At 35.6% G+C, this 72,089-nt stretch overlaps 5 protein-coding genes, 2 long non-coding RNA genes and 1 pseudogene across 13 annotated transcripts; 6 read left to right on the top strand and 2 right to left on the bottom strand.

Annotated features, from left to right (window-relative positions):
- Positions 1-4,521: 4,521 nt before the first annotated feature.
- Positions 4,522-10,055, top strand: LOC139816679 (uncharacterized). Its single transcript, XM_071784344.1, has 5 exons — positions 4,522-4,900; positions 5,476-6,108; positions 7,708-7,881; positions 8,202-8,312; positions 8,684-10,055. The coding sequence occupies exons 2-5, from the start codon at positions 5,484-5,486 to the stop codon at positions 9,229-9,231; spliced, it is 1,458 nt and encodes a 485-aa protein (XP_071640445.1). The 5' UTR covers positions 4,522-4,900; positions 5,476-5,483; the 3' UTR covers positions 9,232-10,055.
- A 9,693-nt stretch (positions 10,056-19,748) lies between these two features.
- On the top strand, positions 19,749-26,535 carry LOC139816676 (probable chitinase 10). 2 transcript variants are annotated; one of them, XM_071784335.1, is made up of 8 exons: positions 19,749-20,509; positions 20,968-21,398; positions 21,493-21,618; positions 21,702-22,120; positions 23,359-24,891; positions 24,978-25,163; positions 25,376-25,664; positions 25,804-26,535. In XM_071784335.1, exons 2-8 carry the CDS (start codon positions 21,056-21,058, stop codon positions 25,959-25,961), a joined length of 3,054 nt encoding a protein of 1,017 aa, XP_071640436.1. In that variant the 5' UTR covers positions 19,749-20,509; positions 20,968-21,055; the 3' UTR covers positions 25,962-26,535. The 2 variants fall into 2 exon arrangements, with proteins under 2 accessions (XP_071640436.1, XP_071640435.1); XM_071784334.1 differs by having other exon boundaries at positions 20,963-21,398.
- A 3,371-nt stretch (positions 26,536-29,906) lies between these two features.
- On the top strand, positions 29,907-34,713 carry LOC139816684 (uncharacterized). Its single transcript, XR_011733061.1, has 2 exons — positions 29,907-31,286; positions 31,445-34,713. It is a non-coding gene; the product is annotated as an uncharacterized lncRNA (long non-coding RNA).
- LOC139816680 (atlastin-like) lies at positions 32,672-38,997 on the bottom strand (annotated as a pseudogene).
- A 177-nt stretch (positions 38,998-39,174) lies between these two features.
- On the top strand, positions 39,175-51,949 carry LOC139816678 (probable chitinase 10). 6 transcript variants are annotated; one of them, XM_071784340.1, is made up of 11 exons: positions 39,175-39,905; positions 41,594-42,211; positions 43,870-44,016; positions 44,101-44,864; positions 44,951-45,136; positions 45,362-45,650; positions 45,835-46,011; positions 46,817-47,120; positions 47,213-47,649; positions 50,318-50,499; positions 50,603-51,949. In XM_071784340.1, the coding sequence occupies exons 2-7, from the start codon at positions 41,602-41,604 to the stop codon at positions 45,984-45,986; spliced, it is 2,148 nt and encodes a 715-aa protein (XP_071640441.1). In that variant the 5' UTR covers positions 39,175-39,905; positions 41,594-41,601; the 3' UTR covers positions 45,987-46,011; positions 46,817-47,120; positions 47,213-47,649; positions 50,318-50,499; positions 50,603-51,949. The 6 variants fall into 6 exon arrangements, with proteins under 6 accessions (XP_071640441.1, XP_071640442.1, XP_071640444.1 ...); XM_071784341.1 differs by having other exon boundaries at positions 45,835-47,120; positions 50,603-50,768; positions 50,867-51,949; XM_071784343.1 differs by having other exon boundaries at positions 45,835-47,120; positions 47,495-47,649.
- A 2,846-nt stretch (positions 51,950-54,795) lies between these two features.
- Positions 54,796-57,066, top strand: LOC139816683 (uncharacterized). Its single transcript, XM_071784346.1, has 3 exons — positions 54,796-56,430; positions 56,509-56,591; positions 56,904-57,066. Exon 1 carries the CDS (start codon positions 54,887-54,889, stop codon positions 55,460-55,462), a length of 576 nt encoding a protein of 191 aa, XP_071640447.1. The 5' UTR covers positions 54,796-54,886; the 3' UTR covers positions 55,463-56,430; positions 56,509-56,591; positions 56,904-57,066.
- Positions 57,067-57,145: 79 nt separating this feature from the next.
- Positions 57,146-60,211, bottom strand: LOC139816681 (uncharacterized). The gene is made up of 2 exons (XM_071784345.1): positions 60,067-60,211; positions 57,146-59,992 (listed from the first exon to the last, which is right to left on the bottom strand). The coding sequence occupies exon 2, from the start codon at positions 59,905-59,907 to the stop codon at positions 58,840-58,842; it is 1,068 nt and encodes a 355-aa protein (XP_071640446.1). The 5' UTR covers positions 59,908-59,992; positions 60,067-60,211; the 3' UTR covers positions 57,146-58,839.
- A 761-nt stretch (positions 60,212-60,972) lies between these two features.
- LOC139815952 (uncharacterized) lies at positions 60,973-67,366 on the top strand. The gene is made up of 3 exons (XR_011732868.1): positions 60,973-61,023; positions 65,108-65,168; positions 67,267-67,366. It is a non-coding gene; the product is annotated as an uncharacterized lncRNA (long non-coding RNA).
- The last annotated feature ends 4,723 nt before the right edge of the window (positions 67,367-72,089 follow it).

Genomic DNA, 72,089 nt, shown 5'->3' with positions numbered 1-72,089 from the left:
TACGGATGTTCAACAGTCGCTCACACCCTTGAGCGTGAAGGCGCCGACATCATATCTAGTAATTTAGTTTATGCTAATGTTTATATATTTTTTGTCATATATTTATATATTATTTTATGTACTACTTCGCATTTTCTCTCATTTCACTCATATATCAATAAAAAAAAAAAAAAATTTTCGTTTTATATACATATTATAGTCTAACATTTATAGTGACATAAAAAATTATAGATGTGAGCTCATATCTATATTATTTTATGTATTATTATAAATAAATATATATATATATATATTATAATTCAGATTATTTTATTTATAGTTAAAATACCATTCAAATTAAATTTTAACATAATATTTATATTACAGTATATAAATCAGTATATAATATAACTTTAAATCATAAAATTATAGTACTATTCTAAAACTTTGGATTAATTTTATATATATATGTTAAAGCTATTATGCCGATATGTATTTTATTATATATATATATTATATATGTATTATATATATATATATATATATATATATATATATGAGAATAATATTCTAGATTTCAATGCTAAAATTGGCGTATGCATCTGATTAAGATTGTCACATTCAGTGTTAAATTAAGAAGCTTTTAATTTGTCTGATATATTTTGAATCTTTTGCATAATATGTATTTTATTTTCATGACTTTCAGGTACAAACGTAACAGACACTTCGTTACGCTTTGTCGAGAGGGACGAATGGGGTGCGCTGCCGCCCTTGGTGCCCCTAATAAAAAGGAAGCTGCCAGTACCGTATGTAATTATTAGTCACTCCGCGACATCGGTCTGTATCACCCCATCAGATTGTGCATTCCAAGTGAGATTCCTTCAGTATTCGCATTTCAACGATTTCAATTTTGTGGATATCGGCTATAATTTTCTCGTTGGAGGTGACGGCTTTGCATATGTCGGCAGGAGCTGGAACTACGTCGGTGCCCATGCCCGCGGTTATAATAGCAAAAGTATCGGCATTTCTTTCATCGGTGGATTCAATTTGACTGTACCGCCGAAACCGCAATTACGTGCCGCGCGAAAGATCATAGAGCTCGGCGTCAAAGCCGGAAAGATCGCGCCCGACTATAAACTGTTAGGTCACCGACAAGTTTCGAAAACTCTGAGTCCTGGAGATGCCTTATATAACGAAATTAAAAAGTGGCCCCATTGGTCACCCAAGCCCTGACCCGATAACTTAAAAGTTTATTGCCGCACTGCAAATCCAAGTGTGTTAGTTTTATACGCATAAACGTCTAAAAATGAAACATTTGACTGCAGTTTTTTTTACACATTTTTGAGCGTTTTAAGTTACGTCATTTAACACCTTTAATCGTATTAAATTAAAAGTTAATACGTTCAATCGTGTCAAATGATTTACGTGATTTAAAACGGCAAGAAATGTGTCAGAAGAGTTTTAGCTAAATAACACATTTGCATTTGCAGTGCATCTATATATCTATGTTAGTGTGTGAGATATAATTCCAACAAGTTCAGATAATAGTTAACTGAATATATCGCAGGTCTATTATTTTCGTTTTAAATATAAAATCTCCTTACACTCGAATACAGTGAAATATATGACAAAAGAATTAGTCTCTGGTTTTGTAGCATCAATAAATTTAATTAGATCAAGCTAATTAGTAAATAAAGCAAGGGAATGTCACATATAAATATATATTGAATGCAGAAGATATAAAAGGCATTGGTCGAACTTTATAATAAAATTGATTTGCTGTTAAATAAATATTAAAATTAAAAATAAGAGAAATTCCTTTTGCATTTTTAATTTAAATAAGAGAGAGAAATAAAAAAACTAATAATATTGTGATAAAAAATGGGAGGTTTAAAAAAGAGATGCTGTAGATAAAGCGGTGGAAAAAATGTTACAAAAAGAAGTGCACCTAGAAATTAAAGCAAATTCTGAACAAAAAAAGAAACAAATGTGATTACAGAAAAACTGAAAAGAAAGGAACAGACAAGAACAGTTATGGTTAAAAAGAAGACCTTAAAAAAGAAAAACATTAACACTAACCTAACTTAAAAGGTATGACAGATACAAAGGGATCTATGCTTGGTAGCAGAAGCGGAAAAAAGAAGGGAACGCGAGAGTGAAAATTAAATATATGTAAATATTATATAAAATACTATATAAAATATTGTATAAAATATTATATAAAATTTATATATATAAAATAGAATGTCTGTATGTATGTATGTATGTATGTATGTATGTATGTTCTTTATACACTTTTAAACTATTCGACCGAATTTTTACCAAAAGTATATAAAATAGGGGTAGAATTTTCCGGGGAGTGTAATAGAGTGCATAGTTTTTCGTTACCGATCTTTTTGGGAACCGGTATCCGAAATTTTTCGGGAAATAATTGACCGAATTTTAAAGAATTGTATATGAATCAGGGGTAGAATTTCTCGGGGAGTACCATAAAGTGTATAATTTTTTGTTATCGATCTTTTGGGAAATCGGTATCAGAAATTTTTCCATTTTTTTGGAAAATAATTGACTGATGAAAGTATAAAATAGGGGTAGAATTTTTTGGGGAGTGTTATAGAGTGTATAGTTTTTCGTTACCGATTTTTTTGGGAACCGGTATCCGAAATTTTTTCAATTTTTCGGTAAATAATTGACCGAATGTTTTGTAGGAAATGTTTTGATTCTGACGTAATTCCTGACATAAACATAAAAAGTGTGTCGGGTGGCTGATTTAAAAGCGGTAACTTAACTTTTCCGTTTGAACAACACATTCCAGATGCTTGAGTTTTAAACTTTTATTATGGGATTGATAGTTATGGGGTTGGGGGCCGGAGGAGGTTTTTAGTCGGTGAATAAGTCCGGCATAACCCTGGGGACCGGCCTTAGGGTATGCGTAAACATTTTTCTTTTCCAACAAAAAAAAAAGCAGGATCTTAAAATTTGCAAAAGTTCCGTAGAAGAATTAACTAATCGATAGAACAAAATGGAAATAATAAATATCTACAATTAGTAGAAATCATTTGAGTAAAAACATTAATTATTTAATTGATTTTTGCTTGATAAGCTATTGTCTGATAAAGGAATTTTTTTCGATTAAGGATATTGAAATACAAATGAAGTCGTTTGAAGAAAAACGACTCCCGGGCGAAGCTCGGGTAACCAGCAGTACTATATAAAATACTATATAAAATATTATATCAAAGTAAAACATGTATTGACATCTCGGAATGTTAAATTTAATTAAATTTATATAATACTCATTGTATCCAAAAAGAATATGGTATATTATTACGGTACATTCTCGAAGATTTTTTCAAAATATAGAAACTTGTTTTAAAACATTGTCTTTCTAAATTTAATTTTAAGATATATATTTATACATATAATTAAATATATAAGTCTGTGCGTCTATATATAGAAAGACCTCTACAAAACTCTTAGCTCCAATTTTTTTTATAATACACTGCCTCTTAATTCGAAGCAAATAATTATGACATAATTAGTGCAAAACACTAATCTTTCATCTTTAATTGCAAAAAATTATATAATAAGAGTAATATAGTAATAATATATATGTTTTGTGTATGCATATTGGTGTTAGAAATTTCCGACTATAGAAATGAAGATACAAGTCTATTCGATTCCACTAAAAAATTAAAGGCCTCCGCACAATAAAAAATATAAGGAACAGATATTAGCGATTAGGACTAATGAATCAAAAATAAAGTTGAATACACGATGAAAAATACAGGCAACAGAAACAGGGAATAACACAGGCAATAGATTTTTAACCTATTGGAAGCCGTGCGTTAATGCTACACCAGCTTTATTCCTTTTATTTTCGCTAATATCTGTTCCTTGTTCCTTATACCTTTCATTGAGCGGGGGCCTTAAAAATCGTCTAAAGCGACGTTATCGCAAATATCGCACATACATGCGTGCCACAGCTATGTCATTGATAATTGATTGAAGGAAAGAGGTAAAGAGTGGGGTCACAGATTTCCGTTTACGTTCAACAAGATAACGCTACAGCAGTTTGTTCTGTGCCGGTTTGAACGGAGATAATGCTGTCATTTTGTGTGCATTGATTGCATCGGTAATTCGATTGTCAGTGACTGTTTGACAAGCGGCTTGCGACCGCAAAATCTGTTCTTTTCGATAAAAACGAGCGTCACGCACTTAAAAAAAAAATATATATATATTTATGCAACATATTTTCGGATCGCACTATATTTACATTGCTTTAATATGCAGCTTGATTCGCTGATAGATTTGGCGACATGGTAACTGCGGTGCCATCCACGTACCAGCACATATAAGGAAGCCGAGGCGTTATTATTCAAATTAAATGGGATAATATCTATTATGCTCCGTCTTTCGGAAAGAGACGTTAAGCCGTTGGTCCAAAGAGTTAAAGTGAGAGGAGAAAGATAGTATTGGTAGTAGATTGCGAACCCTGCGGGGATAGGCAATAAATTACGAATTTTACAGGAATTTTTTTTTACCTTTTTCTCGTTTTGTTTCTGCGAGCAGGAACGACCGCCTTCTACGATTCCACATTCAAGGTGCGTCTTTCAGCAGCCGTATGGCGTTATCGCTGAAGCCAATATCTGTCTGACAGTGTCGTAGGATCAATGAAAATAGCCAATAGTGACTTGAACCGAGTCCGTTCTTGTTCGAATTGTATTTTGTTCCCGCGGGACGGTGCATCCTCCAACTGCAGGTGTTGTCAACGCGACGTGTCGAAAACCGTTAGGGCTAGATCAAATAAAGTTTTCTTTCCCGCGGAGCGCTTTCCACAATGACAGCACCGTGTCGTCATAGATCAATGGTGATTTTAGTGTTGACAAAGTGACCGCCGCCAAATGATAATTTGTGCAAGGTAATCCTAAATCAAGCCTACTCGGAACTTGATCCGTTCACTCGTTATTGAGATCTCAAAATCTCGGGTACTCGCAACTCGTGCGTTCGCGTAAAAGAGTCACGGTGCGGTCTCGCTTCGCGTGTACGTCAGTTAATCTTTTAATTTAGCGGATTGTTGCCGACCGGTTGCGTCAATTTAAAATATTAGGGTGTATTCAGGAATTACGCCCAGGCACACCTAAGTAATTGTAATGCTATAATATACGTGACGTAAATTATAGCTTAGAGTTACTCAGGTTGAATTTCTGAACGCAGGCCTGATTTTATATTTTATCTTCGAAGTTTTCACAAATTGTAAAAAAAAATCAAATAAGAATTATGTTTACAAACTGATCTTCTTTTTGTTATTTGAAAAGAAAAGATTAAAAGACAAAAAATTAAACCGGATATTTATATTTTAATTGGAAGTGAGAGAATCTCATAGCGACCTGACGAATTTATCTAAAGACTCTACAACTGTTTCTCGAGCGTATTCTGCTGCATGCGGCGTATCGCATTTTAAGACGTATCTGATGTAAAGGAGGTGAATTTTAGCATAGCGCATGGATAGCGACATTGGTGCAACAGCGACATTGGTGCAACAGCAGCATCAAACGCTCGACGGTAATCACCATCAGGGTCAGAAGGAGCAGGACCAAGTGAATGGTACTGTTGAGTCTGCTGAGGGTCATGCAGTCGACAGGTTTCGCGGTGAGGCTGGATGTTCGGTGAAGAAAATCGAAGTCGTAGCTCCTGACAATGATAGCGTTGGAGATTCCTCTACGCAGTGCAGCGACGTTATAGACGACGACAATGAAGAAGAGGAGACGGATGTCGAGGAAAGCGGCGCCGGCGGCTGGATCATGAATCCGCCGGTATCGACCATCGTCCAGCAGCATCAAGCGTTCGATACCACGAATGGTTACATCGCCCTTCCGAACCCCGAATCGTCGAATTTCAGTGACGTTCGCGTGAAGGATTCGAGCAATGTACATCTGGGTACTGAGGTCAACTACAATGGTCCGGTTACCATAAACCAATTCGTTTACACGAATTCTACTCCGAATCAAGATGCGATTGAACTTGACGTTATCCGCCCCTCCGACAATATCTCGGATTTGTCGACGAATAAGGACAACGGAGCTTCAAACGGATGTATTTTTCCGCAATATACTAACTTAAATAAAGGTAATAGTTAATCGTGCAACGCAACAGACCCGTTGTTTTTAGTTTTTCTATAATACATATACTTCTTTCTTTACGTAAGTATACATATATAGATATGTTTAAGCATAAAATCGCCGGATAACTAAAAAGAACAGATCCTTTATAAGTTTCTGGATTTTAGGGTAACAACAATTTTATATAAGATACAGTTTTATATAAGAAATAATAAATCGTGACCCGCTAAATTGCATTATAGTGTAAATATGCTAAATATGCTATAAATTGAATATAGAAAATGTAAATATTTTTTATCGACATTATTGTAACAAGACATTACTTTTCTTTCCTGATAAAAGAAAATGTACTTTCAACTCTTTCAAACTTATAGTTTGAAAACATGTGTAATAAATATGTTGTGTATCTAAATATTAAAAACAAATCAATATTTATCTTGACAATTTTAAATATATTAGTAGAACGCAATGATTACTTGCGGACACTGATTTTAATCTGATAAATTCAAAAACATCATAAAATCAAATTCTCTTTGTTTTACACATAAACATTTCGTGGTACATGTAAACATATGTGGGTATACGTAATAAGCAACACAAAGTGTTGAAATGTTTACATGTAAAATGAAGAGAATTTGATCTGGCTGAGTAGCCTGAAATAATTAGTCGAATCGACGTCGATATCAATGCATTGATAAATAGTCGATGTCGAATACTGATTCATATCTTTGTCATCTCCGATCTCATCATAGTTGTTTTTTACGTCAATTAAACAATTGCGAATATTTTTGTAAGATTTATTCTATTGTCTTTCATCTGGCTCCACATCCAGATGACAAAAATATCAATCAGTATTCGACATCAATCATTCATCGATGCATTGACGTTGATTTGACTAATCATCTCTAGTTAGATAGTACTGATAGTTTTACGATAGTAATGCGATAAGAATCAATGATGTACAATCTTTATCTATTTTGAAGTAGTTTCGATAATTTCTTCCTTTTAGTACATGTCTTTTTTTATCTGAAAGAAACCTATTTACAAACCGTCAAAGCCATATGTTGACCTGTCAGAGCATGGGGGTTTTCGAAAGAACAGCCATTTCTTCTCCTACGTAAAGTATGATAATGTTATCAGAGAACCGTTCAGACTGCAACAATTTTTAAAAGTAATTTTAATGTCACGAATATCATTAAATACTTTGACCAATGGTCTTTGTCATACTATTCTAGAATATAGTTTAATATCGACAATATTTTAGATTTAAAATTGTTACACTTTAGTCGCGCCACAAGAGCTAAATATAAAAGAGCTATTTTGACTTTACAGTATATATGTGTTATGCTATCTGGCATATATTAGAGATATTGCATGCCGCAAATTGTTTACTTGATTAATTGTGAATTAATAGAATAACAGAAAATTGACACCAAATAAGAATTGTAATGCTTTACGTGAGGGACTTAATTAATGTAATTATAATACTCCTTTCGTACGCACACGTGCTACTCGTCATATTAATTGTGTATGAATTTCATCAAATGGTATTAATAAGTAGGTCGTGAAACAAACGTTCTAATACAGCTTTTTGTAATTATTCTAGTGATGCAATGGCTCTGGACGTGGAAACGTGCGGTTTTATCGTGCGTTCTAACTTTAATACTTCCAGCTATTGTAGTGCCTATAACTGTACATTTCACTCATCCGGACGTATCTCCCGCACCGCCGGAACCGACCACATCGGTCCCATTGGAAATTCCAGACTCATCGACCGATGGTAATTGTCAGTCTAAAAAATTTTTCGTTTGCAAGTGCGACATGAGGCAAACGTTATCTTATCACGATTGTAAACTTAAAATCTGTATCTTGCACTCTAATATTTGTATTTATTTCATTTCGGCTACTTAAAAGCGCATTTTTTTGCTTTTCTCGTGTCATATTTCAAAACACTTTGCATTGTCATATATAAAGAGTAATATTCTAGATTTTAAAGCTAAAATTTCGCGTATGCATCCGATTAAGATTGACACATTCGGTGTATTAAATTAAAAAGTTTTTAATTAATTTGTCTGCATGGTATATCTTTAATGCTTCTAGCTATTGTAGTGCCCATAACTGTACATTTCACTCATCATCCAGACGTATCTCCCGCACTGCCGGAACCGACCACATTGGTCCCATTGGAAATTCCAGACTCATCGACCGAGGGTAATTGTCAGTCTAAAAAATTTTTCGTTTGCAAGCGCGACATGAGGCAAACGTTATCTTATCACGATTGTAAACTTAAAATTTAAAATCTGCATCTTGCACTCTAATATTTGTATTTATTTCATTTTGGTTACGTAAAAGCGCATCTTTTTTGCTTTCCTTGTGTCATATATATATTTCAAAACACTTTGCATTATCATATAATATATAAGAGATAATATTCTAGACTTTAAAGCTAAAATTGGCGTATGCATCCGATTAAGATTGACACATTCGGTGTATTAAATTAGAGCTTTTAATTAATTTGTCTGCATGGTATATCTTGAACCTTTCGTATAATATGTACTATGTTTTCATGATTCGACTTTCAGATAATAATGGTACAGACACTTCGTTTCGCATTGTCGAGAGGGACGAATGGGGTGCACATCAGCCTTCGAGACCTCTAATAAAAATAAAGCTGCCAGTACCATATGTAATTATTGGTCGGTCACCGTCACATTTCTGTACCACGCAATCAGAGTGTACAACCAAAGTGAGGTTTATTCAGGTTTCTTATTTGAAAAGTAAATTTGAGGATATCGGCTACAATTTCCTCGTCGGAGGCGACGGCCTTGCATATGTTGGCAGAAATTGGGACTACGTCGGTGAACATACCTGTGATTTAAACGACAGAAGTATTGGCATTTCCTTCATCGGTAATTTCAGTTCAGTTGTACCGTCGAAACTACAATTACGTGCCGCGCGAAAGATCATAGAGCTTGGCGTCAAAGCCGGAAAGATCACGCCTGACTATAAACTGTTAGACAGTTATAATCTATATTGTCTAACTGTATATAAAGTTACTGGAGATGCCTTATATAATGAAATTATAAAGTGGCCTCATTGGTCATCCGAGATACCTGACCAGATAGCTTGAAAATTTAACTTGTAAATGGAATACAATGTCTGAAAATATTTACATCTTTTTTTTTCTTTAAATCTGTAATTGCTACTTATTTATGTCAGTGTTAGATATAATTCCAACAAGTTCAGTTAACAGTTAACTGAATATATCGCGGATCTACTATTTTCGCTCCGAATATAAAATCTTCTTGAATACAATGAAATATATGACAAAAGAAATAGTCCCTATAAATTTTGTAGCATCGATAAATTTTATTAGATCAAGCTAATTAGTGAATAAAGGAAGAAAATGTCATATATACAAATATATTGTGTGTTGGAGGTATGATAATAGGCGTTGTACTGGTTGAACTTTAGAATAAAATTAATTGGCTGTTAAATAAATATTAGAATTGAAAATCGCTATAGAAATATATATCATGCATAATACAGGATATATGTACCAGTAAGAAATGTTAAGCGGTCCATTTTAAGTCAACCACACGCATTCACTAATGTGTCCAAACACCAGATTACTCAGTTCAGTGTAAAGAATTAAATAAATATGCCAACATTTATTATATACTTTATTCTATTTTATAATATCCCACACAGCACACTTTATCTGAGGGACGTTCTACAGATAAAGTGGGATATCTCAATAACCGGTGGATATCCAGTGGATATTTAATATCCGGTGGATATCCAGCGGATGCACAAATGTCCCTCAAAATATCCTGTGCTGTGTGGGATACTGGATTTATCAGTCATGTTTTAATACCTAATTTTGGGGAACATCTTGTATATATTATTTAAAAAAAATTTAATTTGTTGTACATTTAACGAGCCTATAATTTGTTAAATAAAGAAACATATAAGTATTCAATTCCTGTACATCTTTTTTCCACTCGTCAAACATTATTTTGTACTCATCTCACAGTGGCGCGGATAGCGACCTACATACAATAGAAAATTTAAAAAATTAAAAATGCAAGAGGAAATGAGAGAGAGAAAGAAGAAAACAATATTGTGATAAAAGAATGTGAGGTCCAAAAAAGCGATGCTGCAGAAAAAGCGATAGAAAAAATATTTCCAGAAAGAACTTCACATTAGAAGTTACGGTAAATTATGGACAAGGAGAGGAACAAATATGATTACAGAGAAACTGAAAGGTAAGGAAAAGAAAAGGATAGTTATGGTTAAAAAGAAGATCTTAAAGGAGACAAACATAATCGTTGACAATGACCTAACTTGGAAGGTAAGACAGATACAGAAAAAAATGCGCTTGGTAGGGAAGCAGATGCGAAAAAGGCAAGGGAAACAAGAGTGAAAATCAAATATAGGAAATTACAAGTAATTGAAAGAAAGTTTACATAGAAAGGAGAGGGAGGTTTAAAAAAGCTAAATTTTTGGAGCAGGCAGAGTTCTGTTGACCCATAAATATGTCGGGCAGAGAGAAAAGGTGTTTAATGCTGTCATTCTTACGGGCTACGTGTCGGCGCCGTCGGCGGAGCCTCTATATAGTATTATTAAGTATATTTTTTTTTTTATTCAATAATATCTTTATATATAAAACAAAGTCGGGTTAGTTACACCATTTATAACTCAAGAACGGCTGGGCCGAATTTTTACCACAAGTATATGAAATAGGGGTAGAATTTTCCGGAATAGCAGAATAACTAATAAAATATCGAAAAAATTCACGTAAAAAAAAAATTAATCTAGAAAGATATCCAAATACATAGAAAAAATACATAGAGGGAGGGAGAGAGAGAGAGAGGGAGAGAGGGAGGGGGAAAGAGAGAGAGAAAGAAAGGGGATAAAGAGAGAAAGGGAGAGAGAGGGAGCGGAAGAGAGGGAGGAGGAGAGAGGGAGGGGGAGAGAGAGAAAGAGAGGGAAGAGAGAGAAAGAGGGAGAGAGGGAGAGAGGGGAAAGAGAGAAAGAGTGAGGAGGGAAAGGGAGAGAGAAGGAAAGGGGGGAGAGGGAAGAGGGGGAAGAGAGAGGAAGAGAGAAAAAGAGAGGGAGAGAGAGGGGACTATTTGCGTGTCTTATCACTACATTCATTACTGTTAGGCGGTACGAAGTTCGCCGGGGCAGCTAGTTATTATTAAATAAAACAAGTAGAAACTTGCACATTGCTTTCTTATAGTTTTTAAGTGTGCAAGAAGAAGCCTGCACATTGCTTCCTCTATGAGAAAGCCCGTTTTTTTATGCATAATTATTAGTAAATATTTATTAATTTAGCTTCCTCATAGAGGAAGCAATGTGCAGGTTTCTACTTGCACACTTAAAAACTATAAGGAAGCAATCTACAAGTTTCTACTTGCATACTTAAAAACTATGAGAAAGCAATGTACAAGTTTCCACTTGCACACTTAAAAACTATGAGCACACTTAAAAAAACTATGAGGAAGCAATGTGCAAGTTTCTACTTGCACACTTAAAAACTATGAGGAAGCAATGTGCAAGTTTCTACTTGCACACTTTTTTTTATGGATAGAGTATCATTAAAGATAGATTGGTGTTGAATTTGGTAATGATCGGTGAAGAGGTTACCAATTTTTGCCTAAAAAGTGTACAAGTTATACATGTAATCTTATATATATAAGGTATCATTAAAGAGAGATTGTTTTGATTTTGGCGAAGATTAGTGAAAGGGTTACCGATTTCTGCCTAAAAAATGTATAAGGTAGACCGAGGCAAATCGGATTACTAATTAGAACGATAAAATAGCTCGTTTAAAATAAAACACTAACGAAAATTGTCTTGAAACTTATATTAATCCAATTCGCCTCAATCTACCCTAAGTTATTGGATGGATAAATTTTGAAATATTGGACTATTTCTAATTTTATTATATTCTTCAGTCTTTTTTATCCTTATTTCATATATAAGTCTTTAAGATTTGGTTGATCACTTCTTGAGAGGCATTTAAAATTTTAAAAAAATTAATATAAAAAAAGAACAGTTTTACCGATTATCGCCAAATTCAATACCAACCTTTTTTTAATGATACTCTATATAAAATTACATGTATAACTAATACATGTAACTTTTTAAATCGGTAACTCCTTCACCGATCCTCGCCAAATTCAATACCTTTCTTAAATGATACTTTATCCATCAAATAACTTACACATTTTTTAAGCAAAAATTGTTACACATTTTTTGAACAGAAATCGGTAACTCTTTCACCTCAAAAAAATTTAAAACAACCTTTTTTTAATAATTCTCTATATAAAATTATATGTACATTTTATACACTTTTTAAGCAGAAATTGGTAATCCCTTTACCGATTATCGCCAAATTCAATACCAACCTTTCTTAAATGATACTCTATCGATTAAAAAAAAAATTCAACCCGATATCTCAATATTTGCAGAAATTAGAGCAACCACGGACATTTCTAAAAAAATTCAAAAAATTTTTTAAATACGATGGGATCTGTAAAAAGAAACTAATAAAAAGCATTTCAATTTATTCTGCTATTTGAAACTTTTTGAGCTCATATGAAAACATTTTTTTAAGTCTACATATGTATAGATTTTATAAATCAAATTAAAATAATATTGTTAACTACTTATACTCTCTTTTATAATTAATATAACATAGCAAAATAGCGTGTAAATAATATGCCATGAAACTTATTGTCAGGAAACTCTTGAGCGAAGTAGTTTTCTTTTCTCTATAAATATTATATGTACACGTGTGATAAATAAAAAAATGGTGCAAATTAGAAATTTGCACTTGGCTTCCTCATAGAGGAAGTGATGTCTGAAAATGCTAATACGGCCCTCTGATTGGCTACTATTAGCATTTTTTTAAATTCTATTACATTCTTTAGTTCTTTCTAATCCTATTTCATATATAATTCTAAGATTCGATCAATTATTTCCCGAAAAATTTGAAAAATTTCGGAACCGGTTTCCAAAAATCGGTAATAAAAAATTACATACTTTATGGCAATTCCTGGAAAGTTCTACCCCTATTTACTATTAGCAATTTTTTTAATTCTATGACATTCTTTAGTTCTTTCTAATCGTATTTCATATGTGGCGGTCTTCCGACCGCACAATCGAAATGGTACGCGCGCCGCGCGCGCGACCACTATCACGCGCCGAGCGCGAGGGCCAGACTACGGCCCGCGAAGCTATACGAAAGTGCCGCCGATAGGTGGCAGACTTTCTCGCGTTTCATTTCCCGACAGGGAAGAATAAAAGGCCACACAGCGACGGCCTAAGCAGCTATCGACTGCTCGCAGGCTCACCGCCAAGACCAGGAGAAGTCTTACATCTCGCCGCCACCTTGCCGCCGCCGAAGCTACGGCCACCACCGAGACAAGCTGCGCCACTTCGCCTGCCGACAACGAGACACCCTCAACGGCCCCTGGACTACCGTCCTGGCCACACGGGTAAACTCGTCCCGCTCCAGCTCTCACCGGTACGACTGACCCGTCCTCCACGCACACTCAACGTGGGACGTAAGAGTCCGGCGCTACACTTCTCCTCAACTATCATGGACGGCTCCTCCACTCTCGGCGCCTCTGCCGCCATCACCTACCAAGCAGCTCACCACGGCAAACACGACGCCTCGAATATACGGCTCAGTTCACCACGGACATACGACATGTGTCAGGATAAGACAATGTCGTAGCCGACGCCTTATCGAGGGTAGATGCTGTACACCAGGCCATCGACTACGAAGCACTGGCCAGACCACAGCACCTGAAGAGCCCAAACGGCCCTTTTCAGGGCCGCCTCCACGGCCCTTCTCAGGGCCTTCTTCGACACACTGACACACCTACATCTGTATCATAGGACATAGAATAAACGACCTATTTATTACATATATCTGTCTCTCAGATCACTCGTCGATCCTTCTCACGCTCCGGCATATCCTCTGCGAAGGGCACGCGACGCCCCAGCGTAAGTGGCAAGCGGCCACACATATATAATTCTTTAAGATTCAGTCAATTATTTTCCGAAAAATTGGAAAAATTTTGGAACCAGTTTCCAAAATTCGGTAATGAAAAATTTTATACTTTATGGCAATTCCCGAAAAGTTCTACCCCTACTTCATATATAATTCTTTAAAATTCGGTCTATTATAACGAATAACTTGTACACTTTTTAGGCAAAAATCGGTAACCCCTTCACCGATCATTGCCAAATTCAACACCAACTTACCTTTAATAATACTCTATTCATAAAAAAAAATCAAGCTCAATGTCTCAAAAATTGCGGAAATTAGGGCAATCTATAATTCTTTAAAATTTGGTTAATCAGTTTTTGAGTTATAGAATTTTGTTAAATTTTGCTGTTTTTTTAGATAAAAATCGGTAACCCCTTCATTATTAGCAATTTTTATTAATTCTATTATATTTTTCAGTTTTTTCTACCCCTATTTCATATATAATTCTTTAATATTTCATATATAATTCGTTAAGATTTGGTTGATTTCAAGTTTGAGGTTCAACACCAACCTACCTTTAATGATACTCTACGATTTTTCGACGTTTTCGAACATAAGCAACAATGTGGCATCGAAAACTCAAAAAACAATTTTTACTTCGGTCTTTTCTATCCCTATTTCATATATAATTCTTTTAAATTCGGTTGATCAGACTTACAATTAGCTTTATATGCGAGCAAAATTATGGACCTTTGATCGCGTATAAAGCTGGGTTTAATCAACCAAATCTTAAAAAATTATATATGAAATAGGGGTAGAAAAGACTAAAAAATATAATAAAATTAGAAATAGATCGATATCTCCAAATTTGTGGAAGTTAGAGCAACCACGGACATTTCTAAAAAAATTCAAACTTTTTAAAAAAAGAACCCGTTTACCGATTATCGCCAAATTCAATACCAACCTTCCTTGAATGATACTCTATCGATTAAAAAAAAACATCCCGATATCTAAAAAATTACGGAAGTTATACCATAAACAAAAAAAAAGATAATTCAACACCAACCTACCTTTAATGATACTCTACAATTTTTTGACGTTTTCGAACATAAGCAACACATTGGCATCGAAAACTCAAAAAACAATTTTTACTTCAGTCTTTTCTATCCCTATTTCATATATGTGGCGGTCTACGCCACCAACGATACATCCCTGCGCGATGCCTGCAATACCGGCAGTTCGCAGCAACGCCGCCAGGCGTCGCATTGCCGGGGCAGCTTCGCGAGTTCAAAGTTTTGCATCAACGAGTATAAAGGGAGACCCCCTACGGGCTCGAGCAGATTTTCCCGGCGCAAGTCGCCGAAGGCACAGAGCGCCCTGACGCTAAAGCCTATTGAGCGCTAGCCGCTTTCACGGCGCAAGACGCCTGCTCACGGCGCCGGATGCCTTTACAGCGCAAGTCGCTTCCTCGGCGCCGGTCGCCTTTACAGCGCGAGTCGCTTCCTCGGCGCCGGTCACCTTTACAGCGCGAGTCGCTTCCTCGACGCCGGTCGTCTTCAGCGCTAGCCGCTTCCTCGGCGCAAGTCGCCCGACCAACCACGGCGCTCGGTCGCCCATCACGGCGCGAGTCGCCGACAGCGCCAGACGTTTCCTCAGTGCGCGGTCAACTACAACGGCGCTAGTCGCCTACAAGGCGCTAGCCGCCCAGCCCATCGCGACGCGCGAGGCGCGAGACGCCAGCCAACCTATGGCACTTGGTCGCCCAGCTCTTTGTTTCAGGTCTCACACGGACTGCTATACACGACCAACCACGTGTGACTACCCGATCCTGGCGTCCCTCGTCGCGGTACAGATTATGGCAGAGACAGAATACAAGTCAAATTAGCCAAAAACACTTACACGCAAACACTTGTAAATAGTCTGTAAATATAACGTTCTAAACATATATTGGAAAGTGTCGCCTACATTTCTAGCCTCCTTTGCGATTCACAAACCTTGGGCCAACTCCTACTCACGCACCAGTAGCAGACTAAGTTAGATATAAGGTAGAATACCTCTCTGAATAAAAGTAGTAGCGCCCATAATATAATATAATTCTTTTAAATTCGGTTGATTAGACTTAGCTTTATATGCGAGCAAAATTATGGACCTTTGATCGCGTATAAAGCTGGATCTAATCAACCAAATCTTAAAAAATTATATATGAAATAAGGGTAGAAAAGACTGAAAAATATAATAAAATTAGAAATAAATCGATATCTCCAAATTTGCGGAAGTTAGAGCAACCACGGACATTTCTAAAAAAATTCAAAATTTTTTAAAAAAAGAACCCTTTTACCGATCATCGCCAAATTCAATACCAATTTTCCTTGAATGATACTCTATCGATTAAAAAAAAAAACATCCCGATATCTAAAAAATTACGTGAAGTTAGAGCATATACGGACAACAAAAGCATACGTACATATACACATACATACATACATACACACGGACATTTTGTACAAAAGTAATTTTTCGACGTTTTAGAACATTTTAAACACTTTGCCAAAAATACTTAAAAAAAATTTTTTTTACGAAAACAAAGCTTTCTCTATGAGGAAGCAAAAAGAACCCCTTTACCGATCATCGCCAATACCAACTTTCCTTAAATGATACTCTATTAATTAAAAAAAATTCAGCCCGATATCTCAATATTTGCGGAAGTTAGAACAACCACAAACATCAAATCCGCACATACACACACATACATACGGACATTTTTTTTAATGCAATATTTTGACGTTTTAAAACACTGAACATATTAGCATCAAAAACTCAAAAAACCATCTTTTCTTTGGTTTCTTTTACCCCTATTTCATATATAATTCTTTTAAATTTGGTTGACTAGACCCAACATTATACGCAATCAAAGGTTCGTATACGAAATTTACGAAAACAAAGCTTCCTCTATGAGGAAGCAATACTATATCGAAGTAAAAAACATGTATTGACATCTCGGTATGTTAAATTCAATTCAATTTATATAATCTTATTGTATTTATATATATAATCTCATTTTGTATCTAAAATCAGAATATCATGGTTTATGCTACTAGATTTTTTCAATGACATAATCTTTTATCTTTAATTGCAAAAAATCATATAATAGGAATAATATAGATGTTTCGTGTACACTACTGATGTTAGAAATCCCCGGCCATAGAAATAAAGATACAAGTCCATTCGGTTCCACGGAAAAGATTAAAAATCGTATAAAGTGACGTTATTGCACATATATGCATGCCGCAGCTACGTTTTAAGGGAAAGAGGCAAAGAGTGGGGCCACTGATTTTCCGAGCACATTCGACAAGATAACGCAACAGCAGTTTGTTCTATGTCGGATTGAACGGAGATAATGTCGCCATTATTCGTGCTTTGATTCCATCGGTAGTTCGTTCGTCAATGAGTGCTGGACAAGCGGGTTGCCAACCCAAAATCCATTCTTTTCAGTAAAAACGAGTGTCGTGCACTTCCAAGACATATATGTAGGTACATATTCTCAAATCGCATTGCTTTAAATTTAGGAAGCATTATTTTAATACGCAGTAATGATATAGATTGAGATGCGACCGCGGTGGCGCGGTGCTATCCACGTATAGTATCAGCACAGGAATGTTAGGAATCCAAGGAGTTATTATTCAAATTAAATACGGGACCTATTATGCGAAAGGTATTATTGTGCGATTCATGCACGCCTGTTCCCGTTCTCCGTTTTTTTCTTCTTCATCTCGCTTTGCTTCTCGGGAGCGAGAACGAACGCTTTCCACGATTTCACCTCCAAGGCGCGTCGTCCTTTAGCACTCGCGTAGCATCATCGTTGAAACCAGTATTTATTTGATAGTGTCAATAAAGATAACTGATAATGGCTTAATTCGACTCCACTCTTGTTCGGATTGTACTTTGTTCTCGCGGGACGGTGTATCCTCCAACTGCAGATGGTATCAACAACGTGACAAAAACCGTTAGGGCTAGATTGAATGAAGTTTTTTTCATGGTGACTACGCGAAGCGCTTTTCACGGTGACTACATCATGTAATAAATTAATGGTGGATTTAGTGTTGACAAAGTGACCACCACCAGCACGAACGATGATTTGTGCGAGGTAATCTCGAGTATGAGTCAGTCGATACTTAATTTAGCGGATAATGCGGATTGTTGATTCCGATCGGCTGGGCCGATTTGGGATATTGATCATCCCATACAGCATGAAATATTCCATGAATGTTCTATAAATATTCTTTAGAATATTCATGAATTTTCTATGAATGATCTATAGATGTGCAAAGAACGTGTAATGTCCCGCTTTGAATGTCCTTAGAAATTTCTGTAAATATTCTCGAATAATCTACAAATGTTTTATAAATTTTTCCGCATAATCCATAATTTTTTTATATATGCAAAATATATTTATAGAACATTTATAGATTATTTTAGGAACATTAAAAATAGGATATCGCATATTCTCTATACATTTAATATTCACCCGACATAAAAAAAATTATTTATTTCGAAATTTTATTATTATTTTTTAACTAAATTTGTTTCTTAAGATGCAGTCTATGATTATAAATATTTTCTCGTATTTGAAAAACACACTTACCTTGGTGGGATTCGAACTCGGGACCTCTGGATCGTGAGCCAACTGCCTTACGTGGTAGACTACTTCTTAATTTGATGTAAGCGTTATATATAGTCTACATATGTCATAACCAGCGCAAATATATAATTTTTCAAAAATCATCTTAAGAAACAAATTCAGATTAAAAACTGATTATTATTATAACACATAACTTTTGTATTTTTACGATATAATAAAATTCTTTAATTTTAAAATGTCTTACTATCATTTTCATTAATTATTCATTAAAACGTTCCATTTAGCTATATTAATTGCGATTGACAACATCAATGTCTTCTGAGATTGATAAATTATCTGTCAGTAGAACAGTGAAAATATCTACGCAAAATCTACATTGATACTACGCGGATGAGATACTTTGATTTTATCGATGGAAAAGAAACGTTGAATCCACGCGGATAAGGTACTTCGATGGATAAGAAACGTTGAATCTACGTGGATAAGGTACATCGATTTTAGCGATAGAAAAGAAACGTTGAATCCACGCGAATAAAGTTCTTCGATTTTGACGATGAAAAAGAAACGTTGCATCTACGTGGATAACTCGTGGATGAATCTCCATCCACGTATTACGTAGATTCGACGCAGATGCGACGTACCTGTTTTACTGGGGTAGGGCTAAAGAATCAAGAATAAAGTTGAATGCACGATAAAAAATACAGGCAACAAAAACAGGGAATAACACAGGCAATAGATTTAACCTATCGGAAGCCGTGCATTAATGATTAATGCTACATCAGCTTTATTCCTTAATTTCTTATTTCTCATCGCTAATATCTGTTCCTTGTTCCTTATATTTTTCATTATGGGGCCTTAAAAATTGTTTAAAGCGACGTTATCGCACATACATACATGCCACAGCTACGTCATTGATAATAATTGTGATTGAAGGAAAGAGGCAAAGAGCGGGGTCACATATTTCCGTTCATGTTCAACAAGATAACGCTTACAGCAGTCTGTTTTGTGCCTGTTTGAATGGAGATAATGCCGTCATTTCGCGTGCTTTGATTGCATCGGTAATTCGATTGTCAGTGACTGTTTGACAAGAGGCTGGCGACAAAATCTGTTTTTTTCAATAAAAACGAGCGTTGCGCACTTCGGAAATATACATATGTACAACATATTTTTGGATCGCACTGTATTTACATTCGCTTTAATATGCAGCTTTGATTCGCTGATAGATTTGACGACATGGTGACCGCGGTGCCATCCACTTATCAGCACAGAAATCCCAGGCGTTATCATTCAAATTAAATAGGGGAATACCTATTATGCAAAAAGCAATTTCCTGCTGCTGTACCAGTTTTTAGCATCCGCCTTTGTTCTTTTCCTCGTTTTGCTTCTCGCAAGTGAGAAGTGTGAGAACGAACGCCTTCCACGATTCCACTTCCAAGGCGCGTCTTTTAGTAGCCGTGTGACGTTATCGCTGAAACCAGTATCTGTCTGACAGTGTCGTAGGATCAATGAAAATAGCCGATAGTGACTTGAACCGAGTCCGTTCTTGTTCGGATTGTACTTTGTTCCCGCCGGACGGTGCATCCTCCAACTGCAGGTGGTGTCAATGCGACGTGTCGAAAACCGTTAGGGACAGATAAAATAAAGTTTTCCTGCCCGCGGAGCGCTTTCCACAATGACAGCATCACAGCACCATGTCGTCACAGATCGATGGTGAATTTAGTGTTGACAAAGTGACCGCTACCAGATGGTAATTTGTGCAAGGTAATCCTAAATATAAGTCAGTTAATCTTTTAATTTAGCGGATTGTTGCCGACCGATTGCGTCAATTTAAAATATTAGAGTGTATTCAGGAATTACGCCCAGGCCCACCTAAGTAATTCTAATGCTATAATATACATGACGTAAACTACAGCTTAGAGTTACCCAGGTTGAATTTCTGAACGCAGCCCTGATGTTTCTCGAGCTTGTCTTTTATTTTACTTTCGAAGTTTTCGCAAATTGTAAAAAAAAATCAAATAAGAATTATGTTTACTAACTCATCTTTTTTTTGTTATTTGCAAAAAAGTAGATTAAAAGACAAAAAATTAAACTGGACATTTATATTCTAATTGGAAGTGAGAGAATTTTGTAGCGACTTAATGAATTTATTTAAAGACCCTGTAGCTTTCTCGGCGAGCGTAAGATGTATCTGATATAAAGAAGGTGAATTTTCAGCGTAGCGCATGGATATTGTAACATTGATGCAACAGCAGCATCAAACGCTCGACGGTAATAACCAGTGTCAGAAGGAGCAGGACCACATGAATAATGGTGCGTACTGTTGCGGCGTCTGCCGAGGGTCATGCGGTCGACAGGTTTCGCGGCGAGGCTGGATGTTCGGCGAAGGAAATGGCGGTCGTAGCTTCGGACAATGATAGCGTTGGAGATTCCTCTACGCAGTGCAGGAATGTGCATCTGGGTAGTGAGGTCAACTACAATAATGGTTCGGTTACCATTCATGTAAAACATGTCGTTTACACGTCTAGTCCGACTCAAGATGCGAGTAAATCTGACACCAGCGTCTCCGACAATACCTCGAATTTGTCGACGAATAAGGATAACGGAGATATAAACAGATGCATTTTTCAGCAAAATATTAAATTAAATAAAGGTAATAATCGTGCAACGCACCCGTTGCTTTTAGTTTATACTTCATTTTTTACGTAAGTATACATAGATATTACAGCTTTTTATAATTATTCTAGTGACGCAATCGCTCTGGACGTGGAAACGTGCGGTTTTATCGTGCGTTATAACATTAGTACTTCTAGCTGTTGTAGTGCCCATAACTGTACATTTCACCCCGGAAATTCCAACCTCATCGCTTAAGGGTAATTGTCTATCTGGAAAATTTTTTATTTTGCAAGCGCGACATAAAGCAAGCGTTATGTTATCACGACCCCGCCGATTATAGATCCCGACAAGGTATCCCCGTTATCCGACTACTACAAGGTTGTGTGCTACTTCACAAATTGGGCCTGGTACCGTCGTGGAATCGGCCGTTATTTGCCGGAACACATCGATCACACTCTATGCACGCATATCGTGTACGGCTTCGCAGTGCTAGATTATTCCGAGCTGGTGATTAAGGCGAACGACTCCTGGGCGGACTACGACAATCGTTTCTACGAGCGGGTGGTAGCGCATAAAAAGCGGGGTCTTAAGGTGCTCCTCGCGCTGAGCGGATGGAATGACTCCGCCGGCGAAAAGTACAGCCGATTGGTGAATAGTCCATCCGCTAGGAAGAAATTCATCAATCATGCCATTCAGTTTATCGAAAAATACGGTTTTGACGGATTGGACTTGGATTGGGAGTATCCTGTTTGTAGGCAGGTGAGCGCAATTTTTTATTTACATTCTGTCAAGTAAGAACGTGGTCGCTATAACTCGCAGTTGGTAAAAGCTATACTCCTGATTCTTACATGAGTTGATAGAAGATACTTTTCTTCTTGATGCTTTGCGAAGAAAAGCTCAGTTGTCGTTAAAGTTTTGCCACAGCAAAGCATAAGCGTCGCATGAGTGCCGCGTACGCGTCGGGCTTCGAAGCTGTATTACGTGTTTACACACAATCTGAATGCGGACAAAATTTTGGAAATGTGTAAATTGTTATTTGTGTAACAAGTGCTGTAAGATGAAAATTTACGGGTGCGGAGTTGACGCACGAGCCTTCGGCTCGTGCGGCCACCGCACCCGGGAATTTTCATCTTTACGCACGGTTTGCACACCCTATTTTATGTTGCAAGTGCGTGGAAAGTGGTCTATCACGCGCGCGTAGCGTGCGTAATGAGCCACTTTCCATGCACGTGTTACATAAAAGCTTTTGTTACTATCTGCCAACTTGTGGTTTATAAAAAAAAATGAAGACTGGATCCTGCAGGAGGATAATGATCCGAAACACCGGAGCAGACTCTGTACTGAGTGGAAGGAGCAATCTGGCATCAATCAATTGGATTGGCCGTCACAGTCGCCCGATGCAAATCCAATCGAAAATGTTTGGGCATATATTAAGCATAAGCTTCGTGAAAGACAAATATTCAGTTTAAAACAATCTATCTTGTTGCAATATCTTGAGAGATTCGTTGGAGATATGGAGATCCTTGCCGCACGAATAGTGCAAAATATGCCTCGGAAATGTCAGTCAATTATCGATGCCGATTGTGACTGGATACATTATTAATGTAATTGCATCTTAGCTCTATACTAATCAAATAGAATGTATCATGTATTTCAAAATTTTGCTAACTCAATTTTTCTATAAATTAGGCCGACCACGCTCTTATATACTTGACAGACTGTAATAATATTAATACAAGCGTTCGAGTTTTTATTCATCATCGTCCTTTTTTTCGTGTTTTTTTTTCTTTATTTTATTTCTCTGGAAATATTTTAAATAATACATATATATATATATATATATATATTTTTTTTTTTTTAAGATTTAAATATAAAATTTAGATAATATTTTATATCTTTATTTGAAGTTCTGTTTTTCGTACTTTTTGTATATAATCTTGCAAATTATTTATAATAATTTTCAGTTATTAACAATTCTTTTCAAATTTTGGCAACAGGCAAATTGCAACAAGGGTCCAGATTCGGATAAAGAGAGCTTTGTAGCTATCTTGCGGGAATTAAGCGCTGAATTCAAGCCAAAAGGATTGCTTCTCTCGGCAGCGGTCTCGCCGAACATTCTGGTGATTGACAAAAGCTACGACGTCCCGGCGTTGGCCAAGTATTTGGACTGGATCGCCGTCATGGCGTATGACTATCACGGACAATGGGACAAACGTACCGGTCATGTTGCGCCTTTATATTATCATCCGGACGATGAGTTCTGCTACTTGAACGCTAACTATTCGATCAACTATTGGATCTCGAAGGGTGCACCACCCAGAAGCATTGTTATGGGCATGCCGTTGTACGGACACTCGTTCTCAATCCACGATCCCAGAGCTGGAACTGGTCTGAATTCTCCGGCCAGCGCCGGGAACGCCGGAGAGTTCACCCGGACTGCCGGTTTTCTGTCTTACTACGAAATCTGCGATCGAGTACGCAATCGTGGATGGACGGTTGTGCAAGATCCGGAGGGTAGAATGGGTCCGTACGCTTATAAGGGCAGCCAATGGGTTAGTTTTGACGACTCGGAAATGATCAGGCGGAAGGCGCAGTTCGTGCGCGATATGGGTTTGGGCGGTGGTATGGTATGGACTCTGGATTTGGACGATTTCCGCGGACGATGCGACAACGGACCATATCCACTGATGCACACGATTCAGCGGGAGCTGGCGGAACCGCCGAAGAAGCACGACAGGCTTCTGAAGCCCGTAGAATTGAAGCCACCCCTGCCAACGATGACGACGTGGACCGTCAAGCCCACGAAAGCGATACAGACGACTACAACAGTGGATCGCGTTTCACACAACAGTTCCGGCGAGTTCAAAGTCATCTGCTATTTCACTAACTGGGCCTGGTATCGGCAAGAGGGTGGCAGATTCGTACCGGAAGATATAGATTCCGATCTTTGTACCCATGTGCTTTACGCATTCTCCGTGCTCGACGGTAGCAGCTTAACGATGAAATCCAACGATCCCTGGTCCGATATAGACAACAAGTTTTACGAAAAAGTGACGACGTTCAAGGCAAAGGGTCTGAAGGTGCTGATATCACTGGGAGGCTGGTACGATTCGACCGATTCGGCCAAATACAGTAGACTGGTAAACTCGCCGTCGGCTAGGCGAAGATTTATCACAGAAGTTCTTGTCTTCATTGAGAAGTATGGTTTCGAAGGTCTCGATCTCGATTGGGATTATCCGGTATGCTGGCAAATGGACTGCAACAAGGGCCCGGAGTCTGATAAGCAAAGCTTCGCTGAGCTAGTGAAAGAACTGAGCAACGAGTTCAAGCCTCGAGGATTACTTCTCTCCGCAGCCGTATCGCGAAGCAAGATGGTGATCGACGCGGGATACGACGTTCCCATCCTGTCCAAATACCTGGACTGGATATCCGTGATGATGTACGACTTCCATGGTCAATGGGACAAAAAGACTGGCCACGTAGCACCGCTGTATTCTTTACCTAATGACTGGGAACCGACATTTAATGTCGTAAGCTTTACTTCAAGAATTATTTAGCATGAAAATTATACTAATAATATCGGAAATTTTATAAATACTTAGTTCTTTGTCACTAGAACTTTTCGATCCATTATTGGATAGAGAAAGGTGCAAATCCGAAAAAGTTGATCATGGGCTCCCCATTGTACGGCCAATCATTTTCACTTGCGAAGATAAATGTACACGGATTAAACGCGCCAACCTATAGCGGAGGCGAATCTGGAGAGGCGACTAGAAACGGAGGCTTCTTGTCATATTACGAGGTAAATTTATGTCCAAAAAAGAAATATTGAAAAATAAAAATCTAATTAAATATTAAAAAATTATCAAAGTTTCTAATAAAATGCATGTAAGAAAATATTATCTCTGCATTAATTAACAGCTGCAAATAAAAATTTATTAATTTTTAATATCCTAAAAGATGTCTATTTATTCCAGGAGTAAATAAATATCTATTTTTTTCGTTTTCTAACAGATATGTGAAAGAACGTTGAAGAAAGGATGGACAGTCGTTCAGGATAAAGACAGAAGAATCGGCCCTTATGCCTACAAAGGTGATCAGTGGGTAGGCTTCGACGACGCTCAACAAATCAAACTGAAGGCAGAACTGATCAAGAAACTTGGTCTCGGCGGTGGTATGCTTTGGGCTTTAGATCTGGACGACTTCAGAAACAGATGCGGCTGCGAGCCTAGTCCGCTATTGAGAACAATGAATCGAGTTTTGAGGAATTACCCGAAGGGCCCGCTGTGTCCCATTACGGAAGGTAGATGTTAATATCATTTTCAAAATAAAGAAATATATCTCAACAATATATACAATATATTAAAAAAGTACGTATAAATATTGATTATATTGAAATAGTATTTTAATAACATTTTAATATTACTTCTTATGATTATTAGGATCGGTTGTAATCGACGTCAGCCAAACCGACATCGAATCCATCACAACTATACCACAGAATGTCCAATATACGAATCCACTACATCGTCAAGACCAATATAGGGCAGACCAGGACACCATGAGCCACAAAAATTCAAACTCTGAAAAGTACTTTTAAATATAAAATTTTTTGTCTCATTTTTTAAAATAAGTAAAGCATTATGTACATTTTAAAATTTAGTTAGCGTATTTGGCAAATATTGATTAGTTTTTGAGACAAGGATTAAATCACATTTTTTGAGAAATGACCCAAGGTGCCCCATACTCGGAGCACCATGGGTCTATGTCACTGGGGCACTATAAATCACACACAAAAACTATGTTTATTTATTCAAAAAATAACGAAAAATTACAAAAGTTGAAAAGAAATTTTATTTTATACGTTTTCTTACTGACACCGTTCAGGATTGGTAAGGACAAACAAGATATCAGAACCCACTACTGAAATATCTCTTTTTTGAGAGAAAAACTAACTTCTGACATGTTTTTTTAAATCAAAAATAACATATATCATCAACCTATCTATCTATCATCAACTTTGGTGGCGTGTGTGATTCATGGTGTCACAGCATTAGGTGTCCCATGGTGCCCCGAATGCACTTAATATAGAAAAAGGTGAAAAAAACGTAAAAAAAAAAATAAACTATACACGATTATCTGTAGTGCAATAAAATGACAAAAGATGTTAGAAAGTTGCACCTAATTTTTAGTCCCTTACGAAAAAAATACCCAAGATTTTGGTGTTTACACTCAACTTTGGGTGTTTACACTCCATTTTCAATGTTAACGTCTAAATTTTCAGTGTTAACACCGACATTTGAATGTCGACACCCAAAATTTGGGTGTCGACGCCAAAAGTTGGGTATATCGACACCGAAACTTTGGGTGTCGACACCAAAATTCGAGTGTCGATACCGAAACTTTGGTGTCAACACCCAAAATTTGGGTGTCGACACTGAACTTTTGATGTCGACACCCAAATTTTGGGTGTCGACACCAAAGTTTCGATATCGACACTCGAATTTTGTATCCCCAAAACTTGGGGATACATAAGCAGGCCCCGATCAGGACATGTATTTTTACTTTAATAAAATATTGGTAGGGTAATATAATCACAAAATGTTACACACCCTATTTTTATGTTGCAAGTGCGTGGAAAGTGGTCTATCATGCACGCGTCGCGCCCAATTCGTAATATAATAATTCAAACTACCTTTTTTTTATATTCTTTGCGAGTCTAAATCTCGACGATAGGCTGCTCTAAAAAATCAACAGAATAAATCTCGCGTTTTTTTAAAAAGCGCTTATTGTTACATTACCGCACTGTTTTGACTCGTGCATGGAATTGGCTATTTGTCGCACAGATGGCGCGCGCGTAATGGGCCACTTTCCACGCACGTGCGATATACCTATTAGTTATTTGTGCAACAAGTGCTGGAAGATGAAAATTCACGGGTGCGGAGTTGACGCACGAGCCGAAGGCGAGTGCGGTCACCGCACCCGGGAATTTTCTACTTCACGCACGTGTTGCATACCCTATTTTATGTTGCAAGTGCGTGGAAAGTGGTCTATCACGCACGCGTCGCGTGCGTAATGGGCCACTTTCCATGCACGTGTGACGTAATAGTTATTTTTATGTCGGGTGAATTTCCTCATTAGAGAGTACTTTATTTGGGGGTGTTTGCGATCGAGCCTTAATCCCGCGTGAATAATCGCGAGGAGAATTCTCGGTTAAGCCTAGCATTATTTCGGGAACAACCGACGTTATTCTAGGAATCTTCGAGAAGCCGAGAAACGATCTTTTGTTTTTCCGCGTGTGCTTGCTTTATCCCTTTTGTCTCAGTACGCGACGTAAACATTCGGGACGGAGCGCATGACCACGGCAAAAACAGCTGATCGGTTGCCGACTCCGAAATTCGCTGAGTTCAAATTGAACGACAAGTCAGTAGGTCAGCGACCGATTGGCTAGACTAATTGTTCGGTTCGTTACCGGGGATGCGTGTTGCGTTGGTATAAGAAGCCCAAACCTCCGCACGCGCCTCGCACTCGCTTCCAATACGTTCTTAGTGGCAATTCAAGCAGTTTTTCGTGCAATTCGAGAAGGCCGTTCGTTGCTCGCGTAAAGTCTTCGACGACGGCGCGATCCGTGGCTCGCGGAATAACTCATCGTTATCCGCTGAGCAATAATTCGTGCGGCGAGAACCGTGGCTCGCGGAATAAAGCGTCGCTTTTCGAGGAATTAAAACCGTGACTTGCGGATTCCTAAACGCTTTGTAAATAGCTGTGTTATAAATTTGTAAATATACTTGTAAATAGACAAACAAACTGACTTTGAAATAAGCCCCGCTCACGCGCCTCTACTTCGATCCTTCCTCCGCTCACGCACAGGGGGCTACACTCATTTGAGGGTACCCTATTTGAGGATTCTTTTCGTGGTTAACCCTCATTTCGGTGTTGACCGTCAATTGACGATCCGAATTTACACCAAACCTTTGATGGTTTTTTTGAGAGTATTTTTACACCGAAAATTGGGTGTTTTTTCCGTAAGGGGTACGTGTATATTTTACTACAAAAACAATATTAAAACATTTCTAAATAGTTAAAAAGAAATTTACGCATCACGAAAATCATTTATGTCACGTGCGTCTCGAGACTACGGACTTTGATGACTGCCATCTCGATACGAAGTATGGGCAACGAAATAACTGTCACATGATACTAATTGAATCAACTTAAACATTCTGGATTACCCTAAATAGTCAATGACCCATGGTACCTCGTGGCTCATGGTGCCCCGATCTCCTCTACATCCCACCAGCAACAACCCCGACTACAACGACCTCTAAGGCTAAGGACACTAATTACGAAAATTAATTAAAAACCAAATATCTCGGACAGGGCGATTGTAGCCGCGGTCCTCAGCAGGACAGCGAAAACTTCATAGGACTTCTCGGAGATCTCAGCGAGGCGTTCACATCTCAAGGACTCCTTTTATCCATCGCGGTCTCGGCGAGCAAGATCGTCGTCGACCGGGGCTACACCCGCATCCCGCTATTAGCGCGGCACGTGGATTGGATCGCCGTTTTGTTCATTACGCTTTGTCGAGAGGGACGAATGGGATGCGGAGCCGCCTTTGGAACCTCTAACAAAAATGAAGCTGCCCAGTATCATATATAATTATTAGTCATACTGTGACAGCATTCTGTACCACGCTATCAGATTGTGCATTCCAAGTGAGATTTGTTCAGTATACGCATTTTAAAGGTTACAATTTTTCGGATATCGGCTATAATTTTCTCGTCGGAGGTGACGTCGGTGCCCATGCCTGTGGTTATAACAGCAGAAGTATTGGCATTTCCTTCATCGGTAATTTCAGTTCAGTTGTACCGCCGAAACTACAATTACGTGCCGCGCAAAAGATCATAGAGCTCGGCGTCAAAGCCGGAAAGATCGCACCTGACTAAACTGTTAGATCACCGACAAGTTTCGAACACTAAGAGTCCTGGAGATGCCTTATATAATGAAATTATATAAAGGCAATTATATAATGAAATTATAATAAAGCAATTATATAAAGTGGCCTCATTGTCATCCGAGCCCTGACTAGATAGCTTGAAAATTCAACTTGTGAATGGAATACAATGTCTAAAAATATTTACATCTTTTTTTTCTTTCTTTAAATCTGTTGTTGCCACTTGTTTATGTCAGTTAGATTTTCAACAAGAGAATACAAGGTATTTAAATACAAAGTTTATATATGTATTTTTTAATAAAATAAAAGATTAATCACAAAGAATTACAGAGGTAACAAAGTACAAAATAAAAATATTTTATAAAAATATTTAAACCCAACAAGGAAATACAAGGTAAAAGTCGTGTTTGCTCGACCCGACTGGCCAAATAATAAATATATTTCAAAATTCACAACGTTTCAACCGCATTTTCGGTCCTTCTCAAGTGATTCAGCTATGCATCCTCAAAACCGCGTACAAAATATCGATTACGTCGCTGACATCATGCCCTAACCACATCATGCACACGTAAAGCTAAAAAAATGAAAAAAGCTCACGATAGTCAAAAAGATAAAAACGCTCAGAAGTCATAAAATAAAAAGTAAGAATACAATTGAATTGTTAAGTTAAAAATAGTTAAGTTATAAATAGTTAAGTTATAAATAGTGTACAAAGTAAAATGTAAGGCTTACATATTCTGTGCGTCAAAACGGAAAGTGAGAGCGGTAGCGCAGAACGAAGAAACGTCGCAAGCCATAGCTGCGAACACATCAGTACAGCGTGACAGACGAAGTCATACTAAATGACCGATACATAACAAATAAATAGATGTGTTCACAGGTGGAAACGAGCAGAACAAAAGTGTAAATTAAGTGACGCCAATCACACGGTTGTAATTCGCGGGCAGACTTTCTGTGTCTTTTTAAATAGAAAAGAATAGTTCTCTAAGTTTTCTTGACACAATAGTGATTCGAGAGGGGACTGTGTTGCTTACGAATTGGTATCGAAAACCGACCTTTTCCGGGCGATACATAAACTATTTTTCGAATCACCCTCTTAAATACAAAATTAATATTATACGTAATCTTGTTGACCGAGCTATTCTTTTATCTGACGTACGTTTTCATAAGTCTAATTTAATCGAAATAAAAAAGATCCTTTCTAATAATTGTTATCCAATAAAATTAATTAACAAGTACATTAACATCAGACTTAACGAGCTACAGACACGTCAGAATAATAGTTCTAGCAGTAACAATGTAGCCCAGGATCCTCGAAAGTTTATCACTATACCGTATATTAGGGGTCTTAGTGACGGTGTTGGCCGTACAATGCGCGATGCAGAATTCAGGGTTCTCCTCACCATTCCGAAAAAGTTGGATTGTATTATCAAAAGGGGGAAGGATACGCTACCGAATCTTAAGCAAACGGAGTTGATATATGAGATTGATTGTGCTAATTGCAACGCTGCATATATTGGTCAAAACAAAAAGACACCTAGAGACACGGGTTAAGGAACATTGTTGTGATATTAGGAAGAACAGTGATAATCATTCTGTGGTTAGTAAGCACCGTCTCACGCATAACCACGATTTCAATTGGCAACAACCAAAAATTTTATATAAGGAGCGACACTTTAAAAAACGTGAAATCTCTGAGATGTTTTTTATTAAAAAATGCGATTGCGCAATCAATCTTCAAAAAGACACAGAAAGTCTGCCCGCGAATTACAACCGTGTGATTGGCGTCACTTAATTTACACTTTTGTTCTGCTCGTTTCCACCTGTGAACACATCTATTTATTTGTTATGTATCGGTCATTTAGTATGACTTCGTCTGTCACGCTGTACTGATGTGTTCGCAGCTATGGCTTGCGACGTTTCTTCGTTCTGCGCTACCGCTCTCACTTTCCGTTTTGACGCACAGAATATGTAAGCCTTACATTTTACTTTGTACACTATTTATAACTTAACTATTTATAACTTAACTATTTTTAACTTAACAATTCAATTGTATTCTTACTTTTTATTTTATGACTTCTGAGCGTTTTTATCTTTTTGACTATCGTGAGCTTTTTTCACTTTTTTAGCTTTACGTGTGCATGATGTGGTTAGGGCACGATGTCAGCGACGTAATCGATATTTTGTACGCGGTTTTGAGGATGCATAGCTGAATCACTTGAGAAGGACCGAAAATGCGGTTGAAACGTTGTGAATTTTGAAATATATTTATTATTTGGCCAGTCGGGTCGAGCAAACACGACTTTTGTTTTGTATTTATTTACTGGCGAAGGAAGCTTCTTATTTTGAAATACAAGGTATTTAAATACAAATCAGCCCCAGTGGTCGAATTGGCACGACACCCGCACGGTATACCTCGAGGTTCCAGGTTCAAGGCCTGGCTGGGGTAATATTTTTTCGCAATAAAAATTTAAACTATTTAATTTAGAAATTACATCAACTGACCAAAACCCATAGTCGAAATTAATAATGTCTCGATGATTGATCCGAAAAAAGTGCTGTGTGAATCCGACAAACCAAGTTGGCTCGCAGTTTTTCAATGTTCATATCGAAAAGACGTTATATATTGCCAGTCACGGTCGATTTAAATTACTTTAATTGTTATTCTATATACTGGCGAAAGAAATTTATTATTCTGTTTGTATTATATATGTTCTCTCTATAATTGGCGTTGTAATTTAAAGAGATATTATTTTATTTTTGTAATTGTAATAGTTCACTTGAAGCGCGATTCTCTTCTTTGATAAGGTGTAACATAATTTTGTGATGTGTATCACTTGGGTTATAATTTTTTGGAAATAAAGATACTTATACTGCTTAGGCTTTTTCGAGATGTTTCGAGATTATTTTTTAAGGCAATATACATGTTCTCTCTGTAATTGGCACTGTAATTTAAAGAGATATTATTTCTTTTTTGTAATTGTAATAGATCATTTAAAGCGCGATTCTCTTCTTTGATAAGGTAACGCCCGGGAAAAAATATTCATATCTGACGGTATATGAACATATATAAATGAGATATGAACATATATGAACATATATAAATGAGATATGAACAGATATAAGTTTTATATGCCCATATCTAAAGCATATATAATCATATATGGTTATATATCGCCATATATGATCAGATCGTACATTATACATGACACAAGATCTGATCATATAAGTTCATATATGGTCAGACATATTATTATGTGTAGCCAGATATGACACTATACATAATCGTATCTGGCCTTACATGGTCGTATATAAAGAATGTTCGGCCATGTATTATCAGATATAATTATGTATGGCCATACATAACTGTATCGGCACTGTATATGATCATATATGACAAGACGCGATGCTGTATATGATTGTATATGTTCATATACGGCCGGAAATGATATGAAACATGATCAGATCTGTCTATATATGACCAGATTGGGATATAATGATATAAAATGTCCGGGAAAAATATTCATATCTGACAGTATATGAACATATATAAATGAGATATGAACAGATATAAGTTTTACATGCCCATGTATAGAGCATATATAATCATTTATGGTTATCTATCGCCATATATGATCAGATCTTGTGTCATGTATAATGCACGATCTGATCATATATGGCGATAGATAACCATATATGATTATATATGCTCTATACATGGGCATGTAAAACTTATATCTGTTCATATCTCATTTATATATGTTCATATACTGTCAGATATGAATATTTTTCCCGGACTTTTATATCCGCGAACAAAATGTCCAGGAAAAATATTCATATTTGACAGTATATGAACATGTATAAATGAGATATGAACAGATATAAGTTTTACATACCCATATATAGAGCATATATAATCATGTATGAACCTATATAGTCATATAATATTATATATGATCAGATCAGATATTGCATCTCAAAGTATTCAATAGATGGCATTCGATGGGATCTGTTTCTCGTATTTAAAATTTGACAAACAGTGTTATAAGAACGGTATCAAAAGACACGACACTGTCTCGCACTATAGAGCGGCACAATTTTTGTATTAGTTGTATCGTAGAGTCTACTTTTATAATAAAGTTGCACACTCTTAAAAAATAACTTTTGAAAATATATAACAATTTTCTGAAACTTACTTAAATATATATGTTCATACCTGATAAATATATAGTTCGTACCTGATCATACCTGATCAGATATTAACATATACAATAATACCAGATCATATATCCTCAGATCTGGCCAATTTCCATATCTGACCATATATGGCCATTCATATATGATCATATATGATCAGATATGAATATTTTTTCCCGGCGTAATTTTGTGTATCACTTGGGTTATAATTTTTTGGAATATATAAGTACGGCACAATTTGTATCAGTTATATCGTGGAGTCTATACTCTCTTATAATAAAATGGCATATACAAATATACATATATACTTTTGGATTAATATAATAGTATATTAATTACTACAAGCACAACGCTAGCTCTTCTTTCGTATTTTTCTTAATTATAGCCAGACAACACGCGTCTATAAAAAAATTTAAAAAACGTCTTAAATGTCTATAAAAAAGTCTTAAAAACGTCTTAAAATAATGTCTAATCTACGTCCTAATGCATATATTGCATTAAAGACGTCGTAAAAAGTGACATAAAACGTCCCAAAGACGTTTAAACTACGTCTTTCTGAAATTTTTTAAAGACATCTAGGGATTTTTATGACGTCTTTCAGAGGTCTTTATGACGTCAAAATGTTATCTGGGTAGGCTGGATCCCATAAACCGCATTATTATATGCACACGTTTTTCTATAGTATATATATGTTATAGATATATGCACGCATGATGCGCTTTACGAAACCCAGCTAATGCTTCGATGTGGTATGTTGAATCGCACTGCTTTTGATGTAAAAAATTATTCAAAATTTAAATGTTTTTGATGTCGAAAATTACTTGAAATTGAGCTGATTTCGATATCAAAAATTTCTCGAAACCGAGCTGATTTCGATATCGAAAATTTCTCGAAACTGCATGGGACCGTCTGAATCTCGAATCGATGTTGAATTTCGAGGATATATTTTCGATATTATTTTGATATCATTTCGACCACTTATTTCTCACTGGGTAACATACAAGTATTAATATGTTTATTCACGTTGGCGTCGCTGAAAAACGTTCATAGCATAACTCCATATACCAGTGTACACAATTGGTACAACTATAACTGCGGTACGAACTAAGACAACTGATGCGAAATAAAGATGTACACTTTACCGGCAGGAATGCCTGGACATAATACATATACATATACCTGTACATATATGTCATATACATATCAAAATGTCCAGGCATTCCTGCCGGTCAGTGTACAGGGCCATGGCACACAAAAAAACTTAAGTCCATAAACTTAAGCAATAACCGAATCGACCAATCACAGTCGAAAACTTAAGCAGCCATTTTGAAATTTAAACTTAGGACATTTCAGTAACGGTTGTTAAAAACACTGTTGGCAGTGTTCGCGCTGGTTTATTTTTGCTCTCATTGTGCGCCTTAAATTGCGAAAAAGTATTATCCATGTCTTATATTGTAAAAGAAAAATTATTTATGATGAAATGGATATTTTATATAAGAAAGAAATAAATAAATCAAGTTGCAAATACTTAGAAAAAAAACTGGCAGTTAATTAAATGTGCATAGTTACCTTAATCAATTTTTCCATTGATATTTGGCTTAATTCTTCTCCGCCCATTTTTCGTTTATTCTGGATATGACAAAGAACTGTGTTCATACAGTGTTGATGTTCGGATTCTAAGTGATCGGTCGCTAAAAACGGTTTCGCTCCACCGCACACGTTGTCCATCATCTGAAGGTATAAATCTTTAGCCTCTCTCTCTCTCTCTCTCTCTCTCTCTCTCTCTCTTTCTCTCTGCTACGGTTAAATTGTTAGCTTCTGCTGTGGCCTGTATATGCAAAACACGGATTACTGCGGTTTAGATAATTGCTTGTTCCAGTTGAATGAAACCAAAGTACCAAAGATCGACTTGGAAATAAAAACCGCGAATTATAAAAACCGCTAAAATTATACATACCACAAGCACGCTTTTCGGTTCGGAAAGTTCATCTCTTTTGTATAAATTGATGTAACTCTTCAAATATTCTAATAGATCTTTCGCTTTCACGACTTGGCCGTTGATCTTCTTGGTCATCAGATTTTCCGGCGCCAGTATCATCGGTATGAGCACTTTCAACTGTTTTTTGAACTCTGCCTGTATCTCGGATAATCTACAGTCGAATCTCGGTTTCGTCGCGACCTCGAGACCGGGATGCGGCATGAGGAAACACGATATGTCCGAAAAGCAGGACATAATGTGCCTTCGCAAGCTCTGTAATTCCGGATGCTGCCTGTCGGAAATCTCCAGTATCTTGTCAAGCAATTTCTTCTCGCCGTTTGCACCGTAATCGGTCTCGTACGGATAAGCCCAGTCTCTGACTAAAAATTGCAATCTTTGGAAGGGCGTGCTCTCGGAGCTTTCCAGCGCCAGTCTACCGTACTCGGTGAACAACTGCAGGTGCTGAAGATTATCCTCCTGAATATTTTGCGACAGATTGTATATTTGCACGAGGACCGCATCGTACTCAACGCGAACACGGTTGCGCAGTCCCGCACTGTCGACTGACTGTCGAAAGTGCCTTGAGTGTCCATAAGAATCACAGCGATCTTTTACCGCTCGCCAAAGTAGCAGGATAAACCTTCGACCACATCAATATTCCCGTGGTATGCCTGTCGGAACCTCCCCTCCATGGAAAACACTAAGTGGCTCGTCCTCGGCACCCAACCAGGAATCAGTATTGTTTTGTAACGTGTACTGTGATTAATGTGATAAATTATTGGTATAAGTCATTCAATAATTGAATGGTGTCGATCAATGATGATCGCGAGTATAAAATAATACGAACTTGATAAATATCTGATTATCTATGTGTTCTTTTTTATTTTTTTATTTTTTAATTAAAATAACAAAACACTAGTTATCAAATCTATGAATAACACTTACTTTGTTGTTCATATAACGAAGAAAAAAGTCAAGAAGGAAACTTTTGCCTTTTCTGAGGGCACCCGCAACAGATACCACAACTACATTTCTATCTTTCACGTCGTCATGTAAGAAAATTTCTGACAATGCAGCTTCATCTAATTCGAAGGTATAATGATCTGGATGGGCAAGTACCACTTGCACTTGCACAGGTCGCCCACCATCCACCAGGTCCATGTCTTGCATTTGTGCATCCATCGGTGAAAGCCTTTCTATCCGATCAAGCTTTCCTAGGTGATCTGCAAAAGAAAATTGGATTAAAACATCTCTATTGCAAATAATGGATAATAATTAATAATAATAATGCAGATAAAAAAGATTGAATCATTGGAAGAATGAATCAAGAGAAAAAATCTATTTCATTATTTTATCTTCAATATTAATAGAGCATCTGGAAAATAAATTTTACTTGTTTTAAATTACAAAATTAAATCAGTGTCATCGATACTTCGTTTCTCAAAAGGGTATGTGGATATGGACGGATATGGATAGGAAATTATACACAGTCGGCTATCAGTCTACAAATCGTTAATTGTAGACGCTCGCTCGTTTAAAAAGCACATGAACGGTCGGTCCGTATACGAATATGAGGGTGTAAGATGTCCCGCGAAAAAAAGTTAAATATGAACTTTATATAATATATATATATAGGCAGAAATCTCTCTCCGGCCGTGGAGCGCTTCCCACCAGCAAGGGTTCCCGTCACGCAGCTGTGCAACTGCTTTTTTTTTTAATTACGTTGAAAAAATTCTTTTATACTCTTGAAAGTATAGGTAATAAAGACCTATAAACATATTTGTCATTTCTTTCATTCTTTTCCCGAAAAAAATTCTTAAAATTAGGTTACTTTTGACGCTCTAGTGTGGTGTTACCCTTTAAATAAAGAAACATATACGTATTCAATTCTTGTACATCTTTTTTCCACTCGTCAAACATTATTTTGTACTCATCTCACAGTGGCGCGGATGGCGATCTACATACAATAGAAAATTTAAAAAATTAAAAATGCAAGAGAAAATAAGAGAGAGAAAGAAGAAAACAATATTGTGATAAAAGAATGGGAGGTCCAAAAAGAAGATGCTGTAGAAAAAGCGATAGAAGAAATATTACCAGAAAGAACTCCACATTAGAAGTTATGGTAAATTCTGGACAAGGAAGAGGAACAAATATGATTACGGAGAAATTGAAAAAAAAGGAACAGAAAAGGATAGTTATGGTTAAAAAGAAAATCTTAAAGGAGAAAAACATAATCGTTTACAATTACTACGTTTACGCGAGCGTTAATTTTGTAGTAACTTACGATAATTCCTTCGCGTAAACGGGATTTTGTAGTAACTTACGATAATTTACTCCGTGTAAACGAGTGATATATCGTAAGTTACTACAGAAGTAACGCTCGCGTAAACGTAGTAAATGTCCTAAAACTTGGAAGGTAAAAGACAGATACAGAAGAAAATACGTTTGGTAGTGGAGCAGAAGCGAAAAAGGCAAGGAAAAGAAGAGTGAAAATCAAATATAGGAAATTACAAGTAATTGAAAGAAAGTTTACATGGAAAGGAGAGAGAGGTTTAAAAGAGCTAAATTTTTGGAGCAGGCAGAGTTCTACTGGCCCATAAATAATCGGGCAGAAAGAAAACGAGTTTAAAATATGGCCATTCCTACGGGCTACGTGTCGGCGGAGTCTCTATAGTACAATATTATTAAGTATAATATTTTCTTCTTATTCAATAATATTATCATTAAATAAAATATTATATCAAAGTAAAATATGTATTGACATCTCGGTATGTTAAATTCAATTCAATTTATATAATCTTATTGTATTTATATGTATAATCTTATTGTATCCAAAGACTATGGTATACTATCATGGTTCATGCTACTAGATTTTTTCAAAGATATGAAAAATTGTTTCTTAAAACAGTATCTTTCTAAATTTAATTTTAAGGTATATATTTATACATATAACTGAATTCAAGTCTGTATAGAAAGACTTCTATGAAAGTCTTAGCTTCAAAATTTTATTAAATACACTGTCTTTTAACTCGAGGCAAATAATCATGACATAATTAGCGCAAAATACTAATCTTTTATCTTTAATTGCAAAAAATCATATAATAGGAATAATATAGATGTTTCGTGTACACTACTGATGTTAGCCCCGGCCATAGAAATAAACATACAAGTCCATTCGGCTCCACGGGAAAGACTAAAAATCGTATAAAGTGACGTTATTTTTTTTTTCTTCAAATAAAGGAAAGACCGTGGGTGTAGCCCATGTGGTCATAGTAGCAAAACCGAATCTAATTGCATCACATCAAAACAAAAGAGACTTCGACTAAATTAACATGAACGCCTCAATAAAAGCGTCCCAAACAGAAGTTAAACTGCGTAATATAAACTCGTAATCTTGTAGAACTTTGAACTCGAAACTGTGTAAGTGTATGAATGTATGTATAATTGTTCGTGTATGTCCGCGGTGTCGGGAACTCGGTATTGCCGTAGGTGCGTTAAGCCCAAGGAACTGCGCGGATCACTTCCCCCTGCGGCCAAAGTGACGTTATCGCACACACATGCATCCGCAGCTATGTCGTTAACAGTTGTGGTTGAGGGAAAGAGGCAAAGAGTGGGGACAACGATTTCAGAGTACATTCGACAAGAAAACGCAACAGTAGTTTGTTCTATGTCGGATTGAACGGAGATAATGTCGCCATTACTCGTGCTTTGATTCCATCGGTAGTTCGTTCGTCAATGAGTGCTGAACAAGCGGCTTGCGATCGCAAAATCCATTCTTTTCAATAAAAACACTTACACAGATCGTGGCCCACTTCCAAAATATACATATGTACAACATATTTTCGGATTGCACTGTATTTACATGCGCTTTAATATGCAGCTTGATTTGCTGATAGATTTGGTAACATGACTGCAGTGCCATCCACGTACCAGCATATATCAGGAAGCCGAGGCGTTATCATTCAAATTAAATAGGATAATACCTATTGTACGAAAAGCAATATCGTGCATGATATACCAGTCTCCGCTTTTCTGTTCTTTTTCTCTTTTTGCTTGTCGCGAGCGAGAACGAGCGCCTTCCACGATTCCACATCTAAGGCGCGTCTTTCAGCAGCCGTGTGGGGTTATCGCTGAAACCAGTATCTGTCTGACAGTGTCGTAGAATCAATGAAAATAGCCGATAGTGACTTGAACCGAATCCGTTCTTGTTCGGATTGTACTTTGTTCCCGCGGGACGGTGCATCCTCTAACTGCAAGTGGTGTCAATGCGACGTGTCGAAAACCGTTAGGGACAGATAAAATAAAGTTTTCCTGCCCGCGGAGCGCTTTCCACAATGACAGCACCATGTCGTCACAGATCGATAGTAAATTTAGTGTTGACAAAGTGACCGCTACCAGATGGTAATTTGTGCAAGGTAATCCTAAATATAAGTCAGTTAATTTTTTAATTTAGCGGATTGTTGCCGACCAATTGCGTCAATTTAAAATATTAAGGTGCGTTCAGGAATTACGCCCAGGCACAAGTAATTCTAATGCTATAATATACGTCACGTGAACTAGCTTAGAGTTACCCAAGTTGAATTTCTAAACGCAGCCCTGATGTTTCTCGAGCTTGTCTTTTATTTTACCTTCAAAATTTTCGCAAATTGTAAAAAAAAATCAAATAAGAATTATGTTTACAAACTGATCTTCACACATCAAAATATATCTGAGATATAGCCAGATATCTTTAATTATGCCTACAATGTCAAGTCAAATCTGAGATATCTTATTTTCAGATATTTACAGAATATCTACAGGATATCATTACTCGATATCACATTATATCTTTGAAAAAGACATCTCTGCAACATTTGCATTCGAATATATGGCCGATTCATAGTTAGCTTTTATATTTTATAAAGATCAACTCAAATTTATTCGTAGCCAATAAAACAATTCGAGAGGATTTGGACGCCGTACTGATTCGTCCCGGCGAAAGCCACACGTCGCGTCGCGAGAAAACTTAAAAAATTCTCATTCGGGCGGCGCTGGAGGTAACAACCGCGGCGCGAAAGCAACTCGCCGCGAGAGGACAGAAAACTATTGCTGGGGCTGCGCCGGAGGTAACGACCGCAGCGCGAAATCAACATGTTACAAAGGGAATTTTGCTCGGGCGAGCGCTAGCAACATGCGCTGTCGCGACGCAGTTACATGCGCCAGTATATATATTATACCTTCTCGTAAGCAAAAATTCTTACGCACTAGGATAAAAGGCGAGCCTGTGAGAGACTTGGTTCTAATATTTTTCATGATACCTCCGAGATATCATACAGTGCAGAGATGGCAAAATGCAAAATATTGGAATAGTATTGAAGCATAATTTTGAATTTATTGCGAATTTTTATAAAAAGAACTTCTTTTATATTTGAAGAAGGACTCAGAATTGGTGACATAAAAATGAATTTCTTATGAACTCTTAAAAATCATTTTAGAACAGAGAATAAATACGGAAAAAGAATTAATTTTATAAATCGAGAATTTAAAAAGAATTCTTCTTTTCTTCTTGCTATTTGGGTTGTATGTAACATATCTGCTTTTAAATGAGGCATAGATATCCGACATATATGCAGAATCAGATATCATACTCTCTAAATCTGAATCAGTGAATAGTACTGTTGAATCAGTAAATAGTCACTGATATCAGTGTAAAGTATGTCACTGATTCGAATCAGTGACGTACTTTACACTGATATCAGTGACTATTCACTGATTCAGATTTAGAGAGTATCTGAGAAAAAATTATCATGGCTTTGTACAATTTTGGAGATGTCTCTGAGATATTCTCATGATATCTTGCGCAATCAGATATTCCGCCATTCAGATATCTTCTAGATATCTTGGTGATATATTTTGCTGTGTGGGTCCCTTTGTTATTTGAAAAGAGAAGATTAAAAGACAAAAAATTAAACCGGACATATATATTCTAATTGGAAGTGAGAGAATCTCGTAGCGACCTGACGAATTTATCTAAAGACCCTACAGCTGTATCTCGAGCGTATTTTGCTGCATGCGGCGTATCGCATTTTAAGACGTATCCGATGTAAAGAAGGTGAATTTTCAGCGTAGCGCATGGATATAGCGACATTGGTGCAACAGCAGCATCAAACGCTCGACGGTAATCACCAGGGTCAGAAAGAGCAGGACCACGTGAATGGTACTGTTGTGTCTGCCGAGGGTCATGCGGTCGATAGGTTTTGCGGCGAGGCTGGATGTTCGGCGAAGGAAATTTCGGTCGTAGCTCCGGACAATGATAGCGTTGGAGATTCCTCTACGCAGTGCAGTGACGTTATAAACGATGACCATGAAGAAGAGGAGACGGATGTCGAGGAAAGCGGCGCCGGCGGCTGGATCATGAATCCGCCGGTATCGACCATCGTCCAGCAGCATCAAGCGTTCGATACCACGAATGGTTACATCGCCCTTCCGAACCCCGAATCGTCGAATTTCAGTAACGTCCGCGTGAAGGATTCGAGCTATGTGCATCTGGGTAATGAGGTCAACTACAATGGTCCTGTTACCATTCATGTAAACCATGTTGTTTACGCGAATTCTAGTCCGACTCAAGATGCGAGTAAACTTGACGCCAGCGTCTCCGACAATACCTCGAATTTGTCGACGAACAAGAACAACGGAGCTCCAAACGGATGCATTTTTCCGCAAAATACTAAATTAAATAAAGGTAATAGTTAATCGTGCAACGCAACAAACCCGTTGCTTTTAGTTTTTCTATAATACATATACTTCTTTCTTTACGTAAGTATACATAGATATGTTTAAGCATAAAATCGCCGGATAACTAAAAAGAATAACAGATCTTTTATAAGTTTCTGGATCTTAGGGTAACGACAATTTTATATAAGATACAGTTTTATATAAAAAATAATAAATCGCGACCCGCTAAATTGCATTATAGTGCAAATATGCTAAATATGCTATAAATTGAACATATATAATGTAAATATTTTTTATCGATATTATCGTAACAAGACATATTACTTTAATGTCTTTCCTGATAAAAGAAAATATACTTTCAACTCTTTCAAACCTATATAGTTTGAAAACGTGTGTAATAAATATGTTGTGTATCTAAATATTAAAGAACGAATCAATATTCATCTTAAAAATTTTATATATATTAGTAGAACGCAATGATTACTTGCGGACACTGATTTTAATCTGATAAATTCAAAGACATCATAGAATCAAATTCTCTTTGTTTTATACGTAAACATTTCGTGGTACATGTAAACATACGTGGGTACGTAATAAAGCAACACAAAGTGTTGAAATGTTTACATATAAAACAAAGAGAATTTGATTTGGCTGGGTAGTCAGAAATGATTAGTCGAATCGACGTCAATTCGATATCGACGCATTGATAAATAGTCGATGTCAAATACTGATTCATATCTTTGGCATCTCCGATCTCATCATAGTTGTTTTTACGTCAATTGCAAATATTTTTGTAAGATATCTATTGTCTTTCATCTGGCTCCACATCCAGACGAAAAAAATATAAATCAGTATTCGACATTAATCATTCATCGGTGCATTGACGTCGATTTGACTAATCATCTCTAGGTAGATAATACTGATAGTTTTGCGATAACAATGCGATAAGAATCAATGATGTACAATCTTTATCTATTTTGACGTAATTTCGATAATTTCTTCTTTTTAGTACATGTATAAAAGAAACAGCTATTTACAAACGTTGACCTGTTAGAGCATGAAGGTTTTCGGAAGAATAGCCATTTCTTCTCTTACGTGAATTATGATAATGTTATCAGAGAACCATTCAAACTGCAACAATTTTTAAAAGTAATTTTAATGTTACAAATATCATTAACTTCTTCGACTAACGGTCTTTTCACAACTATTCCAGAATATAGTTTTAATATCGACGATATTTTAGATTGAAAATTGTTACACTTTAGTTGCGCCACAAGAATTAAAGCTAAATATAAAAGAGCTATTTTTATCTCACAGTATATATATATATATATATATATATATATATATATATGTATATATATATAGAGAGAGAGAGAGAGATAAAAATAGCTCTTTTATATATATGTCACGCTGTCTGACATAGATTGGCGAGATATTGCATGCCGCAAATTCTTTACTCGATTGTGAATAGAATAACGGAAAATTGATACCAAACAAGAATTATAAGAATTATGCTTTACGTGAAAGACTTAATGTAATTATAATACTCCTTCCGTACACATGTGCTACCCGTCATAATAATTGTGTATGAATTTCATCAAAAGGTATTAATAAGTAGCTCGTGAAATAAAGTTCTAATACAGCTTTTTATAATTATTTTAGTGATACAATGGCTCTGGACGTGGAAACATGAGGTTTTATCGTGCGTTATAACTTTAATACTTCTAGCTATTGTAGTGCCCATAACTGTACATTTCACTCATCAATCAGACGCATCGGTCTCCCCGGAAATTACCTCATCGATCGAAGGTAATTGTCTATCTGGAAAATTTTTTATTTTGCAAGCGCGACATGAAGCAAACGTTATATGTCATCTCGAACCGGCGATTATAGACCCCGACAAGGTATCCCCGTTATCCGGTTACTACAAGCCCACGAAGGCGATACAGACAACTACAACAGTGGATCGCGTTTCACACAACAATTCCGGCGAGTTCAAAGTCATCTGCTATTTCACTAACTGGGCCTGGTATCGGCCAGAGAGATTCGTACCGGAAGATATAGATTCCGATCTCTGTACTCATGTGCTTTACGCATTCTCCCACCTCGACGGTAGCAGCTTAACGATGAAATCCAACGATCCCTGGTCTGATATAAACAACAAGTTTTACGAAAAAGTGACGACGTTCAAGGCAAAGGGTCTGAAGGTGCTGATATCACTGGGAGGCTGGTACGATTCGACCGATTCGGCCAAATACAGTAGACTTGTAAACTCGCCGCCGGCTAGGCGAAGATTTATCACGCAAGTTCTTGACTTCATCGAGAAGTATGGTTTCGAAGGTCTCGATCTCGATTGGGATTATCCGGTATGCTGGCAAGTGGACTGCAACAAGGGCCCGGAGTCTGATAAGCAAAGCTTCGCTGAGCTGGTGAAGGAACTGAGCAACGAGTTCAAGCCTCGAGGATTACTTCTCTCCGCAGCCGTATCGCGAAGCAAGATGGTGATTGACGCGGGATACGACGTTCCCATCCTGTCCAAATACCTGGACTGGATATCCGTGATGATGTACGACTTCCATGGTCAATGGGACAAAAAGACTGGCCACGTAGCACCGCTGTATTCTTTACCGAATGACTGGGAACCGACCTTTAATACCGTAAGCTTAACTTCGAGAATTATTTAGCATGGAAATTATACTAATAATATTGGAAATTTTATAAATACTTAGTTCTTTGTTACTAGAACTTTTCGATCCATTATTGGATAGAGAAAGGTGCAAATCCGAAAAAGTTGATCATGGGTGCTCCATTGTACGGCCAATCATTTTCACTTGCGGAGAGAAATGTACACGGATTAAACGCGCCAACCTATAGCGGGGGCGAACCTGGAGAGGCGACTAGATTAGGAGGCTTCTTGTCATATTACGAGGTAAATTCATGTCTAAAAAAGAAATATTGAAAAATAAAAATTGAATTAAATATTAAAAAATCATCAAATAAGTTTCTAATAAAATGCATATAAGAAAATATTATCTCTGCATTAATTAACAGCATTAAATAACTGCAAATAAAAAGTTATTAATTTTTAATATCCTAAAAGATGTATATTTATTCCAGGAGTAAATAAATATCTATTTTTTTGGTTTTCTGACAGATATGTGAAAGAACGTTGAAGAAAGGATGGACAGTCGTTCAGGATAAAGACAGAAGAATCGGCCCTTATGCTTACAAAGGTGATCAGTGGGTAGGCTTCGACGACGCTCAACAAATCAAACTGAAGGCAGAACTGATCAAGAAACTTGATCTCGGCGGTGGTATGCTTTGGGCTTTAGATCTGGACGACTTCAGAAACAAATGCGGCTGCGAGCCTAGTCCGCTATTGAGAACAATGAATCGAGTTTTGAGGAATTATCCGAAGGGCCCGCTGTGTCCCATTACAGAAGGTAGATGTTAATATCATTTTCAAAATAGAGAAATATCTCAACAATATATACAATATTTAAAAAAATATAAAATTTAAAGTCTATTATATTAAAAAAGTACGTATAAATATTGATTATGTTGAAATAATATTTTTTACGTATGATTTTTTAATAACATTTTAATATTACTTCTTATGATTATTAGGAGCGGTTGTAATCGACGTCAGCCAAACCGACATCGAATCCATCACAACTATACCACAGAATGTCCAATATACGAATCCACTACATCGTCAAGATATAGGGGAGACCGATATAGGGGATGAGACCGATATAGGGGAGACCAGGGCACCATGAGCCACAAAAATTCAAACTCTGAAAAGTACTTTTAAATATAAGATTTTTTGTCTCATTTTTTAAAATAATTAAAGCATTATGTATATTTTAAAATTTATTTAGCGTATTTGCCAAATATTGATTAGTTTTTGAGAAAAGGATTAAAACACATTTTTTGAGAAATGACCCAAGGTGCCCCATACTCGGGGCACCATGGGTCTGTCACTGGGGCACTATAAATTACACACAAAAACTATGTTTATTTATTTAAAAAATAACGAAAAGTTACAAAAGTTGAAAAGAAATTTTATTTTATGTTTTTTTACTGAGTTCAGGATTGGTCAGGACAAACAAGATATCAGAACCCACTACTGAAATATCATTTTTTTGGGAGAAAAACTAACTTCTGACGTGTTTTTTTCTATCAAAAATAACATATATCATCAACCTATCTATCTATCATCAACCTTGGTGGCGTGTGTGATTCATGGTGTAACAGCATTGGGTGTCCCATGGTGCCCCGAATGCACTTAATATAGAAAAAGGTGAAAAAAACGTAATAAAAAAAAATAAATGATACATGATTATCTGTATAGTGCAGTAAAATGACAAAAGATGTTAGAAAGTTGCACCTAATTTTTAGTACGTGTATATTTTACTACAAAAACAATATTAAAACATTTCTAAATGGTTAAAAAGAAATTTACGCATCACGAAAACAATTTATGTCACGTGCGTTTCGAGACTACGGACTCTGATGACTGCCATCTCGATACGAAGTATGGGCAACGAAATAACTGTCACATGATACTAATTGAATCAACTTAAATATTCTGGATTACCCTAAACAGTCAATGACCTATGGTACCCCGTGGCTCATGGTGCCCCGGTCTCCCCTACATCCCATCGGCAACAACCCCGACAACAACGACGATTGAATCAGATATTGACGATACTATCGAGATCGAAGTCAGTCCACTATCCGCGGCAGATTGCGGAGGACATTCATTCATATCGCACAAAAACGACTGCACCAAGTATTATCTGTGCAACTTCGGCAAGATCTCGGAACAGTCCTGTCCACCTGGACTCTACTGGAACGAAAACCGATGCAACTGGCCGGAGAATACCAAGTGCAATACTACTCAACGTCAAGTACGTATCGCGATGAATAGACTTTGATCATTTTAATACAAACGTAAAGCGCTTTTTAAAAAAACGCGAGATTTATTCTGTCGATTTCTTAGAGCAGCCTATCGCCGAGATTTAGATTCGCAAAGAATATAAAAGAAAAAAAGGTGGTTTGTTACTATACAAATTGGGCTTGGAGGCGGGCAAGCTTCGGCAGCTTCACTCTCGAAGACATCGACGAGCAGCTTTGCACACACATATCGTATATGCCTTCGCTACGCTAGACGCGGAGACATTTCTCTTAAACATCGATGACTCCGTCGACGTCTATAAAAGTTTTCTCAACAAAGCGGCGGAAGTTAGAAGAAGAAACGGTTTTAAGGTGTTTTTCGGTCTAGGTGGATGGAACGACTCAAAGGACGACAAGTACAGCAGATTGGTCAGCAGCTCGCGGTCGAATAAAAGAAATTTTGTCGGATATATCATAAGAATCATCGAGCAGTACGGATTCGATGGTCTGGATCTTGATTGGGAGTTTCCGGAATGCTGGCAGGTAAACCAAAATATTTTCCCCGGGAAAAAATATTCATATCTGACAGTATATATTTATATATGAACATGTAAAACTTATATATGTTCATATATGTTCATATATAATAAGATATGAACAGATATAAGTTTTACATGCCCATAAAGCATATATAATCATATATGGTTATCTATTGCCATATATGATCAGATCGTATATTATACATGACACAAGATCTGATCATATAAGTTCATATATGGTCAGACATATTATTATGTGTAGCAGATATGACACTATACATATCGTATCTGGCCTTACATGATCGTATATAAAGAATGTTTGGCCCTGTATTATCAGATATAATTATATATGGTCATACATAACTATATCGGCACTGTACATGATCATATATGACAAGACGCGATGTATATATGACCAGACTGGGATATAATGATATAAAATGTCCGGGAAAAATATTCATATCTGACAGTATATGAACATATATAAATGAGATATGAACAGATATAATTTTACATGCCCATGTATAGAGCATATATAATCATATATGGTGATCAGAATCATATATGGCGATAGATAACCATATATGATTATATATGCTCTATACATGGGCATGTAAAACTATATCTGTTCATATCTCATTTATATATGTTCATATACTGTCAGATATGAATATTTTTCCCGGACATTTTATATTATCCCGGGAAAAAATATTCATATCTGACAGTATATGAACATATATAATGAGATATAAACAGATATAAGTTTTACATGCCCATATATAGAGCGTTTATATAAATATATATATGTGTTTTAAGTCCGACAAAGTCCATATTGGCACGCAGTTTAAAAAACTGAAAAATATATTTAATAATAATTGATATTGTGAATATTATTAAGCACCCAGATTCACTTCGACCAAAAACGGCATCTCATTGCTTGTGTTATTTTAAATTTTTCTTTTTTCTAATTTTGCATAAGACACTTAATCTTTTTTAATTGACATTAATTTTTATCAAATATTTTTATAAACAATGAAATTTTACCTTCGTGAAAAAAACTGTTATATATTATACATATATTATAGTTCTTATAAATAAATATATTAATCGTATTATTTTGCAAACATAATATCTTATAATTTAAACTGAAAATCATATATAATCATATATGAACTTATATAGTCATATAAGATTATATATGATCAGATCAGATATTGCATCTCAAAGTATCCGATAGATGGCATTCGATGGGATCTGTTTCTCGTATTTAAAATTTGACCAACAGTGTTATAAGAATGGTATAAAAAGACACGACACTGTCTCGCGCTATGAAGCGGCACAATTTTTGTATCGCAGTTGTATCATGGAGTCCACTTTTATAATAAAGTGGCATACTTAAGAAATAATTTTTGAAAATATATAACAATGTTCTGAACATACTTAAATATATATGTCCAGATTGAACTGTGTCAGTTCGTATCTGATCATACCTGATCATATCTGATCAGATATTAACATATACAATAATACCAGATCATATATCCTCAGATCTGGCCAATTTCCATATCTGACCATATATATGGCCAATCATATATGATTATATATGATCATATATGAATATTTTTTCCCGGGTCTACTCTCTTCTTCTTAGTATAACTATAACAATTCTTTCAACACATGAAATATTAAAGATACTTTGGAACATTCAAAGGAGACATTTTAGTTTCAATTTAGAGAAAAAGCTTAAGGGGATCCTAAAGCCGTCTGTAATACCGGCTTTTTTTCTTAGCACTAATCTTTTAATTGACTTTATAGAAATGCAAAATTCTTGTCTAGAATTAAAGTACGCATCAAAATCTAGGTCATGGTGGTCGAATTTATATCGAAAACGAAAAAAAATTAATATTTTTTGTTATACGTGACGACCACCACATATAAATTCGACCACCATGACCTAGATTTTGATGCGTACTTTAATTCTAGACAAGAATTTTTGCATTTCTATAAAGCCAATTAAAAGATTAGTGCTAAGAAAAAAACTGAAAAAAACCGGTTAGGATCACGGCTTTAGGATCACCTTAAGGGGATCCTAAAGCCGTCTGTAATACCGGCTTTTTTTCTTAGCACTAATCTTTTAATTGACTTTATAGAAATGCAAAATTCTTGTCTAGAATTAAAGTACGCATCAAAATCTAGGTCATGGTGGTCAAATTTATATCGAAAACAAAAAAAAATTAATATTTTTGTTAATTTTTGGTATACGTGACGACAATATTTGCTTTGTACAAAAATTCCACGATAAATATCCACAAAATTAGACCGGCATGACCTAGGGACAACATTTAAGAACAATATCGTGCAATTAGATCTAAGATTGAAAACCTAGAAAAAAAGATTACTTTATATAACTTTTATATGTGCAAAAACACATTCAGGTTGACAGGATAAGCAATATTGCGTGTGGCAAGAGATGGCGCAGTAATCGAACAAAGACAGATGCCTCTCGTTAGACAAGGACAGATATAGATATATGACAAGAAAACAGAATTAGAAATGTTGACATTACCGACGTCGAGGAAGTTCAGCCTTCACTTTAGGATCTCCTTAAAAAGAAGGAATTATTTTTCAAATATACATGTAGTTCTTCTTTAGTAAAATTTGCTGTTTATTAGTAGATCCCAAATGCTAGGCTGCTAAGGACACTAATTATGGAAATTAATTAAAAACCAAATATCTCGGACAAGGCGATTGTAGCCGCAGTCCTCAGCAGGACAGCGAAAATTTCATAGGACTTCTCGAAGATCTCAGCGAGGCGTTTACATCTCGAGGACTCCTGTTATCCATCGCGGTCTCGGTGAGCAAGATCGTCGTCGAGCGGGACTACACCTGTATCCCGCTATTAACGTGGATTGGATCGCCGTTTCGTATGATATGTACTATGTTTTCATAACTTTCAGATAATAATGGAACAGACACTTTGTTACGCTTTGTTTAGAGGGATGAATGGGATGCGGAGCCGCCTTTGGAACCTCTAACAAAAATGAGGCTGCCAGTATCATATGTAATTATTAGTCACACTGTGACAGCATTCTGTACCACGCTACCAGAGAGTGTGCATTCCAAGTGAGATTTGTTCAGTATACGCATTTCAAAGATTACAATTTTTCGGATATTGGCTATAATTTTCTCGTCGGAGGTGACGGCTTCGCATATGTTGACAGAAATTGGAACTACGTCGGAGCCTATGCCCGCGGTTATAACAGCAGTAGTATTGGCATTTTCTTCATCGGTAATTTCAGTTCAGTTGTACCGCCGAAACTACAATTACGTGCCGCGTGAAAGATCATAGAGCTCGGCGTTAAAGCCGGAAAGATTGTGTCCGATTATAAACTGTTAGGTCACCGACAAGTTGCGAAAACTGAGTCCTGGAGATGCCTTATATAATATAACAAAATTAAAAAGTGGCCCCATTGGTCACCCAAGCCCTGACCCGATAACTTAAAAGTTTAACTTATGATTGAAATACAATGTCTGAAAATATTCACATCCTTTTTTCCTTTAAATCTGTAATTGCCGCACTGCAAATCCAAGTGTGTTAGTTTTATACGCATAAACGTCTAAGAATTACACATTTGACTGCAGTTCTTTTTACACACATTTGGGCATTTTAAGTTACGTCATTTAACACCTTTAACCGTATTAAATTAAAAGTTAATACGTTCAATCGTGTCAAATAATTAATGTGATTTAAAACGGCAAGAAATGTGTCAGAAGAGTTTTAGCTAAATAACACATTTGCATTTGCAGTGCATCTATATATCTATGTTAGTGTGTGAGATATAATTCCAACAAGTTCAAATAACAGTTAACTGAATATATCACAGGTCTATTATTTTTGTTTCGAATATAAAATCTTCTTACACTCGAATACAGTGAAATATATGACAAAAGAATTAGTCTCTGGTTTTGTAGCATCAATAAATTTAATTAGATCAAGCTAATTAGTGAATAAAGCAAGGGAATGTCACATATAAATATATATTGAATGCAGAAGATATAAAAGGCATTGGTCGAACTTTATAATAAAATTGATTTGCTGTTAAATAAATATTAAAATTGAAAATCACTATAGAAATATATACCATGCATGATACAGGATATATGTATATGTATATAAGAAATGTTAAAGTGATCCATTTTAAATCAACTACACACATTCATTAATGTGTCGAAATACCAGATTACTCAGTTCAGTGGTTTGTGTAAAGAAATAAAGGTGCTAATGTGACAATTACTTTCTATATTATTACTGTATATACTTTATTTTATAATATGCCGAATTTATCAGTCATGTTTTAATACATAATCTTGGAGAACATGTTGTTTATATAAAAAAAATGTAACATTTAATTGTTGTACATTTAACGTGCCTATTACTTGTTAAATAAAGAAACATATACGTCCGTTAAATAAAAAAAAACATATTCAATTTCTGTATATCTTTTTTTTACTCGTCAAACATCATGTTCACCAAGATTATGTATTAAAACATGACTGATAAATTCCAGAGGAATTCCTCTTGCATTTTTAATTTAAATAAGAGAGAGAAATAAGAAAACTGATAATATTGTGATAAAAAAATGGGAGGTCCAAAAAAGAGATGCTGTAGAAGAAATGGTGGAAGAAATGTTACAAAAAGAAGTCCACATAGAAATTAAAGCAAGTTCTGAACAAGAAGAGGAACAAATATGATTACAGAGAAACTGAAAGGTAAGGAACAGAAAAGGACAGTTATGGTTAAAAAGAAGATCTTAAAGGAGAAAAATATTGACAGTGACCTAACTTGGAAGGTAAGACAGATATAAAGGCAAATATACAATAATTAAAAGAAAGTTTGCATGGAAAATAGAGGGTGTTTAAAAAAAAAAAAATTTTTGAAGCAGGCAGAGTTCTGCTGGCTCATAAATAAGCGAAAAAAGGCTGTTAATGCGGCTGTTCCTACGGGCTACATGTCGGCGAAGCTTCTATATTATTATTAGGTAGATATAATATTTTTTTTTATTCAATAATACTATTATTTAATAAAATACTATATATATAAAATATTATATAAAATACTATATAATATATTATATAAAATATTATATAAATATTATATAAAATACTATATCGAAGTAAAACATGTATTGACATGTCGGCATGTTAAATGTAATTAAATTTATATAATCTCATTGTATCCAAAAAGTATATATGGTATATTATTATGGTTCATTCTAGTAGATTTTTTCAAAATATGGAAAATTGCTTTAAAACATTGTCTTTCAAAATTTAATTTTAAAATATATATTTATACATATAACTAAATATATAAGTCTGTGTCTATATATAGAAAGATCTCTACGAAACTCTTAGCTCCAAATTTTTTTTATAATGCACTGCCTCTTAATTCGAGGCAAATAATCGTGACGTAATTAGTGGAAAACACTAATCTTTCATCTTTAATTGCAAAAATATATATAATAAAAGTAATATAGATGTTTCGTGTATGCTATTGGTGTTAGAAATCTCCGACTATAGAAATAAAGATACAAGTCTATTCGATTCCTCTAAAAGACTAAAGGCCTCCGTACAATAAAAAATATAAGGAACAGATATTAGCGATTAGGGCTAAAGAATCAAGAATAAAGTTGAATGCACGATGAAAAATATAGGCAACAGAAACAGGGAATAACACAGACAATAGATTTTTAATCTATCGAATAGATTTTTAATCTATCGGAAGCCGTGCATTAATGCTACACCAGCTTTATTCTTTAATTTCTTACTTCTAATCGTTAATATCTGTTCCTTGTTTTTTATATTTTTCGTTGTGCGGAGACCTTAAAAATTGTCTAAAGCGACGTTATCGCAAATATCGCACATACATGCGTGCCACAGCTATGTCATTGATAATTGATTGAAGGAAAGATGTAAAAAGTGGAGTCACAGATTTCCGTTCACGTTCAACAAGATAACGCTACAGCGGTCTGTTCTGTGCCGGTTTGAACGGAGATAATACTGTCATTTCGTGTGCGTTGATTGCATCGGTAATTCGATTGTCAGTGACTGATTGACAAGAGGCTTGCGACAAAATCTGTTCTTTTTAATAAAAACTAGCGTTGCGCACTTCCAAAATATACATATATATGTACAACATATTTTCGGATCGCACTGTATTTACATTCGCTTTAATATGCAGCTTGATACGCTGATAGATTTGGCACATTCAGCACATATAAAGAAGCCCCAAGGCGATATCATTCAAATTAAATAGGATAATACCTATTATGCGAAAAGGAATATCGTGCATGTGATACCAGTTTTTAGTCTCCGCTTTTCTGTTTTTTTCCTCGTTTTGCTTCTGCGAGCAAGAACGAGCGCCTTCTACGATTCCACATTCAAGGCGCGTCTTTCAGCAGCCGTGTGGCGTTATCGCTGAAGTCAGTACACTGTCTGACAGTGTCGTAAGATCAATGAAAATAGCCGATAGTGATTTGAACCGAGTCCGTTCTTGTTCGGATTGTATTTTTTTCCCGCGGGACGGTGCATTCCTCCAACTGCAGGTGGTGTTAGTGCGACGTGTCGAAAACCGTTAGGTCCAGATCAAATAAAGTTTTCCTGCCCGCGGAGCGCTTTTCACATGACAGCACCATGTCGTCATAGATCAATGGTGATTTTAGTGTTGACAAAGTGACCGCCGCCAGATGATAATTTGTGCAAGATAATCCTAAATATAAGTCAGTTAATCTTTTAATTCAGCGGATTGTTGCCGACCGGTTGGGTCAATTTAAAATATTAGGATGCATTCAGGAATTACGCCCATCAGGTACACCTAAGTAATTCTAATGCTGTGACGTAAATTATAGCTTAGAGTTACCCAGGTCGAATTTCTGAACGCAGCCCTGATGTTTCTCGAGCTTGTTTTTTATTTTACATTCGAAATTTTCACAAATTGTAAAAAAAATCAAATAAGAATTATGTTTACAAATTGATCTTTCTTTTGTTATTTGAAAAGAGAATATTAAAAGACAAAAAATTAAACCGGACATTTATATTCTAATTGGAAGTGAGAGAATTTTGTAGCGACTTGATGAATTTATCTAAAGACCCTACAGCTGTTTCTCGAGCGTATTCTGCTGCATGCGACGTATCGCATTTTAAAACATATTTGATGTAAAGAAGGTGAATTTTTAGCATAGCGCATGGATAGCAACATTGGTGCAACAGCGACATTGTTGGTGCAACAGCAGCATCAAACGCTCGACGGTAATCACCATCAGGGTCAGAAGGAGCAGGACAACGTGAATGGTACTGTTGAGTCTGCCGAGGGTCATGCGATCGACAGGTTTCGCGGCGAGGCTGGATGTTCGGTGAAGGAAATCGCGGTCGTAGCTCCGGACAATGAAAGCGTTGGAGATTCCTCTACGCAGTGCAGTGACGTTATAGACGACGACAATGAAGAAGAGGAGACGGATGTCGAGGAAAGCGGCGCCGGCGGCTGGATCATGAATCCGCCGGTATCGACCATCGTCCAGCAGCATCAAGCGTTCGATACTACGAATGGTTACATCGCCCTTCCGAATCCCGATTCGTCGAATTTTAGTGACGTCCGCATGAAGGATTCGAGCAATGTGCATCTGGGTAATGAGGTCAACTACAATGGTCCGGTTACCATAAACCATGTCGTTTACACGAATCCTACTCCGAATCAAGATGCTGTTCTACTGACAGATAATTTATCAATCTCAGGAGACATTGATGTTGTCAATCGCAATTAATATAGCTAAATGGAACGTTTTAATGAATAATTAATGAAAATGATAGTAAGACATTTTAAAATTGAAGAATTTTATTATGTCGTAAAAATACAAAAGTTATGTGTTATAATAATAATCAGTTTTTAAACTGAATTTGTTTCTTAAGATGATTTTTAAAAAATTATATATTTGCGCTGGTTATGACATATGTAGACTATGTATAACACTTACATCAAATTAAGAAGTAGTCTACCACGTAAGGCAGTTGTGTTTTTAAATTCGAGAAAATATTTATAATCATAGACTGCATCTTAAAAAACAAATTTAGTTATAAAATAGTAATAAAATTTCGATAAAAATAATTTTTTTATGCCGGGTGAATATCGGAAATCAGTGTCCTCTAGTATTAAGAGGTTTTTTTGGGTGAGTATAATTCAATACTATGCACCAGTAGTTTTCTGTGTAATAAATTCCTACCAGTAATCCAGTACTGCCCAGTACTCGCCAAAATATTAAGACGTGAAACTTTCACGTAAATTCCACGTCGAATCGATGATCTCATCCACGTGGATCCGACTACCGTTTTTAAGCGGATGATCCACTCGATTGTCTACGTGAATTCTACGTCGCTGGTCCACATGAAAGAAACGTGGATTCCACGTTCCTGTTTTATTGGGGGAGCAGCCGAGTGAGCGCGACGACGACTCCGTGCGTATATATAAGTGCTTAGTGCTATTTCATCGCGAGATGTGCCGTGATGAGTATCACGATGATATCGCAGATCGCAGGCACTAGAAAGATAGAATATTAAGTAATTCTCTCTTAATTGTCGAATTATCCCGTGTGCGCGATCGAATAATTTTCGTCGTTGGCGTCGCGCGCCGACTGCTCACGAACATGGCCGAAGCACGCCGAAGCGCGCTGGCCACGTTGCGCGGCACATACCTGACATACCTCGCGCCTCGCGCGGCTACGGGAATCGGAGTGAGGTGAATACAGGATTAATGTACGCCGAATATAATAAGTTTATTGTGTTTCAATGAATAATGGACTATTATCGCACACAGGCTCGAGTGAGAAAACGATCGGAGTGCTGGACTAACGTTTGGTCGAGAATCGTCGCCCGTCGGATATCATCGTGGCGTTTAACGTGAGTACAAATTACGCGAATTACGTGATTTAGAATAACGAGGCGTAGTGATGACATGTGTGTCATGTGTGATATATGTGTCGATCGTTTCGTTTCAATTCGACTATTTTGACTCGACCCGCATTGTATCCGCGTGGCGTGCGGCGTCGGTAATAAGTAAGCTGGCCGTGTTCAGTGGAGAAAGAAAGCTCGGTAAACTGCGTCGGATTGAAATAATGAAAGTGCGCCGTAGTACGTCGATCGTTTTATATCGGGAGTGTCTAATGTCTAATTGTCTAATAAACTAATAAAGTATCGCGATCGTGTTGACAGGTATACTCTCGATCGTGAAATATTGGACAGTGGTTCTATGAGTCCTGTGGTCCTGTGCAACGGATGCCCGGATGGCGCGATGGCGAGGAAGGCAAGGAGGAGAGCCTTGTCTGACAATGAGAGGAGGCCTGGCGGAGGCATCAGGCCCCGGCGGCGAAGCAACTTTGGGGTGAGTATTATTTCTTATCTTAAAATTAATAGCTTTTCCATTTATTCGGGCCGATTTATCTCGGATAAGTAAGAAATAATTTAAGAAAGGGAAACCTAAAAAAACTTAAAAAAAAGTTTATTCTCGTAAAGATTTTTCCCAGAAAATAAATATATATGTAAGTCACTTTGTAAGGAACTTAAATGGAGTGAGGTTCGGTTCAAGAATCAGCACGCAAGATGCAGTAATCACTGTAATATTAATGATGTGTACACATTAGCGAAGGCCTGAGATATTACAGTAAACGAGTAAACTTAAAACTAACCTGAATCAATACAATTGCCGATAGCAAGCCTTTATCTACCTCCGTACGATAACATCAATGCTCTCAGCTCGGAGTCTTGTTACGTACTGGCTCTCACGCACGAGTCGACCAGCGGCGACAAAGCCAAGCTTGATAACTTACAAGCTTACATCCCCCCTTTTAAGACCGAGGGTACACTCCATCGGAATGGGGAACCAGCTTGCTAGCATGAAAAATATTTGACTCATTTTTTCTAAATCTACTATCTAACAAAAACATTACATCAGAAATTTTATCTTTAATTTTAAAAGGACCTGCTCTAATTGGATCTATTTTATCTTTGTTCAATTTATTAACGCTTTGTACATAGACTAAATCTCCTACTTTATAATCTATCCGTTTTACATTCTTATCGTAATATTCCTTATTCTGATTGTGAATTTCTTTAGAATTTCTAAAAGCTATTTTTCTATTGTTGACTAAATTTGTCAAATTATTATCGTTTACTTCATCGGGTAAAAATGAATAGTTTAGTCCTGTCAGCAGATAATTAGGGGTGAATCTGGTCGAACTGTGAATTGTGTTGTTGTAATCTTTTACACATTCCTCTGCTACCTGAGGCCATGATTTATTTTTATTCTCATGAATTTTACATCGTATTCTGTTTACCAAAGTCTGATTTGTCCTTTCGTTTAGTCCATTAGAAAACGAACAATCCACTGCTGTAAAAACCAATGCTACTTTCTGTTTATTTAAATATTGCTTAAACTGTGCCGAGTTTATACCAGGATACTGATCTGATAAAACTAATTTAATACTCCCATCTTTTTCTACTTTCTTAATTAATTTTATGAAATCCTTTGCCACTTGAGTCTTTGAAGTTATTATGTAAACAAATCTTGTGAAATGATTCACCGCCAAATGTAAATATTTTTTTGTACTTTTATTGCCTTTGAAACCTCCTATTGTGTCTATAGACACTATTTCGAGAGGTTCCTTTGCTGGACCGAGTTGAGACAACGGTGCTTTAAAGCAGCCTATTCTTGATTTGTTTTTAATGCAAGTTTCACAAGATCTGCAAGTCAATCTTATGTGTTTATACATATTTTTAAAATAAAATTTTTGCTTATCTAAATTTTTTTTTTCTTGTTTCTGTGATATAATCAAATTTTCATCTTGACAGAGCTTGAATTTTTTTATTAAGTCTAATCCTAATAGAAATTCACAATCAAAGCCTTCCTTAACAATGAAAAACTGAAAATCCTCTTCTAAGTTACAAATTTTAATACGTATTGTTACTATCCCCTCCGTTTTCGCCGTTCCTGCTACACCTTTAATGGTATCTCTCCCACCTATTAATTGTTTAATATTTCTTTTATCATTCAAAAATGTACTATTAACTAGAGAAACATTGGATCCGGAGTCATATAAGCCAGTTGCTGGGCAACCATTTGCAAAAATCTTAATTTTAATAAGTGGGAGGACTATTCGTTTTTTGTCTCCTCATAACTTGCTACTACTTCCTGTATTTCATTATTATTTGTAACCTTGATATTTTTGTTTTTAAAATTTTTAATTTGCCTATCTTTATTACGGCATGCACTTTCTGGGTGAAATCTATTTTTGAAACCTAACCTATCACAAATGCTACACGGTCTTTTTTCATTTAGAGTTCTTTTGTTTACATTATCATTTTTCGATTCGTTAATCTTACCAAATTGTTTTAATTTTGACATTAAATTTTCTATATTTATAATAGATTTTCTATCTAACTTATTTTGGATAAAATTTGGTAAGCTAATTACAATCATGTTAATTTGTGTGTTTATAGACAAGCTATCATCCGCTTCTAACAATAATCTTCTTTTCTTCAATGCATATTCTAATAGCGAGCCGTTATAAAACTTAAAGTTATAAGCATACGTTATATCTGTCCAGGATTGTGCAGAGAAGGTATCAATAAAGGCGTTATTCCACGCCTCCCAATTTAGCAAGGAGTTCTGTTTGACAAATACATTATACCAATCTAATGCAGATTTCTCTAAAAACAATCTTAATACTTCCGCGTATTTATTTTGGGCAATCCCCACTCTGTTACATTCCTGCCCAAATAAATTAATCCAAACACTCGCATTTGTATTTTCACCGTTGAATTTTTCGATCACTATATCCTTTATCAGAGAGCTTGTTTTCCTTTCGAATGTTATTGCTGACTCTCTGCTTACATTTGACTCTTGCTCTGAGGTGACCTCTTCCAGATATTCGTCATGCAGCACAACATTCCCTTCCGTGTCCAGATAAATATTCTCAAGTTCCTTAGATAGAGTCAGTACGACATTGCGAAATTTATTGCGAGCCTTTAAGCTTTTAACGACATTTTTCACAATTGGAATTTCAAAAAGCTGTTTATGTTGAGCACTAGTCTGCTTATCTGCTGGGAACAAAAAAATTTCCTCTTGGCCAAGCAGCTGAATTCTTTTCACTTTAACTACGGTGCTTCTCGCATCTGCACCAGCCTCCGAGACAAAATAAAACTTTGCTTTATTCTCCATTGTATTGATTTGTAAGTCACTTTGTAAGGAACTTAAATGGAGTGAGGTTCGGTTCAAGAATCAGCACGCAAGATGCAGTAATCAACTGTAATATTAATGATGTGTACACATTAGCGAAGGCCTGAGATATTACAGTAAACGAGTAAACTTAAAACTAACCTGAATCAATACAATTGCCGATAGCAAGCCTTTATCTACCTCCGTACGATAACATCAATGCTCTCAGCTCGGAGTCTTGTTACGTACTGGCTCTCACGCACGAGTCGACCAGCGGCGACAAAGCCAAGCTTGATAACTTACAAGCTTACATATATATTAATAAATCTAATTGAAAGACGAATTAGACGTGTGCAAAAATTTTTTGAAACATTGATTATTTTGGCAAGATTCCGATAACTCTGGCGCATTAATTTGACGATGGTTTCTGATAGTACTTTTAATGCTGAACAAAAAATTATATACGTCTTATAGGGCTAACTGCTCTGGTTTTCGAGATATACTACGAGGGGCTACCGCACTTTCCCCGAAAGCAGGGGGGAGTGGGGGTGAACCTCGGTTCGCGTGAAAAGTTGAAAACACGAATCGTGACAATGATAAACCTTGTTTCGCCCTATATTCAAGTCAGAGGAGAGAGGGTAGACCTCGAAATATCTTACGTTCTTTACGTTTTTGTCTCGAGTGGAAAAGGTATGCGTGTTTTTGTGTGCATTCTTTACATGAAGCATTACAGTATTTGTGCTTAGCATAGATATATTCAATTTCGGGGGAGATGCGATGGCCCCTTCCTCGCTTACGTGTGTACTGTTTATACACACACAATTAAAGTATTATTTAAAAATTCATATTATTTATTTTGCTTCGTCATAGAGGAAGCTTTGTTTTTAACTTTAACACTGTATATCTCGAAAACCAGAGCAGTTAGCCCTATAAGACCTATATATAATTTTTTGTTCACCATTAAAAGTACTACCAGAAACCATCATCAAATTAAGGCGCCAGAGTTATCGGAATCTAACCATTATTTTGAGCGTCTATTTAATTTGAATCTTTCATTTTTGTGTTACAGAATTATCGTAGCTACATGGCTGACTAACTCCGCTCGTTGCGCATCGGTCGGTGAGTGACTTTTGTTTTATAATGGGGTGATGAATCTGTGAATATTAGTTGTATATTTATGTATTATTTTCACCTAATAATACAGATAAATGCGATTTGTCACATATTCGTTGCCCTAAAATGGATAGACTAAAGCAGACTAGGCTGAATAATAAATCCTAGAGCTCTATTTATTGATTTATTGTATCTACGGAGAGACTGCTCTCGCGTAACATATATGTATAACATGCTGATTTTATCCTAATCGTTTATAGTCTATCCGTCTAGAATTATTATTGACTTTGTATCAATAAATAAAAAAATAAAATGACGTGAGTTCCAGTAAATATTTTATCGCGAAGCAGAATAATTTTTTTGTAGAAATATCTGAAAGTTGATGTAGTTTTTATATCTATTATATTAAAATGCATATTATAGTCTAATGATTACAGATTTTATGTCGTATTAACCATAATTTTAAAAACATTTAATAATAAAGTAACAAGTTATTTATATAAATATATGATATATGTGAAAATTTATAAAGACAAATGTAACATGTGCGAGAATATGACAAATTCTTTATATTGTTTACGATACTTATTGCGTGAATATATTGCTTCGGAAATTATCGTTCCTTTTGGATCTCACGTCATTCATTCTGTATATTTCACTTGATATCTAAGGTGAGATCAATGTTCATGATTTATTTCGCGAGTCGGTTCGTGGTTCGCGTGGTTCGGATTGTACTAATTTTTTCCATCATTGATATATTTATTGATTTATTAATTGATTGAGTTTTTAATTTCGGTTGTTTTGTGTACATTATGCTATTTAAATTCAGATTTTTGCGTTAGAGATATAATCTCGATTGCGATTAAAACGCGGTTAATATATTCTTTGCATTTTTTGATATAACTCTCTTTCTTGCTTTCTATAATTTTGATATAGAATAGAAGAATAGAATATATTTATTTCTGCCTTTCGGCTTGAAATGGTTACACATACATATATCATACCCATAGACATTATACATTTTCATTTATATTGTATACATACAAATCAAATCCAACAAACAGAGCAAAATATTATAGCTTTAACAGTTTTCTGTCTCTGTATTTCGTTTTCTCTTCTCTCCTCCAACTTCACCATCCATCTCTCTCCCTCTCCGTTGCCATTCAAAATTTTCTTACTCTCTCCCCTATTCCCCCTCCCATGTCATCGCCCCCCTCCCTCGCGCATCTCTCCAGCGTATGCTCCCAAGTTTCTTCCTCTGCCTCGCATACTCTGCAACTTCTTTTCTCTTCTGATTCCCAGTACCTCCCACCACGCATCTCGTTTCCTAGTCTGAATCTTGCTATCCTTGTTACCGATTTTTCTTATAATTTTGATATATTTCTTAATAAAAAAAGTTAATTACGCGTATTGTCAAGAAATTAAATGCAAAATTAAGTTAAATTTAAATTCAATTAATATTTCATATAATAGATATAATAAACAAATATCAATTGTGAAAATAAATTTAAAATAAATCACATATTTAATTATTCTGGACGAGCAAACACAATATAAATGACTTTATATGATAATGACTAGTCTCATTTTAAATTGCTATAAAATAAATATTATATTTTCTTTTTTCTAATAACCATTTTTTTACGAAGCTTTAAATATTCAATTCCATAAAAAATCTGTAATATAAAAACGTTTTATTAATTAATATCTTAATTTTTTTAGAAATAATGTCATGATTGTGCTTTTTTTGTCTTTTATATTCTTTTTTTGGTTCCCTTACTCTTTTCAGAAAATATTAAGTAATTCTATAATACATATATTGTCCACAAATACTAATAAATTGTAGAACAATCAAAAATATGCAATATGTAATTAATAACAATAACTTTTAATTGAGGTGTAAAAATCATTCTAAATGATCATTTATCATCATTAAAAAACAAACAAACAAACAATTAGGCTCTTGTTTGCGGGTTAAAGAAATAACACAAAAAAATCGTGTCGCTAAAGAGCTGTTATCTCAATATCGTTATAAATAATTAATTGCGTGGACTAGTCAAATAAGTCAAATCGCTAAAACTGATTAAGTTCCAGTAATTAATAACAATAGCTTTTAACTGAGGTGTAAAAATCATTCTAGGTAATATTTTATTAAAAAAAGAAAAAAAGAACAATTATAAGGCTCTTGTTCCCGGGTTAAAGAAATAACATAAACAAATCGTTTTGCTAAAAAATTATTATCTCAATATGGTTATGAGTAATTAATTGCGTGGACTAGCCAAATTGCTAATTGTCCACTTCAACTGATGATTATGTTCCACTAAACTATAAACAGAAAAGTATATAATATATAGCTGCTGACTCGAGTACTCCAAGAGCAATGTATTCTTTAATAAACAATTCTTTAATAGTTTAATAAACAATTCGACGAAGAAATGAACGCCAGGCCGACCTTGTATTCTCATGATCACTAATAATATAATAATAGTAAAAATATTTAACGTCTTATATACAATACAAACATATTATATACTTTATAATTAAAAATTATACTTGCAATATGCACTGCATTCCGTGAATTCAATTTGACGGTGTTTCTTACTTTCAAATTCGAATTTTAAATTAATTCGTAAGTTGAAGTCGGACAGTTGAAAAAAATGACAACGCGATATAAGATTTATTCTATAATTCAAATATTCTCGAACAATTAACAATTGCACGGATATTTTACATTTAAATTTAAAAGAATTTGCAACGCCATTTGTCCCAGAATTGATCCATCTTGTGTCCCAGCCCTTGTGTTCCGATAATATTAACGACGAAACATTCGAGAACTGAAATGCCGCGAATCCTCTCCTTTTATAGGGTCCAAAAAGGTTCTATAGATGACTCGTCTTAAGGGTACCTATTCATTCCTCAGATAGGTACATAGTCTATGTACCTACCTGAGGAATGAATAGGTACGCTTAGGACGAGTCATTTATAGAACCAACCAGAAATTTCCAGAAAAATCTATAGAACGTTTTTGGACCCTATAAAAGGAGAGGATTCTCGGCATACGGCGGCACTTCTCAGCAGTTCTTCGACGGGTCAAGTTCAAAGATTTTAGTTCTCGAATGTTTCGTCGTTAATATTATCGGAACACAAGGGCTGGGACACAAGATGGATCAATTCTGGGACAAATGGCGTTGCAATTCGTTTAATTGGTAAGTAAAATCTATGTTAACTCTGCATTTATTCCTTATAATATTCCGATTTCTAATTATCATGTAAATATAGATTTTGCGTCTCACATTGACGATCTATTAGCATCTGCGTATTTTACAAGATTTAATCGGCCTCAAGTATAGTCAGTGAAAAATCAATAAAAAGACAATTACATTCTCATATATTACAAATATCGTGTATATCGATTTACAATTTTATCTGGCATATTTAACTTGCATTATAACGCATAACAACGGCCTTTAAAATAAGCCTACAGCATATTTATTGTTAAAATAATGTAAAAAACGCATAAACGCGCAATGTTAAGAATAAGTCATGTAAAGCCGCGCGCCATTTTTAGAGTGTAAAATTAACCACGTGGTAGAATAACGTTTTTCACATCTTTACCATCTTCAACCTACGACACGCGGTACGATTTTGTCTGTTGGAATGCTTGCGCGCGCCTGTGCTGATGATCTTCCTAACTGCTGACAATAAGCTGCAAATTGTGTAGTATCCGCTAGTCATGCTGCTTGGCTAGATTAGCTTAAAATTGTAGACCTGTTGGGGAAGGGTAGAGACGCAGGTAGAAAAAAATTTATGCTCTTTTGTCCTTTCTCGTTTGCACGCAAACAAAAGAATATGCCGACTTAGGGCCCGTAACTGACCCCCCAGGTGGATACTCATTGTCAGTACCGCGCCGTTTCTATGCGTCCACGCCACTCCGTCGCCGTATACGTGCCACACGTAACTTGCGCCTCTATTCCCAGTTCCCAATAATCCCAATAGGAATTTTCCACTTTTTAAATAAAGGCAAATGCTAGATATATTATGTTTTATGTGTATATATATCACAGGTTTTAATAATATTTTTTATTTGCAGAGCACTGTGGACATTGGATGGATCAACTCTGGAACAGATAGTGTCGCGACTAATTTAATTGGTAAGTACAACCTATATTAACTTCATATTTATCATTTATTACAAATTTAACTATTGCGTAAGAATACACGAGGCGGTCTTGCACTGCGAGTATATCACTGTTGGAAAATTTTTGTAGTTTTGTTAAAAAGAGTCCTTGTTAAAATTTTTGTGTAAAATAATCAACACATACATGTGTATGATTTAACACATGCCTGCTATGTTAATTAAACTTTACAAATTATGAATGTAAAATTATCAAAATAATTTAAAAAATATGTTAAAGTAACACAATTTGAACGTATTTATTAAATGTGTTAAAATTTGCAAAAAAAGAGTGTTGATTTTATCTTACAATTTTAACTTTAACATAAAAGTTATGTTAATTGTACACATTTACATTTCCTTTCTGTTGAAATATTTTAACATAGTATCGGTGTTACAATTTAACACATCCATATTATGTTAAATTAACACAAAAATTTGAGTGGACTGGTTGGGACATGTGATTTATGTTATATTTAACACAAATTTTCCAACAGTGTACTTGGCGCGAGACAATATCATGTATCTCTTGATTCGGTGGTCGTACATGTTGCGCTTTTTTTATTTAAAGCTTATTTAAACATTAATCGTATCTTTATTATTGTTAAAATGTGTTTTGTTTTTAAACTTGTTCGGCTGAAGATGTATCACGCAGGCAATTGTAAAAATACAATATTTTTAAATGCTGTGAGTACCGCGTGAGTATCTATAGCTAGAATCATCGATGTCGATGGCTAGAATATTTAATACGTTTATTCGTTAAAACGTAAAATAATAAATAATAATTATAATAAAAGATGTAAGCATATAGTAAAATAATAAATAATAATCGTAATAAAAGGTATCTATAAATGCGGAAGTTCAGATATTTTAAACCACTCTAAGCCTTTTTCTCAATACAACTTGAAAACTATTAAAGACAGCTAAACTTTGTTTACGCTGAGTTATAATGCCAAATGTTTATTACAACATGTTCCTAACCAATTTCGTTTATTTATAGTGAGTTTAATGTTGTAGCAAAATTTTCGAAAGTATAAGATTTTTGTCAGGTAATTTTAACTGTGTCGGGCAAGGTAAACTACTTCATTAATCTTGCAAAAAAAATAACTTTATTGTGTTTTAAGGCATTAATAATAAAATAGTCTATAATTTATTGTAATTTATTACAAACTGTAATTTTTATAACATATAAAAGTGCATGTATGATACATGTTTAAAAGTTTTTTATTAATGTAATAATATCTTACAATAAAATAAACTTTTTACTCATAAATTTTACTCATAAAATAAAACGCATTTAAGAAAAGGAACATCTCGACTTGTCTGAAAGCACTATTTTTACCTTTTTATGGTATAAAAAAAATTTAAAAACAAAAACTTATACAAAAATAAAAACCAAAAACAGGTTTAAGAAGTTTAAATAATAAAAACTTAGTCTTAAAAATTAATTGGTACATAAGACAGGTTTATTTGGTAATAGAAATGTAATACACATATAATAATAAGTATAAAGTACAAAATTAAAATCTTCTAAAAATTTAAAATAATATTAATTATAAAATATTAATAAAATTGACACACTATTAGGAAATATTATCTAATAACAAATATGATTGAAAATATATACAAATACTTGATTTATACTTACTACAATTTATTCTTCTTATTATTATATTAGGCATTACAGATATAATTATTAATTGCATATTTTAAAAGAGCAGTCGGGAGACGCCACGCCAAATATACTTAATATTTCAACATATATTTTTGCTCCTCTTTTTCTGTACGCAGTTAAACAACTTAAATACAGAATTTTCTTTGACATCTAAAACGTGATTGAGAAACACTTGGCGTGGTTAAAAAAATGTTATCTCTGCTACATTTGTACATTTATATAAAACATGCTCTTCCAAAAATGGTGTGAAAAAAATTAACAGTTTATTATTTTACTTTTTTATGTCTTTACCAAAGAGACTGTAAAGTCTTCCTCAGAGTTGACCAAACAGTCATTAATTTTATTAAAAAACTCCATAAAAGAAATCGGAAGTAAGTGGCTAAACTTGTTTATGCTACAGTGGTTCTGTGAGTATCCTGTGCAACGGATGCCCGGATGGCGAGGAGGGCAAAGAGGAGAACCCAGTTCTGAGAGGAGACCTGGCGGAGGCATCAGGCCCCAGCGGAGCAACTTTGGGGTGAGTATTATTTCTTATCTTAAAATTAATAGCTTTTCCATTTATTCGGGCTGATTTATCTCGGATAAGTAAGAAATAATTTGAGAAAGAGGAACCGTCTAAAAAAAGTTTATTCTCGTAAAGATTTTTCCCAGAAAATAAATACATATATATTAATAAATCTAATTGAAAGACGCATTAGACGTGTGTAAAAATTATTTTTTGAAACATTGCTTATTTTGAGCGTCTATTTAATTTGAATCTTTCATTTTTGTGTTACAGAATCATCGTAGCTTCGTGGCAGACTAACTCCGCTCGTTGCGCATCGGTCGGTGAGTGACTTTTTTTTTATTATGGGGTGATGAATCTGTGAATATTAGTTGTTTTTATGTATTATTTTTATCTAATAATACAGATAAATGCGACTTGTGTCACATATTCGTTGCCCTAAAATGGATAGACTAAATCAGATTAGGCTGAATAATAATAGGCTGAATAATAAATCCTAGAGATCTATTTATTTATTTATTGTATCTACGGAGAGACTGCCCTCGCGTAACATATATCAATAACATGCCGATTTTATCCTGATCGTTTGTTGTCTATCCATTTAGTATTATTATTGACTTTGTATCAATAAATAGAACAAAATAAAATGACGTGAGATCCAGTAAATATTTTAACAGAATAATTTTTTTGTAGAAATATCTGAAAGATGATGTAGTTTTTATATCTATTATATTAAAATGCATATTATAGTATAAGATGATACAGATTTTATGTCGTATTAACCATAATTTGAAAAACATTTTATATTAAAGTAACAAGTTAAGAGAGAATATGACAAATTCTTTATATTGTTTGCGATACTTATTGCGTGAATATATTGCTTCGGAAATTATTGTTTCTTTTGGATCTCATGTCATTCATTCTGTATATCTCACTTGATATCTGAGGTGAGATCAAATAATGTTCATGATTTATTTCGCGAGTCGGTTCGTGGTTCGCGGTTCGGATTGTACTAATTTTTTCCATCATTGATTTAAATTGATTTATTCATCGATTGAGTTTTTAATTTCGGTTGTTTTGCGTACATTATGCTATTTAAATTCAGATATTCGCGATCGAGATATAATCTCGATTTCAATTAAAACGCGGTTAATATATTCTTCGCATTCTTTGATATAACTCTCTTTCTTGTTTTCTATAATTTTGATATATTTCTTAATCAAAAAAGTTAATTACGCGTATTGTCGAGAAATTAAATTCAAAATTAAGTTAAATTTAAATTTAGTTAATATTTTATTAATGAACGTGATTATTTATCTTTTTCTTATATAATTAACACGCTTTCGTTAACGTAATAATTCGTAATCGATAATTCGTAACCGTACCGTTACAATCTACCGGCCTTGAAAATCAGCCGGTATCGAAGGAGTTTGTTTCAAGCAACAAAAATATTTTCTAATAAAGAAAGCAAATATTGTGGGATACATGGGATGCGATAATAGATTACTCCCAAGCTGTGGTCACCTGCATGGGAACCTGTTTGATTATCAGGTTCCACGTCATCAAAATACACATCTAGAGGCAGAACAGTACAATTTTCAAAATAGTTTTGCTCTATGTTTCTCCACAGAGGACTTTGCATGACATTTGTAAAAGACGCAGAATTTTTAAGATTTTCAACATTGCTCATTATGGTATTAAAGACATCAGGCAATTCCAAAAATTGTTTCAATGTACGTTTTATAGAAATAAATTGACCAGTTAATTCAACTGGTGTCAAAATTAAGTCACCTCTCACTTTTTTCATTTTCTCACCTACGCCTATAATATATGAGTTGGGTCCTACATAACAATAACTCTGTTCTAGAGCATTCATTCGTTGAGTCTCAGTTTTAAGACCAGAAAACATATTGTTCAATGCTGCAAACATAGCATCTAAATCCTCTATCTCTTCTTGAGGTACATTATTATTCCGAACTACAGTGAGAGTTTTATCCTTTAATATTTCTAGGAAACCACTTGAAGCAAATTTTTTAACATGATCAAGAATATCTTGCACCTGAGTTCGATTGAGAGTAATGTCATTGTATAACTTGGCAGCAAGAGCCAAAGATGACTGTAATAGAATGTTTTGAAAATTTAAGACAGTTATTTCATGAAATTGCCTGATGTTTACATCATTCCCTTGCAAGTTGTTAAGTACATCTTCATTCATAGGCATCAAAGGATTGTCATCAATATGAGCGTTACCATGATTAACCTCGAGAATATTCTCAGGTAACTGAGCATTTTCCACTATTTGAACTTTTGGGTGGGGTCTGATAGGATGTCTTGTTCTCAAATGCTTTCTAAAGGACTTGACAGAGTCATACTCTCTACTACAATTATCTTGAGCACAAGTGTAAATGCTAAGAACATTAAAGGAATGAATAATCTGCAAGTGAGTGCAAAATGCATCTATTGAGCGCAGGATTGCACGACATTCATTACAAATATATGGCATATTTCTTACTTACAGTCGACAAAATAAGCTTACAAACTATGTGGAAAATTAACTTTGCAAATATTTTATTCTTTTCTTGAGGCGAGTCCCCTGAGAGAGCTTATTAAACTTGCAACTCGAGAGATATTCTCATCTTCTTTCAAATATAAATTATAAAAATAGTGCTGCACAAAGTACCATACAGCCTTACACTCTTGAGGGTATACTGCGTCCAAAGCAAAGTATGCCTTCAAGCAAGCATCCAGGGCTGCCACTGGTGTTCTTGGCTTGTAGCGAATACCATCAATCTGAACATACGTGGCAGTTATGTTTGCCAGTGTCTGTCCGACAACTATGAGAATCGGTTGGAGACGGGCTCCAATGGCATTGAAGTGGGCACGATGCCTTTTAATAATTCTCCTCAAGTCTCCTGGAACCTAAAAATGTAGAAAAAATCCATTTAGCTCTCAATAAGTTAAAATACAATATAAAGATGGAAAAAATATGTAAAATAAATATATTATATTCACAGTCACATGGAGAATAAAGAACTTTCTAGCCTCTTGCACTGATGGAATGTAACCTGTGCTCTTTCCCCGTCCTCGCTTGCAGCATAAAGATGGTAGTAGATATAATGTGATTACATCCCGTTTTTCTGAATAAATATTAGGATAGAAAATATTACAAGTTGATAAAAAAATGAAAACTAGTATATTTACCTGCAGGAGCAGCGTGATATTGCTTCAGCAGATCTCTTCCATAAATATCCGAGATAGGGATCTCGGTCTCTGCCAACTCAATTATTAACTCCTTAGCAGTTTCCCACTTTGAAAAGAGACTCTCCTCCCTTCCTGGGAAAAGTTCCTCAAAGTCCTGATTTAGCTGAAAAAAAACATGACAATCAATCAGCACTTTTTGAAGAATAAAGTAATCTAATTTTATTCATCAAGAAAATTTTTCATAGTACACTTACTAAAAGGTACCCATTGGGAAGCTTCAAGACATCCCATTTTTTCACATATACATCAACGAGTTGCTCTTCTTCATCTTCACTCTCATCATTTTCATTTTCATCGCTGTCTTTTTGTTGGTCTTTACTGGGTTCACACTGAGCTCTTGGTCTTGTTTCCAACAAGATTTTACGTCTAAGGGCATGCGTCACTGACCAATTCGCCAACAATTGAGGCCAAGAATCCCGGCTTTTATGTCTCAGACATGTGATAGCAGTTTTTATGGCAGGATCTTCTTTATTAATGCTTCCTAAAATGTTAGAAGAAGATTGTTATTTAAAGGCAAAATTTAATTCAGCGCATACTAATAATTTCTGTAATTACATTACAACTTTCTTAAAACACTATGAATTTATTCCTAAGAAATGAAAAAATACTCAATAGTATTATAATCGTGGTCTAGTTTGATTCCAGAAATATGTGAATGAAAAGAAAACTTTACCTTCTAGCTTAGCCGGCTTAATAATTTTTGTCCTTTCCAGTGCCTCCGAGACACATTGCATTGAAGAAGAAGGGAGGTGAAAGGTTCCTGCGTCCTTCTTTTGGAGATTGTATTTAATATTTTTTACTTTATTTGGTAGTTTACCCTGGGCATTTCTATGCGTTGTGTCAGGAGGAATGTAATAAATAGCCTGCGAGATAAAAGAAATTTTCACTGAGATTGCAGTTGTTTAGATACATTGACAATAATATTTATAAACAAAAGTAGTTTACCGTATCTTCAGAGGGAAAAAGAACACAGATCTTCTGCATATTCAAACTGGGATGGTCTGCAATTCCACAAAGAATAAACATTAACTTTTATGAAAACATATACTGGACCAGCTAACACTGATATTCCTCAAAAATCATTATTAGTACTTACACATAATTCACTTTCAACATCTCATGAACTACAGCATTTGTTATTGAAGATCGATCTCTCTCATTCAGTGTCCCTTTCAGCTTGTAATTATCCACCGCTGCCTCTGACTTTAGGTCATACGTCCTTAAATATGTTTCAAGATCCTGAAAACACAAACAATAATTAAAAACAGACAAAAATTAAAGATGTACAGAGTAATTAAGAGAGAACATATGTACCAATTCTTTCAAGTGAGCAAGGCCGTTAAAAGAAGCTAAACGTTTGTTTGGTTCATAATTTGACTTTGATCTGCTCCTTTTTTTACCAGATGTTGAGTATTCGCTTTCATTGTCAGTGTCAGATTGTGCTGATATTGAGCTTC

The sequence above is a fragment of the Temnothorax longispinosus genome, chromosome 7 (assembly GCF_030848805.1).
Source record: "Temnothorax longispinosus isolate EJ_2023e chromosome 7, Tlon_JGU_v1, whole genome shotgun sequence".
Classification (NCBI taxonomy): Eukaryota; Metazoa; Arthropoda; class Insecta; order Hymenoptera; family Formicidae; genus Temnothorax; species Temnothorax longispinosus.
This window is presented reverse-complemented; position numbering and strand designations above follow the sequence as displayed.

What these genes read in the sequence shown, in the direction of transcription:
- LOC139816679 (XM_071784344.1), top strand. Translation starts at nt 5,484, where the DNA reads ATGGATAGCGACATTGGTGCAACAGCGACATTGGTGCAACAGCAGCAT. An exon ending in ATATACTAACTTAAATAAAG is followed by an intron (nt 6,109 to 7,707) that starts GTAATAGTTAAT and finishes TAATTATTCTAG; the next exon opens with TGATGCAATGGCTCTGGACG. An exon ending in TCCAGACTCATCGACCGAGG is followed by an intron (nt 8,313 to 8,683) that starts GTAATTGTCAGT and finishes TTCGACTTTCAG; the next exon opens with ATAATAATGGTACAGACACT.
- LOC139816676 (XM_071784335.1), top strand. Translation starts at nt 21,056, where the DNA reads ATGGTGCGTACTGTTGCGGCGTCTGCCGAGGGTCATGCGGTCGACAGG. An exon ending in AAATATTAAATTAAATAAAG is followed by an intron (nt 21,399 to 21,492) that starts GTAATAATCGTG and finishes TAATTATTCTAG; the next exon opens with TGACGCAATCGCTCTGGACG. An exon ending in GCTTCTTGTCATATTACGAG is followed by an intron (nt 25,164 to 25,375) that starts GTAAATTTATGT and finishes GTTTTCTAACAG; the next exon opens with ATATGTGAAAGAACGTTGAA.
- LOC139816678 (XM_071784340.1), top strand. Translation starts at nt 41,602, where the DNA reads ATGGATATAGCGACATTGGTGCAACAGCAGCATCAAACGCTCGACGGT. An exon ending in AAATACTAAATTAAATAAAG is followed by an intron (nt 42,212 to 43,869) that starts GTAATAGTTAAT and finishes TAATTATTTTAG; the next exon opens with TGATACAATGGCTCTGGACG. An exon ending in GGGAACCGACCTTTAATACC is followed by an intron (nt 44,865 to 44,950) that starts GTAAGCTTAACT and finishes CTTTGTTACTAG; the next exon opens with AACTTTTCGATCCATTATTG.
- LOC139816683 (XM_071784346.1), top strand. Translation starts at nt 54,887, where the DNA reads ATGGATAGCAACATTGGTGCAACAGCGACATTGTTGGTGCAACAGCAG.
- LOC139816681 (XM_071784345.1), bottom strand. Translation starts at nt 59,907, where the DNA reads ATGGAGAATAAAGCAAAGTTTTATTTTGTCTCGGAGGCTGGTGCAGAT.